This window comes from Zingiber officinale, chromosome 3A (genome assembly GCF_018446385.1).
Source record: "Zingiber officinale cultivar Zhangliang chromosome 3A, Zo_v1.1, whole genome shotgun sequence".
Taxonomy (NCBI): domain Eukaryota; kingdom Viridiplantae; phylum Streptophyta; class Magnoliopsida; order Zingiberales; family Zingiberaceae; genus Zingiber; species Zingiber officinale.
This window is the reverse complement of record NC_055990.1, coordinates 19,236,026-19,307,848: the sequence shown is the minus strand read 5'-3', so window position 1 is coordinate 19,307,848 and position 71,823 is coordinate 19,236,026. Positions and strand designations below refer to the sequence as shown.

Sequence of the window (71,823 nt, the reverse complement as noted above, 5' to 3'; positions counted from 1 at the left end):
AAGAGCTGGTAGCCGTGTTATTGCTGTAAACAGCAGACATAGTGTAGCATAAGGCAATTGTTGCTGTGATGCTACTGTAGTGGAACTGTAGCTCCGAAGTTTGGTTACTCGAGTGACCTTGATTGCATTGATTGGTCGGTAAATCCGAATACCATCATTTATGAGTATAAATTGTGAATTATTAAAATTTATAAATTATGTTCCCCAGTACGTCTCTTCTTAATAGGATCTAGAGACATCGGAATATGATGAAATAAGTTTCTATGCGTTTGTATCATTGTCCTGATCATAAATATATACATAAAAATATTTTTGACCAAATATATTGATTTTTAGAATTTTTTAATCTCAATTTGACCTATTTTTTGTGTTAAAAATTTGAATCACTCAAAATAATAATTCAAAATTATGGATGATAGTATATTTACAATCAGGACAATGATACGAACGCATAGAAACTTGTTTCATGAAATTCCGATGTCTCTAAGTCAATATTTAAGGTTTCGATCACTTATTTACAACCATTCGCTGTACAACACCTTTTTAGTTAGTATCAACCTATATATGTTTTAAAAAATATTTACCTAGAGACATCATAATTTCGTGAAACAAGTCTCTGTGCGTTCATATCGTTGTCTGGATCGTAAATATATCCAGAATTTTTTTTTTGACCAAATATATTGATTTTTAGAATTTTTTAATCCCAATTTGACCTATTTTTGGTGTTAAAAATTTGAATCATTCAAAATAATAATTCAAAATTATGGATGATGGTATATTTATGATCAGAACAAAGATACAAATGCATAGAAACTTATTTCATGAAATTCCGATGTCTCTAGGTCAAGATATAAGCCTTTGGTGTTTGATTTTTTTTTTAAAATTATTTTCTATTTTGGGACGAATCCTGGATTCATCCCAAAACTGGGGCGAATCTAGGGATTCGTCCCAAAGTTTGGGATGAATCCAGGGATTCGTCCCAAAGTTTGGGATGAATCCAGAGATTCGTCCCAAAAATTAAATTATTTAAAAAAATTTGAAAAAAAAGGACGACTTAAATATGGACCTAGAGACATCGGAATTTGATGAAACAAGTTTTTATGTATTCGTATCATTGTCCTGATCGTAAATATATCCATAAAAATATTTTTGATCAAATATATTTATTTTTGGAATTTTTTAAATCCCAATTTGACCTATTTTTTGTGTTAAAAATTTGAATCACTCAAAATAATAATTCAAAATTATGGATGATGGTATATTTATGATCAGGACAACAATACGAACGCATAGAAACTTGTTTCATGAAATTTCGATGTCTCTAGGTGAAGACATAAGCCTTTGGTGTTTGATTTTTTTAAAATTATTTTATGTTTTGGGACGAATCCAGGGATTTGTTCCAAACTTTGGGACGAATCCAAAAATTCGTCCCAAAAATTAAATTATTTTAAAAAAATTGAAAAAAAATGGGACGACTTAAATATGAACCTAGAGACATCGAAATTTTATGAAACAAGTTTCTATGCATTCGTATCATTGTCCTGATCGTAAATATATCCATAAAAATATTTTTGACCAAATATATTGATTTTTGGAATTTTTTAATCTCAATTTGGCCTATTTTTTGTGTTAAAAATTTGAATCACTCAAAATAATAATTCAAAATTATGGATGATGGTATATTTATGATCAGGATAACAATACGAATGCATAGAAACTTGTTTCATGAAATTTCGATGTCTCTAGGTGAAGACATAAGCCTTTGGTGTTTGATTTTTTTTTTTTTAAATTATTTTCTGTTTTGAGACGAATCCTGGATTCGTCCCAAAGTTTAGTACGAATCCTAGAATTCGTCCCAAAGTTTGGTACGAATCCAGGAATTCGTTCCAAACTTTAAATTATTTTTTAAAAAATGGAAAAAAGGGACAACTTAAATATGGACCTAGATGTTGGTGCAACCTTAGGTCAAGGTTGACCTGGTTGACCTGACTCGAGTTGTATTTTGATGTTTGACGAGAATAGAAAAGTTCTATTCTGATGTTTGACGAGAGTAGAAAAGTTGTATTCTGATACAAACTTGAGAGATTGTGGGTGCAATCTTTGGTCAAGGTTGACCTGGTTGACCTGACTCGAGTTGACCTGACTCGAGTTGTATTTTGATGTTTGACGAGAATAGAAAAGTTCTATTCTGATGTTTGACGAGAGTAGAAAAGTTGTATTCTGATACAAACTTGGGAGATTGTGGGTGCAATCTTTGGTCAAGGTTGACCTGGTTGACCCGAGGTGAGTCGACCTGATTCGGGAAATCCTGGTGAGTGAAGCCAGGTGAAAGTCCTGGTGAGTGAAGCTAGGCAAGGGAAAGTCCTGGTGAGTGAAGCCAGGCAGTTGGAAAGTCCTGGTGAGTGAAGCCAGGCAAGGGAAATCCAGATAGGTCAAGGTTGACCAAACATCTGGTGAAAAGTCCAAGCAGGGAGCTTGGCACGGGAAAAGTCCAAGTATGGAGACTTGGCACGGGAAAAGTCCAAGTATGGAGACTTGGCACGGAAAAGTCCAAGCAGGGAGCTTGGCACGGGAGAAGTCCAAGTATGGAAGCTTGGCATGGGAAGTCGGAGAGGGCTCGGCAGCTCGTTCTCCGGACTAGGTCAGAGAGGGCTCGGTAGCTCGTTCTCTGGACCGGACGAAGTCGGAGAGGGCTCGGTAGCTCGTTTTCCGGACTAGGTCAGAGAGGGCTCGGTAGCTCGTTCTCTGGACCAGACAGAGTTGGAGAGGGCTAGGTAGCTCGTTCTCCGGACTAGGTCAGAGAGGGCTCGGTAGCTCGTTCTCCGGACTAGGTCAGAGATGGCTCGGTAGCTCGTTCTCTGGACCGGATGGAGTCGGAGAGGGCTCGGTAGCTCGTTCTCCGAACTAGGTCAGAGAGGGCTTGGTAGCTCGTTCTCTGGACCGGACGAAGTCGGAGAGGGCTCGGTAGCTCGTTCTCCGGACTAGGTCAGAGAGGGCTCGGTAGCTCGTTCTCAGGACCAGGTAGGGTTTAGGGCTGGGAGCTCTAGACCTGGATCGGTCTGGTGACCGATCCAGTGATACGCTGGTTGACTGATCGGTCTGGTAACCGATCAGTAACCAAACAGTGTGTTTCTGTGAATTACCTTATCGGTCTGGTGACCAATCAGTAATTATACAGAAGCGAAGAAGACCGGGAGAAGAAAGAGGGGGATCGGTCTGTGGACCGATCCACCTGAGTCCTGATCGGTCCACAGACGGATCAGAGAGTTCGGCAACTCTCTGTGATTCACATGCTGATCGGTCTGGGGACCGATCAGCATAGGTCCTGATCGGTCCCAAGACCGATCAGAGAAGGTCTGGGTCTGGACCGATCAGGGTGGAGCCTGATCGGTCTAGGCCCTAGCCGTTGCGACACAACGGCTAGTTTATGTGACTTCTTCTTCGCAGGTTATATAACAGGTCAAGGGCTACAGGATTAGCTGCTGCTTCTCTTTTCTTACTGAACTTACTGCAATCAGAGCTTTGCTGAGCTCTCATTTTCCTGAAGCTTCGTGGAAGCTTCCTTCGGCTGGTTCCTGCTGTTGTAGGTGTTTCGTGAAGTTGCTGCTTCATCCAGTCGACGAGAAGGCAAGCTGTGTTTTTACATTCTTACTGCCTTTGTATTGTGCTGTATCTTTGTACTCCTATCTTGCTGTTGCAAGAACTTTGTGGCGAGGTTTCTCCACCCAGAAGGAGTGTTGATTAGCCGGTTTTCCAGGGTCTCATCCACCGACGGATTGATAGGCTTCGTCCACCTTACGGACACGCCGAGGAGTAGGAGTTTTATCTCCGAACCTCGTTACATCGCTGTGCTTGAGGTTTGATTTCTCCATTTACGTTTCTGTTGTTATTTTTCCGCTGCGCTAACTTGATTTGTAGAAAGAAACGCGAATTTGGGGTCGGCTATTCACACCCCCCTCTCTAGCTGCGACCGTCGATCCTAACAAGTGGTATCAGAGCAAGGTTGCTCTTCGTCGGATTAACACCCGGGGGAGCACAAGCTAGAGAATGGATCGACTCGGAGAAGACATCACGATTCCACCCTTCTACGAGTGCTACGACTTCGCGTATTGGAAGGTAAGAATGAAGTATTTTCTTATGACTAACCTAGTAAATTGGAATTGTGTACAAGTAGGTTTTATTCCTCCGGTGGATAGAAAGGGAGAACTTCTCAAGAAAAAGAAGTGGACGAAAGAACAAATCCACCAATCCACAATCAACGACGAGGTAACGAAAATACTTGAATTTTCATTACCTAGTGATATCTTGTGTAAGATAGGTGGATACAACGATGCCAAGGAGTTGTGGAACAACTTGGCTAAGTTCCATGAGGAGAGCTCCAATTCAAGTCATGAAGAGGAGTCAAGTGAGCCAAGTTGCTCACATCATGGAGGTATGGAATTAGAAGTTGAGGGCTACTCAACATCTAAGGAAGAAGAGGAGGAGAGTTCTTCTTCAAGATTGGAGCAAGAAGAAGAAGCTTCTACCTCCGGAAGGGATGAAGGAGAAAGCTCATATCCACCCTCAACCCTAGGTAACTCAAGCAATTTACTTTCAAGTAAATTACATATAATATGCTTTGAGTGTAGGGAATTTGGGCATTACAAGAGTAAATGTCCAAAGAGGATTAGGAAGACTCCACCGGCGCCAAAGGTCAAGAAAGCCGGAGTCCCGATACGCAAGGGCAAGGAGCACGTGGTGTGTTTCCAATGCAAGCAAAGGGGACACTATAGGAGCCAATGTCCGAGGGGGAGACAACCTCACAAGGACAAGAGACCAAGCACATCTATAGGGGGAGCTAAGGCAAACCCTAAGGTACCCTTTAAGGCACATTATTGCAATTCTAATAAGAAACATGCTAGTAGCTTTATTGCAATTGCCAATGATGATAAGCATGATAACCATAGAAACCGATACATGTGCTTAGGTGCCAAACATGTTAGTCTAGGTAAGGATAATACTAGAAATGCCAACCCTAGAATTAACTCATCTAAGGTTAAGGAGAACCTAGGTAGAAATCCCAAAACAACTAGACATATGCCTAGGAATACATCAAAGATAAATGACAAATTAAAACTTGAGGTATTAGAAAAGGAAAATCAAGTCTTGAGGTCAAGACTTGACAATTTAGAAAAGACCCTTAAGAATTTAGAGAAGTCAACTCAAGGGTCTAAGGGTCAAAAATCAAAGCTCAAGAACATGAGAGGTTTGGGTCACAAACCTAAGACTCAAGTGGTCAAGCCCACTTATTATAATGTTCCATTCGATTATGGAACAAGACCTAGGGCTAGTGATCCGGCGGTAAAAATCCGGAACCCCATAAGGAGTCAACGCTGAGGGGAGGTCAAAGGGTCCAGTGGCTCGCCGGAAAAGGGCGAGCCGACCGGACTCAGAAGAAAGGGAAATCTGATAGTAAAAGGCACCCTGGTAGGGACCAGGGATCCGACGCTCAAATAAAGCAGTGCGTAATGACCGAGCGGAAGGAGGTGCCGCCCGAACGGCGCAAAGAATCAAGGCCGTCCGGACGACGATCATCGCCCGCCCGGCGGGCCGGGCACCCCAGTCAGACGGTGGGTAAAAGACGGGGACATCTTCTGACAGCCGTCAAGTCGTATGGCTGTGCCATACTTCTAGTCTGACAACGGGTGGTCCTGCCGTCCCATCAAAGAACATGCTCGGACTGTGGCAGCATGGTGTCAGGTAAGCTCTCTGACAAGTGCGTACCGTGGTATGGGTTGCTGACACGTACGCACCTCGGTGGGCGTGTATCAGTTCCTTCTCCGTCCTATATAAAGAGGCTATTACTTCGCCAAAGGTACGCATAATACGAATTTGGCAGCCACTTTCTCCACCACTTACCTGACTTGAGCATCGGAGGACCGTCGCCGGGGCACCCCTCCCGGCTCGGTTTTGTTGCAGGTTCGCCGGAGCACTCGAGGATCCAGTAGAGAGCGCCACGTGCCCAGCGTCCGCTGACTCTTGGTTCGGACAGGATCAGCTAGAAAGACCATCACCAAGGTCACAAGGGGAGTCACCCCTAGAGTTGATCTTGATGAGTCCCAAATGACCAAGGCTTTAAAGCCTAGGAGGGTTATTAGGAGGGTTTCTAGGGAAGTCATCCCTAGTGAATATTTAGTGAACCCAATGAGCTCCAATAGGTATTGGGTTCTTAAGAGCGTGATTCTATCACGCTAGATGGTTTAGGGTGTGCCAATCTTACTTGAATAGGTAGTTAATCTAATCATGGCAAAAGGTGGCACTTTAGGAATTTTCAAGGTGTAATCAAGCCTTGAAAATGAAATGGAATGTTATTCCTAAGGTGATTAGGATGTGCCAATCACATTTGAAGAGTTTTCTAGAGTCAATCTAATTGGCACATAGTGATCTAAAAATCTTTAGTATATGATTTTAGATCTATTACACTTAGGAATATAGAATTTATGGCAAAATGATCAAAATTATCAAAAATGGCAACTAAGGCTAGGATTAGGTATTTTTCTATACCGTTATATATTATTTGTCATGTATTGTTTGCCATATGCCATGTCATGACATCATATTTAGTTTACTATCATTCGAAATGTCATGATAATGCTTAGGTTAGTTAAATGTCATGCCTTATTTAAGTTTCATACTTTATGACATGACATCATGACATTGGCACATGTTTTTACTTATGATGTTATTTTATGCCATGTCATCATCTTTTGCATTTATAATCAATTAATTTGATTTAAGGACAAAAACATAATTTGATATGGAAATCAAATTGTTGTTTAGAAAATGCGTGAGAACTTAGCTTAAGATGACCTAAACCCATATCTCACATCAAAATTGACTTGGATGTGTTTGATACACCTTAGATGTGTGTGAGATATTAGGATTATGAGTTAGGATCAAGGTGCATAGTTTTTGTACCTAGATGAGCCTAATTCGAAATTGAGGATCATAGGGAAAGCTTGCGTACAAGTCATGTACACTTAGCCCTAAGATTGTGGTCCTAAATTGAATGGTTTAAAATCATTTCAAAATTGATTTGAAAAATATTGATGAAGCTTTTCTAGTGATAGCATTCATCATTGAGCAAGTTGATACAAAGTTGAGGTAAACTTGAACTATTTCAAAGTTTTTAAACTTTGTATCAAGATTTGAAAATGGAAGTTATTTTCATAGAAAACTATTTTTTCTTGATAGTATATGTTATGAGGAATGTATCCTCAAAGTTTTACAATTTTTGGAATTTTCTAGAATTTTCTAGGAGTTTCTGAATTTCGGGAGGAAAATCAGTAATTCTGATATCAGTCTTGTGGACCGATCAGAGAGGATTCTGATCGGTCCAGGAAAGTGTGGATCGGTCACTAGGACCGATCCAGGAGAGTGTGGATCGGTCTGGTGACCGATCCAGTGAAGGCTGATCGGTCTGGTGACCGATCAGAGCGTACGAAATGCTGATTTTTCGACTGTTGACTGAAATTTCAGCTATGGAAGTTGGTGGTTTAGATTTCTAAAGGTTTGAAACTCTCCAAGACATTGTTGGTGCAATGGTCAAGGGGGAGTTGACCTTTAGAGGGAGTTTTTACTCCTAAAGACTTGAGTGATATGGGATTATCACTAAGTTGATTGTTGACTTTAGTATCAAGGGGGAAATTAAGGGTTTCAATGAAAGGTATGGGACCTTCATTAGGAATAAACTCTTGACCTTGATTCACTCTTTTTGATGTGTGTCAAAAAGGGGGAGAATGGGAGAATGTCCAGAGAATGTTCAAGGAAGAATATTGGGAAACCTAAGTTAGGTTATCGAGTTAACCTAACTTGTTTATGGTTTTGTCAAACATCAAAAAGGGGGAGATTGTTGGTGCAACCTTAGGTCAAGGTTGACCTGGTTGACCTGACTCGAGTTGACCTGACTCGAGTTGTATTTTGATGTTTGACGAGAATAGAAAAATTCTATTCTGATGTTTGACGAGAGTAGAAAAGTTGTATTCTGATACAAACTTGGGAGATTGTGGGTGCAATCTTTGGTCAAGGTTGACCTGGTTGACCTGACTCGAGTTGTATTTTGATGTTTGACGAGAATAGAAAAGTTCTATTCTGATGTTTGACGAGAGTAGAAAAGTTGTATTCTGATACAAACTTGGGAGATTGTGGGTGCAATCTTTGGTCAAGGTTGACCTGGTTGACCCGAGGTGAGTCGACCTGATTCGGGAAATCCTGGTGAGTGAAGCCAGGTGAAAGTCCTGGTGAGTTAAGCCAGGCAAGGGAAAGTCCTGGTAAGTGAAGCCAGGTGAAAGTCCTGATGAGTGAAGCCAGACAGTTGGAAAGTCCTGGTGAGTGAAGCCAGGCAAGGGAAATCCAGATAGGTCAAGGTTGACCAGACATCTGGTGAAACGTCCAAGCAGGGAGCTTGGCACGGGAAAAGTCCAAGTATGGAGACTTGGCACGGAAAAGTCCAAGTATGGAGACTTGGCACGGAAAAGTCCAAGTATGGAGACTTGGCACGGGAAAAGTCCAAGTATGGAGACTTGGCACGGAAAAGTCCAAGTATGGAGACTTGGCACGGAAAAGTCCAAGTATGGAGACTTGGCACGGGAAAAGTCCAAGTATGGAGACTTGGCACGGAAAAGTCCAAGCAGGGATCTTGGCACGGGAGAAGTCCAAGTATGGAAGCTTGGCATGGGAAGTCGGAGAGGGCTCGGCAGCTCGTTCTCCGGACTAGGTCAGAGAGGGCTCGGTAGCTCGTTCTCTGGACCGGACGAAGTCGGAGAAGGCTCGGTAGCTCGTTCTCCGGACTAGGTCAGAGAGGGCTCGGTAGCTCGTTCTCTGGACCAGACAAAGTTGGAGAGGGCTAGGTAGCTCGTTCTCCAGACTAGGTCAGAGAGGGCTCGGTAGCTCGTTCTCTGAACCGGATGAAGTCGGAGAGGGCTCGGTAGCTCGTTCTCCGGACTAGGTCAGAGATGGCTCGGTAGCTCGTTCTCCGGACTAGGTCAGAGAGGGCTCGGTAGCTCGTTCTCTAGACCGGACGAAGTCGGAGAGGGCTCGGTAGCTCGTTCTCCGGACTAGGTCAGAGAGGTCTCGGTTGCTCGTTCTCAGGACCAGGTAGGGTTTAGGGCTGGGAGCTCTAGACCTGGATCGGTCTGGTGACCGATCCAGTGATACGCTGGTTGACTGATCGGTCTGGTAACCGATCAGTAACCAAACAGTGTGTTTCTGTGAATTACCTTATCGGTCTGGTGACCGATCAGTAATTATACAGAAGCGAAGAAGACCGGGAGAAGAAAGAGGGGGATCGGTCTGTGGACCGATCCACCTGAGTCCTGATCGGTCCACAGACTGATCAGAGAGTTCGGCAACTCTCTGTGATTCACATGCTGATCGGTCTGGGGACCGATCAGTATAGGTCCTGATCGGTCCCAAGACCGATCAGAGAAGGTCTGGGTCTGGACCGATCAGGGTGGAGCCTGATCGGTCCAGGCCCTAGCCGTTGCGACACAACGGCTAGTTTATGTGACTTCTTCTTCGCAGGTTATATAACAGGTCGAGGGCTACAGGATTAGCTGCTGCTTCTCTTTTCTTACTGAACTTACTGCAATCAGAGCTTTGCTGAGCTCTCATTTTCCTGAAGCTTCGTGGAAGCTTCCTTCGGCTGGTTCCTGCTGTTGTAGGTGTTTCGTGAAGTTGCTGCTTCATCCAGTCGACGAGAAGGCAAGCTGTGTTTTTACATTCTTACTGCCTTTGTATTGTGCTGTATCTTTGTACTCCTATCTTGCTGTTGCAAGAACTTTGTGGCGAGGTTTCTCCACCCAGAAGGAGTGTTGATTAGCCGGTTTTCCGGGGTCTCATCCACCGACGGATTGATAGACTTCGTCCACCTTACGGACACGCCGAGGAGTAGGAGTTTCATCTCCGAACCTCGTTACATCGCTGTGCTTGAGGTATGATTTCTCTATTTACGTTTCTGTTGTTATTTTTCCACTGCGCTAACTTGATTTGTAGAAAGAAACGCGAATTTGGGGTCGGCTATTCACACCCCCCTCTCTAGCCGCGACCGTCGATCATAACACTAGAGACATCGGAATTTGATGAAACAAGTTTCTATGCGTTCGTATTGTTGTCCTGATCGTAAATATATCCATAAAAATATTTTTGACCAAATATATTGATTGGCGGAATTTTTTAATCTCAATTTGACCTATTTTTGGTGTTAAAAATTTGAATCACTCAAAATAATAATTCAAAATTATGGATGATGGTATATTTACGATCAGGACAACGATAAAAACGCATAGAAATTTGTTTCATGAAATTCCTATGTCTCTATGTTAAGATATAAGCCTTCGGTGTTTGATTTTTTTTAAAAAAAAATAGTTTAAGTTTTGGGATGAATCCTGGATTCGTCCCAAAAATTAAATTATTTAAAAAAATAGAAAAAAATGGGACGACTTAAATATGGACCTAGAGACATCGGAATTTGATAAAACAAGTTTCTATGCGTTCATATCATTGTCATGATCGTAAATATATCCATAAAAATATTTTTGACCAAATATATTGATTTTTGAAATTTTTTAATCCCAATTTGACCTATTTTTGGTGTTAAAAATTTGAATCACTCAAAACAAAAATTCAAAATTATGGATGATGGTATATTTATGATCAGGACAATAATACAAATGTATAGAAACTTGTTTCATGAAATTCTGATGTCTCTAGGTCAAGATATAAGCCTTTTGATCCTGTCCGAATCGCCGAACCAGAGGACGCTGGGCACGTGGCGCGCTCCTAGTTGATGGTGTAGGTCTCCGTCTGGCCGCACGAATCTCCGGCGAACCTGCACAGAAGTCGTGCCAAGCAGGGGTTCCCGGCGGCGACCCTCCGACGCTCAAGTCAGGTAAGTGGTGGAAAAAGGAGCTCCAAAGCTTGTAGCATGCGTACCTCCCGCGAAGTCTACGGCTCTTTATATAGGACGATGAAAAAGCTCCTACACGCCTATCGAGGCGCGTGCGTGTCCGCAGCCCATGCCTCGGTGTGTACCTGTCAGAGAACTTACCTGACGCCATACTGCGACAGTCCCCTTGCGCCTTCGATGGGACAACCGGACACCCGTTGTCAGACTAGGAGTATGGCCTAGCCATATGATTCGACGGCTGTCAGGAGATGTTCCCCCCTCTTTACTGCCCATAATCCGGGGCGTCCGACCGGCTGGACAGGGAGTCCGTCCGGCCGGCCCTTCCTCCTTTTACGCGCTGGCCAGACGGCACTCACCTCGCGTCCGGCCCGCCGTTGACATTGGTGTGCTGGGGAAATTTCCAGTAGGCGCTATGTAGAGACTGTTAGCAGTGTCATTTTTCCCTGGTTCTTCCGCTCGGCTCTTAACTACTGTTTCGACAGAGCGTCGGAACCCCGACCCGGTCTGGGCGCCTTTTACTACCGAATGTCCCTTGGTCGGCCGATCGGTCTTGTCCATTTCTTCCAAGTCCGGTCGGCTCACCCTTCTCCGGCGGGCTGCTTGGCCATTTGATCTCCACGTGGCGTTGACCCCTCGTTAGGGGGTCCCGGGCTCTTACCACCGGATCACTTGCCTTCCCTTCGAGTCTAGTCGAAGGAGGCGAAGTCCGACTGACTGGACTGCCGATCTGACAGAACCACGATCATTGTATTGGGCCGCTCAGCCAGGCTCGTCCGTTCGGCGGTATCTGGTCCGTGCCTTGTGGTCTCTTGGACCCCATGTCCGATGCTCTCCCCTACTATTCATCACGTGCACTGCGCACGGTAAGGGGAGCTCACTAAATGCGGCCAGTATCCCGCTGACACATGGCGATCCTGCGTTTATCAGCGTATGGCGGTGGCGTCCCTTCCGATGGGGCAGCCGCCGTTTGAAATGGACGGCTGGATGATGACCTCGTTATCGACGACCTGGATCGGACGGTGGAGGTTGCTCCCGGGCGGCGATATAAAGCTCGCAACTCCGTTTCCGCCGCCTTGTTGCTTCATCCTCCTCCGGCGCTTCTCTGCTCGTTTTTTTCTCCGGCGACCTCGCCCCTCCACTCTTCGGCAAACCCCAGGCCCTCGTCGATCATCTTTATTGCTCGTAAGACCCTCTTTCTTGTTCCCCAACGTTTTCTGCTCTTTGCTACTCGTTTTCTTCAGTCGGTTTTCCTCCATTCCTTGCTTGAACCTTCCCTTTTGGTCCCGTATTCTCGTCTTTCGCCCATGACTAGCACCTCGCAGTCGACCAGCGGCGCTCCGGGTCTATGGTACACAACCATGGAGAGCCGCTTTGATGAGGAAGACGCATTGCGTCTCGTTCGGACTTACGACCTACCGACCGACCACCAAATAGTGTTAGCCACACCGGCCGATCGGCCTCATGAACCGCCGCCCGGCACCGTTCTTTTCTTCCGAGACCAATTTCTGGCCGGACTGCGTTTTCCACCCCATAAGTTTTTCTTAGAAGTTTGCAATTATTTTCGCATTCCGCTCGGCCAGGTAGTTCCCAACTCTATTAGGCTGCTGAGCGGAGTGATAGTTTTATTCAAACTGAACGGCATCCCCTTAGACCCAAAAATTTTCCATTACTTCTACTATCCCAAGCAGGCCGAGTGGGGTACTTTTATTTTTCAATCTAGGATAGGTTTCATCCTCTTCAATAGCATGCCGAGCTCCAACAAACATTGGAAGGAACATTTTTTCTATATACGTTTTCCCGAGCGGCCAACTTTTCGCACCAAGTGGCAGACGGAGCTCGGCAAGTTTAGAGGCGACGCGGCCTACCTTCATGCAGCCGAACGGCTGGTTGGTCAGCGTTATCATATCGACAAGCTGCTCCTTCCGGGAGTAATGCACATATTCGGCTTGTCTTCTACCACAACCGATCTACCCTGCAGCATGAGTAAGTACCCTTATCTTCCCGTTTGTTTTGTTCTAACTGATTTATTTTTTGCTTCTGCAGCTGAAGTCATGTGGCGCGCCAAGGCAACCGAAAAGCTCAAGCTGAAAGCCGCTCAGATTGAGGCGGTGAAGAACAAGGAGGTCGCCGAGCGGGGCCTTGGATCCGCTGATCCAACCGGCGAAACAAGTGAGGGGACCCAGGAGGTCCCTGAAGCCTTAGCCGCTGCTGCCTCTCACGATGAGGCAGCGGGCGGCACTGAACCTTCTGACCAAGCTGAGGTAGAGGGCCGTCCGGCAGACGATGTTCCGCTAGTCACTCGGAAGCGTCGACGACCGGAATCTGCATCTGCCTCAACTCCACTTGATGAGCCCCAGTCCGAGCGGGGCGCGGATGCTCCGGTGCTGTCCGGGACGGTTTCCCTCGAGAGTACTCCGACCCCACATGACTCTCCGAGGGCCAGCTCTGAGGTGCCACCTTCCAGCCCTTCAAGAACCCTACGCCGTATCAGGCGTTTGGGCGAGCTTCCTTCCTCGTCCACCGGTGGGCCATCCGGTAAGGCCGCTGCTTCTCAGAGCGAGCCGAGCGGCCAGAATTTAATTAAAACCGTTCTGCGCCTTCCTTCGGAGGCGTACATGGCTGCTGCTGATCGGCCAATGGTCCCTGAGCAGCAGATTACCTTGACGGGCCCTCTTGCCCAAGCTTGGGTGGACGCTCGGCGTCGAATAGCCAAGATGACTCCCGGACAGCTCGGCGACAGCAACCTACAACAAGCCACCGGGGTATGCTCTGTTTCTTTGTTTGCGTATTTGAATTATGTTTTTAACCTGTCCACATTTGCTAGCAGAACTGGGTGGAGCAGATCGTCATTAGCGATCGATTGGCCGAACTGGAGGACGAGTTGAAAAAACAAAAAGCTGCGGGGGGCACCGAGCAGTCGACGGCAGCTCTGGAGAAGGCCAAGAAAATATTGGAAGCCGAACGGAAAAGGGCTTCCGATATGGCGAGCAAGGTCGTTCGGCTTGAGGTGATGATCAAGCAACGAGATAAAGAAATCAAGACGGTGACCACCAGGAAGCTTCAGGCCATCGATGATATGGACCGAATGAAGGTGGAGATCCGAGGGCTGGAGCAACGCATCAAGGATCTGGATGCTCTGCTGGCTACCGAGAAGGAGAGCCGCTCGGCCGATCTCCAAAGGTTTGATGGAGACTTGAAGGATCTCCAAGCTGCCAGCGATGCTGCCCACGCCGCACTCAAAGAATATCAAGAGGGGGAGTCGGCCCGTTCTGACGAAGTGAGGAAGGCGTTTCTCCGCTCGGAAGACTTCGGAGAGAAGTTTACCGACAAGATATCCCTCACTTTCGAGGAGGCGATCAAGGCGGCGGTGGGCTATCTGAAGACGAAAGGTCACCTGCCTGCCGAGCTGACCATCCCCCCCCGAGGACCTCGTGAGCGTGATGGACTCCATCCCCGACGCTCTTTTTGATTTTGATGTGTGAGGAGCATTTTTATGAACTTTTTTGTATTCCCGCTGTTCGGCCCAACTTATTTCTGTAATGACTTGTTTGATTTACCTAATGAGTAATAGATGACCTTCTGCTCCTTTCACTTCTGTTTTAGCAAGGCATTTTTTCTTCGTCACGCCAAAGTGTTCTTTATATCCTTTTCGCTCGGCACCACGTTTCTGTACGGCTCAGTTCGATCGTCTTAATGACATCTATCATGCGACCGCGCAGCCGTTAGGCTTTCGATCATAGCCGCTCGGCATTTACATGCTAATATCTTACTTCCATTGACAAACTTTTTCTTTGTGCCTTACCCCCAAAGGGGTTTTCCGTACATTTTTGATAAGCGAGCCGCTCAACCGTATGACCAGGCTATTGTTGATTGTATCAGGTGACTGGCTATCCGCTCGGACGTTTATAGACGCCGGCTCGTCTCTCGATATTTAACGTCGGAGCTCGACGGTCTTCCGCTCGGACGTTTATAGACGCCGGCTTGTCTCTCGATATTTAACGTCGGAGCTCGACGGTCTTCCGCTCGGACGTTTATAGACGCCGGCGCGTCTCTCGATATTTAACGTCGGAGCTCGACGGTCTTCCGCTCGGACGTTTATAGATGCCGGCTCGTCTCTCGATATTTAACGTCGGAGCTCGACGGTCATCCGCTCGGACGTTTATAGACGCCAGCTCGTGTTGGTGCGGTTAACACTAACGATTTAACCCAGGTTTTGATGAATGACAAATCAGGTTAAGTTAGTTTGTTTTTGTCTGACACTTTGATCGAGTGTGCAGGAGAAGTCCAGACAGGTCGACGGGCTGACCGGATGGCTGGCACGAAGTCCAGCTAGGTCGACGGGCTGACCTGATAGCTGGCGAGAAGTCCAAGCGGGTCGACGGGCTGACCGGACGCTTGGCGAGAAGTCCAGCTAGGTCGACGGGCTGACCGGATAGCTGGCGAGAAGTCCAGACGGGTCGACGGGCTGACCGGACGTCTGGCAGGTAAGTGAGGTAAGTCACTGGAGGGGAGTGACTGTGAGGACGCGTTCCCGGGAAGGGAACATTAGGCGTCGATCCGGCTTAGATCCATTTCGGATATCTAAGTCGAGATCGTGACTAGATTCCGGTCTTGGAAAGACGGAATCTAAGTCATACTATTTTTGCTAATTCATACTCACTTTGCTTTTGCTAACAATCTGTGTTGCAGGGTAAATTTGCCTCCGGACTAACGTTTGTCTTGCAGGACGGATTCTGTGGGAAAACAGGGTCCGGACGCCCGGGAGGGAAATTTCATCCTGATCACGCGTCGCCACGTGGAGCTCGCTGGTTGGACTTGCCACGTCTCACCAGGGCGCCCGGAAGGCATCCAGGGCGCCCCGAGCCTCATATAAAAGAAGAGTCAGAGGAGAGCTTCAAAACAACAACGAAAAGAAAACTCTTCCACTGCTCTGCACTTCTGCGACGCTAACAAAGCTCCGACACTACGCTCCTTTCATGTCTTTATTGTCGGTATTTGCTTTTCATTTTCATTAGCATTCATTGTACTGTTTTTTGTAATCATTATTTCGAACTGCTAGTGAATTGCCCAACGAAAGTACTCACGGAGTACGGGCCTTCGAGTAGGAGTCGTCACAGGCTCCGAACGAAGTAAAAAACACTGTGTCTACTTTACTTTTCCGCTGCGCTTATACTCGATATTTTCGAATCGATATTCACCCCCCCTCTATCGAATCTAACGGTCCTACAGCTCGTCTCTCAATATTTAACGTCGAAGCTCGACGGTCTTCCGCTCGGACATTTATAGACGCCGGCTCGTCTCTCGATATTTAACGTCGGAGCTCGACGGTCTTCCGCTCGGACGTTTATAGACGCCGGCTCGTCTCTCGATATTTAACGTCGGAGCTCGACGGTCTTCCGCTCGGACGTTTATAGACGCCGGCTCGTCTCTCGATATTTAACGTCGGAGCTCAACGGCCTTTACGGCTAACTAACTGATTATATACACCCTGCCGAGGGGCGAGGGTCTTCGTTATCGAGCGTGCGGCTCGTACAATATACCCCCGGCCGAACGGCACGGGGTCTTCACGCAGTAAGCCGTTCGGCGGAGAATGCTCAATGTGTTTTCATCTTTTTGCTTCCTGCATTACAAGTACATAGGCGACTAGCATATACACAAAAATGAATTACATTCATGCACCTTTCATCCAGCTCGATAAGGCTGGAGATGATTTGCACTCCACGGTCGATCCAGCTGCCGCCCGGCTTCATCCTTTTCAATAACTTTGAAGGGGCCCGCCCACGGTGCCTCCAGTTTGCCGACGTCGCCGACCGGCTTGAATTTCTTCCAGACGAGATCACCGACCTGGAATGATCTGGGGATTACGTGGCGGTTGTAGTTTTGCTTCATCCGCTGCCGGTACGCCATCAGCTAAACGGACGCCTTGGCTCGCTCCTCGTCGACCAAATCCAGCTCCATATTCCTCCGTTCGGCGTTGCCATCATCATCATAGCTCATCCTCCGGACAGACTCAACACCGACTTCAACCGGAATGACCGCCTCGCCGCCATAGACCAAATGGAACGGTGTGACGCCCGTCCCTTCCTTCGGAGTCGTTCGGATGGCCCATAAGACGCCCGACACTTCATCCGGCCAACTTCCTCCCAAATGGTCGAGCCGAGCACGCAGAATACGAAGAATTTCCCGATTGGCTACTTCGGCTTGACCGTTGCTTTGGGGATAAGCCACGGACGTGAAGTGTTGCTCGATGTCGTAGCTCTTGCACCAATCCTCCAGCACCTTCCCTGTGAATTGCCGTCCGTTGTCGAAAATCAGTCGGCGAGGGATGTCGAACCGACAAATGATGTGTTGCCATATGAACTTTTTGACCATTTGTTCGGTGATCCTGGCTAGCGGCTCGGCCTCCACCCACTTGGAAAAATAATCTACTTCCACTAGTAGAAATTTCCGCTGTCCGGTCACCATAGGAAATGGACCAACGATATCCATTCCCCACTGGTCGAACACTATAGATGCCTTCATTTCCTCTGCCGGTCGGTGGTTGAAGTTATGGTACTTGACATGAAAGGCACGCGTTGACACGGTCGGCGGCGTGCTTGTAAAGTCGGCCAAAGGTACCGGCCAGGAGGATCTTCTTGGCCAATGTGGATGCCCTCCGCACGATCCTTGATGTACTTCTTGTAGAATGTAAGCCGAGTCCTCCGAGCTCACGCATTTCAACAACGGGTGAGAGAAAGCCTTTTATAAAGTTGATGAACTGACCGGCTCTCCTCCTTAGCAGGTGGGCTTCATACTCATTGGATGGTGTGGCGCCCGGGCGGAGGAACTCTATGATGGGCGTCCGCCATCGCTTGGAAATGTGAGGCCTTCCATCCGGTCGACGTGCGCCACCAATCAATTGATTACTGAATGTCGACCGGCGTTATTGAACTCGCGAGTTTGGCTAACTCATCGGCTGCTTGATTTTCTGCTCTGGGTATCTTCTGGACAATAACTTCTCTAAAATCGGCTTTCAGCTTCTCGAAGGCTTCAGCGTAGAGCTTGAGCCAAGCACTATTGATTTCGAAGGTACCAGAGAGCTACTGAGCGGCCAACTGCGAGTCCGAGTGGAGTGTTACCCGACCGGCTCCCACATGCCGGGCAGCCTGCAAGCCAGCTATGAGGGTCTCATACTCCGCCTCATTATTGGTAGCTTTATAATCCAGCCGGACGGATAGGTGCATCTTTTCTTCTTGTGGGGAGAGCAGCAATATTCCAATCCCGCTTCCGAGCCGAGTGGACGACCCATCCACATATATTCTCCACATAGCTTCCGGCTCCGGCCTTTGCACCTCAGTCACAAAATCGGCCAAGGATTGCGCTTTGATCGCCGAGCGGGGCTGGTATTGGATGTCGAATTCACTTAGCTCTGTCGTCCATTTGATGAGCCGTCCGGATGCCTCTGGATTTAGCAGAACACGTCCGAGCGGGCTATTGGTTTTGACAATAATGGTATGCGCCAGGAAATATGGACGAAGGCGCCGAGCGGCGAGGACCAGAGCGAAGGCTAGCTTTTCGAGCCCAGTGTAGCGAGATTCAGAATCTTTTAAAATGTGACTAAAGAAATACACAGGCTCCTCTCCGCTCGCCCTCACCAATGCTGAGCCGATTGCTTGCTCGGCCGAGGATAGATAAATACAAAGTGGTTCACCAATAGTCGGCTTGGCTAATACCGGGAGCGAATTTAGATATGCCTTCAAATCTTCGAACGCCCGGTCGCATTCTTCGTCCCAGTAAAATTTTGTAGCTTTGCGTAAGATCTTGAAAAAAGGAAAGCTCCGGTCGGCGGTTTTGGAGATGAATCTGGATAGAGTAGTTATCCGACCGGTCAAACGCTGCACTTCCCTTGTATTTCTTGGGGGCGGTATGTCTTATAGGGCTTTCACCTTGCTGGGATTTGCTTCGATTCCCCGCTCAGTCACTATGTACCCCAGAAAACGCCCCCCTTTTTCTCCGAATAGGCACTTCTGGGGTCGGAAGGTTTCCTCCAAGTCTTTGAAGAGATCTGCCGCTCGGACGGATTTGATGAGAATGTCATCCACATAAACTTCTAGGTTCCGCCCGATCTGCTCTCTGAATACTTTATTCATTAAGCGCTGATAGGTGGCTCCCGCATTCTTCAATCCGAACGGCATCACATTATAGCAATAAGTGCCGTCGGCCGTCACGAAGCTGACCTTTTCTTGATCTTCACGGGCGAGCGACACTTGGTAATAGCCCTGGTAGGCGTCGAGCATACAGATTAATTCGCAGCCGGCCGTAGAGTCCACCAGCTGGTCTATCCGGGGCAGAGGATAAAAATCTTTCGGACAAGTTTTGTTGAGATCCCGAAAATCTATGCACACTCTCCATTTGTTGTCCGGTTTGGAGACTAATACTAGCTCGGGAACTGAACCTCGCGTATATGGCCGGCTTCCAGAAGCTTCTCCACCTCCGCCCGGATGATGACGTTCTGCTTGGCGCTGAAATCTCTTTTTCTCTGCTTTACCGGCCGAGCGTCCAGTCGGACATGTAACTCGTGTTGCGCTATGCTCGGCGAAATTCCGGGCAGCTCATGTGTCGACCAGACGAAGACATCATGATTTCTTTGGAGGCATTGGATCAGCTCTTCTTTCTATTTCTCCTCCAGATCGGACGCAATAAAGGTTGTGGCCTCCGATCGGGATGGGTGAATCTGCACTTCCTCTTTTTCTTCATAAATTAAAGAGGGTGGCTTTTCGGTGATGACGTTTACCTCGATCCGGGGCGCCTTTCGAGCGGAATTGGATTCTGCTCGGACCATCTCGATGTAGCATCACCGAGCTGTTAACTGATCTCCTCGTACTTCTCCCACTTTGTCCTCCACTGGGAACTTGATCTTCTGATGGAAGGTTGAGACGACCGCTCAGAATTCGCTGAGCGCCGGTCGTCCCAGAATGACGTTGTAGGACGAGGGAGAGTCGACCACCACAAAGTTTGTTGTCCTTGTCCTCCTGAGCGGCTCTTCTCCCAACGAGGTAGCCAGCCGAATCTGTCCGACCGGCTGAACTTCGTTACCCGTAAACCCGTAGAGCGGAGTTGTCATGGGTAACAGCTCGGCTCGATCAATTTGCAGCTGATCGAACGCCTTCTTGAATAAGATGTTGACTGAGCTCCCTGTGTCAACAAATACGCGGTGAATTGTGTAATTGGCTATTACCGCTTTGATGAGCAGAGCATCGTCGTGGGGTACTTCAACTCCTTCCAAGTCCCCTGGCCCGAAACTGATTTTCGGTCCGTTCGCCCGTTCTTGGCTGCAGCCAACGGCATGGATTTGGAGCTGCCGGACGTTCGCCTTTCTTGCTCTGTTGGAGTCTCCTCCGGTCGGTCCGCCAGCAATAACGTTGATTTCGCCTCGGGAGGTATTGCTTTTGTTTTCCTCTTCCCGAGCGGACGGTCGAGACCGTTCTCTGGACGCTCGGCGATTCTCCTGCCTTGGGGAACGGTGCCGATCGGGAGTTCGTTGCTGTCGCCTATCAGCTCGCGTCCGATCGGCTGCTTGAATTCTCTGTCGCCTGTCGACTGAGGGAGACCGTCGTTCGGCATTCCGGGGTACGGGATGAGACACGAAGGGAAGACTTCGACAATCCCTTGTGTTGTGCGTATCCGTCCGGTGGAAGGAGCAGAACATCGGGGTCCATTTCTTTTTTAGCTTGGGCCGGGCGGCGGCTACCTCCTGCACGTGGGACCTGGCATGGGGGGATCGGATTGCTTCGGCCCTTGGTCCTCTGGGCGGCTGATGAGTGACATGTTGCTTCCGCTCGGCTGGAGGAGCCCGCTCGGTTGGAGTTTCATTTTTCCTAGCCGCTTGTGCCTCTTCCACGTTGATGTATTCGTTCGCCCGGTGTAACATGTGATCATAGTCTCGAGGCGGCTTTCGGATGAGCGATCAGAAGAAATCCCCATCCACCAGGCCTTGTGTGAAGGCATTCATCATGGTTTCTGAGGTGGCCGTTGGAATGTCCATCGCCACTTGGTTGAACCGCTGGATGTAAGCTCGAAGCGATTCACGGGCTTCTTGTTTGATGGCGAACAGGCTCACGCTCGTTTTCTAGTAGCGTCGACTGCTCGCAAAATGGTGGAGGAAGGCCGTTCGGAAATCTTTGAAGCTCGTGATGGATCCGTCCGGCAGCCTCCGGAACCACCGTTGAGCCGATCCCGAGAGTGTGGTAAGAAAAACTCGGCACTTTACTCCATCCGTGTATTGATGGAGAGTGGCTGTGTTATCGAACTTACCCAGATGATCATCCGGGTCGGTTGTCCCATTGTACTCGCCGATCATCGGAGGCACGTAGTGCTTGGGCAGAGGATCTTGTAGAATGGCCTCCGAAAATTGGCGATTGATCCGCTCGAGAGAGGCGTCCGCTCGGGGGGCTTTCCCTTTTCTGTTGTCTCGTCTTGGTATTTTATCCGAAGATGATCCCCGCTCTCGATTAATTGCTACAGCTTCAGGAGTGCGGAAGAGAGCTCGATGGAATGGTACTGTCGCTGGTGGTGCTTCCGCTCGGCCACCAGACGCTGATGTTGCTTGTTGCTCCGGTCGCTCGGCTGTGGCTTTCTGTTTTTGCTCCACGAGCTTGGCGGCCCTCATCTCGATCAGAACGTCGAGTTCCTCGTTCGAAAGCGTCACCATGTGTTGTCGTCCAACCTCGTCCATTGTTCCCGTTCGGATGCAGGAGCGTTCCCACAGACGGTGTCAAATTGATCCTGTCCGAATCGCCGAACCAGAGGACGTTGGGCACGTGGCGCGCTCCTAGTTGATGGTGTAGGTCTCCGTCTGGCCGCACTAATCTCCGGCGAACCTGCACAGAAGTTGGGCCGGGCAAGGGTTCCCGGCGGCGACCCTCCGACGCTCAAGTCAGGTAAGTGGTGGAAAAAGGAGCTCCCAAGCTTGTAGCATGCGTACCTCCGGCGAAGTCTACGGCTCTTTATATAGGGCGATGAAAAAGCTCCTACACGCCTATCGAGGCACGTGCGTGTCTGCAGCCCATGCCTCGGTGTGTACCTGTCAGAGAGCTTACCTGACGCCATACTGCGACAGTCCCCTTGCGCCTTCGATGGGACAACCGGACACCCGTTGTCAGACTAGGAGTATGGCCTAGCCATATGATTCGACGGCTGTCAGGAGATGTTCCCCCCTCTTTACTACCCATAATCCGGGGCGTCCGACCGGCTGGACAGGGAGTCCGTCCGGCCGGCCCTTCCTCCTTTTACGCGCTGGCCGGACGGCACTCACCTCGCGTCCGGCCCGCCATTGACATTGGTGTGCTGGGGAAATTTCCAGTAGGCGCTATGTAGAGACTGTTAGCAGTGTCATTTTTCCCTGGTTCTTCCGCTCGGCTCTTAACTATTGTTTCGACAGAGCGTCGGAACCCCGACCCGGTCAGGGCGCCTTTTACTACCGAATGTCCCTTGGTCGGCCGATCGGTCTTGTCCATTTCTTCCAAGTCCGGTCGGCTCACCCTTCTCCGGCGGGCTGCTTGGCCATTTGACCTCCACGTGGCGTTGACCCCTCGTTAGGGGGTCCCGGGCTCTTACCACCGGATCACCTTTGATGTTTGATTTTTTTTTAACAAAATTATTTTCTGTTTTGGGACGAATCCAAAGATTCATCCCAACAATTAAATTATTTAAAAAAAATAGAAAAAATGGGACGACTTAAATATGGACCTAGAGACATCGAAATTTGATGAAACAAGTTTCTATGCGTTCGTATCATTGTCTTGATCATAAATATATCCATAAAAATATTTTTGTCCAAATATATTGATTTTTGGAATTTTTTTAATCCCAATTTGACCTATTTTTTGTGTTAAAAATTTGAATCACTCAAAATAAAAATTCAAAATTATGGATGATGGTATATTTACGATCAGGACAACGATACGAACGCATAGAAACTTGTTTCATGAAATTTCGATGTCTCTAAGTCAATATTTAAGGGTTTGGTCACTTATTTACAACCATTCGTTTTACAACACCTTTTTAGTTAGTAGCAACCTATATATGTTTTAAAAAATATCTACCTAGAGACATCAGAATTTCATGAAACAAGTCTTTGTGCATTCGTATCATTGTCCTGATCGTAAATATATCCAGAAATATTTTTTTAACCAAATATATTGATTGGCGGAATTTTTTAATCCCAATTTGACCTATTTTTGGTGTTAAAAATTTGAATCACTCAAAATAATAATTCAAAATTATGGATGATGGTATATTTACGATCAGGACAACGATACGAACACATAGAAACTTGTTTCATGAAATTTCAATGTCTTTAGGTCAAGATATAAGCCTTTGGTGTTTGATTTTTTTTAAAATTATTTTCTTTTTTGGGATGAATCCTGGATTTGTCCCAAAACTTGGGACGAATCCAGGGATTCGTCCCAAAGTTTGGGACGAATCCAGAGATTCGTCCCAAAATTTAAATTATTTAAAAAAAATGGAAAAATGGGACGACTTAAATATGGGTCTAGAGACATCGGAATTTGATGAAACAAGTTTCTATGCGTTCGTATCGTTGTCCTTCATAAATATATCCATAAAAATATTTTTGACCAAATATATTAATTTTTAGAATTTTTTAATCCCATTTTGACCTAATTTGTGTTAAAATTTTGAATCACTCAAAATATTAATTCAAAATTATGGATGATGACATATTTACTATTAGAACAACAATACGAACGCATAGAAACTTGTTTTATAAAATTCTGATGTCTCTAGGTCAAGATATAAGTCTTCCGTGTTTTTTTTTCTTTTTTTAAAAAATAATTTCAATTCTGGGACGAATCTTGGATTTGTCCCAGATTTTGGGACGAATCCTCGATTCGTTCCAGATTTTGGGACGAATCCTTGATTCGTTCCAAAATCTAGGATGAATCCATGATTTGTCCTTAAATTTGGGACGAATTCTGGATTTGTTCCAGATTTGGGGTCGAATTTAGCAACGAAATTTTTTCCTGTTGCAAACCTGAAACGAAATTTTTTTATTACAAATTTCGTTGGTCATTTGGATCGAAATTTATTTTCGTTGGTAAATTTGTCCCAATTTTGGGACGAATTATTTTCGTTCTAGACTTTTGTCCCCAAATTTGTATTTTTTGTAGTGGATTCTTTCATTTTGCATGTTAACATTTATGAAAAGCAAAAATAAATAATGGACACCATCTTTGAACTCCTTGCAATTTCAGAAATCCATAGAAACTGAAATGAGTGCAATCGGAGATCTCTAGGTCAATCAGTGGGTTTTGACCGAAACTCACTGATCGACCTAAAGAGTTTCGATTACACTCATTTTAGTTCCAGTGGATTTCTGAATTTGCAAGGAGTTCAAATATGCTATTCATTGTTTATTTTTATTTCTTCAAATGTATTAAAATATTATTAAAAAATAGACTAATGTTATTCATATGTTCTGCATGTCGATAAAAAAAAGAGAAGAGAGAGAAATATAGTGGAAAAGAAAAATGAGAGAAAAAGTCAAATTGTGAGGAGGGTAAAATAGTAAATGCATTTAACAAAGTGCGTTCTTTGGTAAATACCAAAGTAATATATGTCTTTTGGTAAATTTAGATCTCTACATACGTCCTTTGATAAATTATCGTAAATAAATTAAATGTTTAAATAACTTTAATGTTCATAAATTTTATATTCAATCAATTAAATAAATAAATTCAAGTAATTTATTAAATTAAATTAATTCATTAATATTCATTGATGGTCGATCTCTTTTTCCTTGAGCTCAGGTTATTCTCTCCAGAAAGTTAGATCTGGCTTGCCACACGATATCTCTAACATTTAAATCAATCACCGATCGAATAGGAACAAAAAGAACCAGAAAAAAAAAGAAGATGTAGAAGAAAACTCATAGAAAGGAGTAGCCTCTGTTTGTAAGAATCAGAGAACCAACCTCCCTCAAACTTACTTTTCGTAGTGTTTATATATTTATTAAAAAGCATCTCCACGTGCATGATCATGATCGCACCTCTAATAATTCGTTATATCCTCCATTCATCAAGCATCACATATTGTGAGGAAGGAATCAAGAATTAAACAAGATATAATATCCACTACTCGTTTCTCCACTCTCTGATAGCCACACATCCTTAGTTAGAAACTTCGAAGCTTCTGATATTTAACGGAAGGTATCTTTGATATTTGATAGAAGATACTCCTGTCCAATAACATTTGGATATATTGTTCGATAAAACTTAGTAATATTAGTGGATAGAACTTAACTATATTACTCAGATGATATTGTATAGCATCACACGGTACTATAATTTTACTATAGCACGCTGATAATTGAGAGATAATTGAGAATATGATTGTTCAGGCGAGTAACACGATTTCCTTTCCACTGCAGTTATATAGCAACACAATAATGTGCAGGGATGTGATTGGCCGGAGTAACATCAATCTGATTTCCAGAACATTTAGCAGAGTAACTGCTGCAGCATCACTGTCACACTGTAGCAACCGTAGCACGCACTGGACTGTAGCATCTGATTGCTCAGGCGATTGTTGCTGGTGGAAATTATTGCAGCACTAATGTAGCAGTTCACTGTAGCGCCTGATTGTTCGGAAAGATCTTTCGCCTGTGGCCGAACTATAGCCAAATGTTCGCCAATACGTCTCTTCTTAATAGGATAAATAAATAAATTAAGAAAAAAATTTTGGATTCCTTTCTCTCCACCTCGAAGGAAACAGACAGCTTTGATGAATGGATCAAAGTAATTTCTCTCTTTGGACAGGACGTTTGGAGGATCTAGAATGATCTAGAAACGGGTGGAAATTGTGCAATAGCAAGCTCTAATTACGCTCCTTTCGTAAATTTTTAAATACATTTTTATTGTTCTTTTTTTTTCTCCCTTCCGTTCCATGCCCTTATTTCTTTGCACCCTGTGTACTTTGTGCGATGCTTAATTTTCAAAACAGAATAATATTGAATATTGAGAGTTGCCTAATTTGTCGCCCGTCAATCGTTAGTTGCTTGCCGTGCTAGAACTTGACTTCTCCAAATATTGGAATAACGTGATTGATACTTTTGACTAGGTTCCGTTCAAAGATTTTTGTGTGAATTTGAAACTTATTTCTAGATGGATTCTTGTCATCTTCTATTATTGTTCACAGTTTGATTGTGTCTGTGATTGGATATTGTGTTGATTATTAGGTCTAGATAAGGGCTTCCTTTGTTATTGGGAAAGCGAAAAGTAAGGCGTTTAAGTTGGAATAATCTCGCTTAGTCGTCATGAATTGGCTGGAGCTTTGTGTACCAACATTTGTGCAATAGCTAAAAGAACTTAGAAGTAAATTAATTTTAGTAAAAACTTAGTCGTTGGATAAGATAACATGGGGTTGAATGTGAAATTGCCAAAGTAAGGATGAATGCCGCTTTTTTCTAATGAGTTTTTTATATTATTATTAAAGGTTTAGGAAATTAATCTCAAAATCAAAATTCCAACTCAAGAACTTTGACAACTTCTCTCCTTTATTAATTTTTTTGCTTGCTCAAACCATTTCAAACCTTTTGTTTTCTTTCTTTTTTCTCATCTTATGTGTGGTGTTGAGAGAATAAGCATAATATTCAAAATATTATTTAAATGATAGATTTGTTATAAAATTCAAAATATTTTAAGAGAGGCGTGAAATAAGTATAAAAGAATTTTTTTAGCCACAAACATTACTATATCATCAACCTCAAAAAACATAAGATAGATTCATTATTTTATGATAATTGTAACTCACTAAAATGATTTATTAAATTTATTAAGTTTCTGTTCCAAAAGAATTGAAATAGCTGATTATCGATGATATTTCTAGTTTTTTGAATACTTATTTATCTCTAGTATGACCGAGAATTTGATAGTGACATTTTAACAAAAACATGCATGATTTGACAGTGGAAATCAATAAACAAGTTTGACAAAGATACATGTGTAAGTCCGTCAATGCATGTCTTGACTAAATCTAGAATTTGTTCCAATGCCCTGCTTTTTTTTTATCTTTTATGTATTTTCAATAATGTTTAGATAATCCCATTTAATATTTGTTCACAATTCCATCCCAAGAAGTTGCACCCGTCAATTACCGAATTAATCAGAAAATACAAATGATAAATCACCTAGCGTATTTCTAGAGAAAAAAATTACTCTTACGCTTTAATTATTTATTTTAGATCGACTATAAATAAATTTTATAATTTACTTTTTTCAACATAATCTAGAAATAAACGGCGAAAAACAACAAGAATAAATTTAATCATCGTTTATTGCAAAAGAGTTGTCTCAATAATTCCATTTAATAGCTGTTACGACTTGGAGATATTTTAGATAATGATCAAATAAGTGGTAAAAAAAACTTTTAAGTGATCTATGATATATTTTTTTTAAAGTTTAATTAGTTTTAGATTATGTAAAATTATATTTAAAAAATCTAAATAGATTGTGAACAATTTATATATAAGAGATGATTTGACTATGGATTTGACCATGTGGTGCATTGCTTATAGCAGAGGCGGCTGCGTTAGCCATATTTGACGTGGTTTATTTTATTATAATTTTTTTAAAAAAAAATCATTTTTTGAAAAGTAAAATGTTCTGTAACGGGTCTTTTGACACTCGTGTCAAAATTGAAGGGTGGTCTACAAGAAAAGGGCGAGGAATATATTTTTGGACTTGTGAGGACTAACATGGAATTATAATCCAAGGGGGTAGACCGGACCGAAAATTTGTAAAAAAGCCCAAAAGTATTTTAAAACTAAAAAGTAGGGACGAGGAGAAGGCACGGAGAAGACCGCGAGAAGAAGCTTGAATTTTCGGATGGGCACACCATAAAAGCCCTCACTAGCGGCTTCTCCTTCTGCAGCCGATTTCTCCCAAGACGATTCCACCCTCCAAGCTGCGATCGGTCCAAGACAAGGAGGAGGAGGAGGAGGAGTGGGAGAGGAGGAAGGCGGAGAGGAGCCAGCGGCCGGGATATGGCGAACGACATCATCCGGAACAGCAGCAGCCGACGGAGCTGGGCGGAGAGCTTCCAGGACCGGGCGGATGTGTTCCAGCGCAGCCGGATGACCGACGAGGGCGATGACGAGGAGAATCTCAAGTGGGCAGCGCTGGAGAAGCTGCCGACATATGACCGGATGCGGAAGGGAATCCTCCGGAAGATGGCGGAGAACGGGAACGTCATCACAAGCGAGATCGATGTCAACCAGCTCGGCCCGCAGGACCGGAAGCAGCTGCTCGATCACATCTTCAAGGTGGTGGAGGAGGACAACGAGCGCTTCCTCACTCGCCTCCGAGACCGTATCGACCGGTGGGTTTTTGCTTGCCCTATTCCTACGATCGAGGGTTTGATTCGACAGTTTGCTCATTTTTTACCCAAATTTTTACATCCTTTACTCGAATTAATCAATCGATTTCGGGATGAACAAAGATGAAAAAAAGAGCCTCTATCCCCAGCTTAATTCGTACTTCGATTAACAAAATGTTCTCATTAACAAATTTCCGCTTTTTTATGATTCTCCTCCCTTATTACTCTTTTTTTTTCAAGAGAGAGAAATCACGAAAACTATTATGTTCTTGTTCTATGTATTGATTAGTTTGTGACAAATATTACAACTGGAACAGAGTCGGGCTGGAACTTCCAAAGATTGAGGTCCGATATGAGAACGTATCAGTGGAGGCAGATGTGCACGTCGGAAGCAGAGCACTGCCTACCTTGTGGAATTTCACTGTCAACATTCTCGAGGTATTGAGCAACCATCTTTGAAAAATTGAAACTAAATTGAAAGGCAAACAAAGTGAATCAAGAAAGAGAAAGGGTGAAGCTTTATTTGGATCTACATGCTTGTAGAATTTTTTTTATTCACTTTGTGGCTAGTCTTAGTAGGATGATGGTTGTAAATCCTATTCCCTCCATTTAATATCTCTTGTTTTTCTAATGTGGACATTCAGGATATTGTTGGCCTCGTAAGATTAAATCGAACCAAGAAAAAGAATTTAAAGATTCTTAATGATGTCAGTGGGATATTAAAGCCGACAAGGTAAGTATATAAATAGTCTTATTTTGCCTTCCTCTGCCATTCAGTTGCTCTAAGGTTCTAACAATCATTAATTTATTTTTTCTTCCTTGTATAAGTTTGGGGATTCTAGACTTTTGTTTTAAACTGCTTCTAAATCCCAAGAGATTTTATATTTCACAAGACTTTTGTTGCTTAATTGTCAATAACTGCTAAAGGTGCTAACGACCATGCTTGAAGCAGGTCAAGTTAGGCTCAGATCGACATAGAACGATCTTAGACCTAACATGAGCTTAGGCATGACCATCCTGTGCCATGCTTAGGCAAGCAGGATCCTTTGGTCCGCTTTTAGCGGACTAGGCCATGGTCCATTGCAGTGATTGGAGGGATTCAATGATCCCCACCTGCTAAACAGGTGGGAACTATTGAATCCCTCCAATCACTGTCCCTGGTCCAAGGGCGGACCAGGGCAAACGGGACCAGAGGATCCCGTCTGTGCTTAGGCCGGCTTGTTTGACCACCATTTAATAATAAAATAATATTTATTTAGGGATGGAAAAGGAATACAAGTAAAAGCTATTGTTCATGGTCATGTTAGGTCTACAGGTTGTGCTTGACCTAGCCTAATGTTAGAAAGAGAAAGTTATGCTAGCAATGCCCGTGGGCCTTGGCATTGGCTTGACCAAACATATATTTTAGCACTTAACCTTATGTCGAGAGAGTTTTGTGTAGTGAGCCTAAATTAGACATCATTCTGAGAAAAACAAGAAGCATCTCACTCTTCAATATCTAACTGTTATCAGGATGACATTGTTGCTTGGACCTCCAGCTTCAGGGAAAACAACACTCTTGCTTGCCTTGGCGGGGAAGCTTGATAGAAGTCTAAGAGTATGCTTTCTTTTCTTGTTCCCCACTATTTTTGTGCAATTTTACAATCTCTTCTGTAATATTTTTGTAAGAGTTCAAATAAGTTCTCATGTGATATTAAGGTATGTGCATTTAATGTCTTTCTTGCAGCAACGGGGTCGAGTCACATATTGTGGCCATGAGCTGTCAGAATTTGTTCCTCAAAGAACTTCTGCTTACATTAGTCAGTTGGATATTCACAATGGCGAGATGACAGTTCGAGAAACATTGGATTTCTCAGCACGGTGTTTGGGTGTAGGATCAAGGTATGAGATGTTATCAGAATTGTCAAGACGAGAGAGAGATGCAGGTATTAAACCAGATCCTGAGATTGATGCATTCATGAAAGCTGCTGCAATGAAAGGGCAGAAAACCAATGTATCAACTGATTATATTCTCAAGGTTCATGCTAACAACTTTTTAGTGTCATTGTATCATTGCTTGAGCATTTACTAGCAATGTTAATACTTAAAATGTTGGAAAATAGGTACTTGGTTTGGACATTTGTGCAGACATCTTTGTCGGTGATCAAATGCGACGTGGCATTTCTGGAGGACAAAAGAAGCGTGTGACAACTGGTAGGTTTATTGCTAGGAGAACATTATTGAAAGCAAATGTCATTTGTAAACTTTCTTCATCTGCAAAGTTCAAACTGAATACTCTATGACACCCGTTCATACACGAGAAAACAATAAATTTCAAATAACTAGATGTTCTGTATTAGTCAAAAAGTTCATGCAACAATGAATTACTTAGCAATCATTCTTGTTTTTGTTTGCAACTCAAGCACCATGTCAAAGAAAAAGAAATACTATCTAATAACTTTTCTCATAACGACGGTGTCCAAATATTCTATATGAAGAGGAAGTTTAAAAAGCCCAACTATTCAAATTTATAATTTTGAGGTGATGAGGCTTAAAGGAATATTCATACTGAAAGAAGCTTTCTAATACGTTTGGTTTTTTGAAACTTTATTCTCTTTACCATATGTCCATGTTTAGTAATCTGACCCATGTGTTCTTGGTTGCAGGAGAGATGTTAACTGGGCCTGCACGAGCACTTTTCATGGATGAAATATCAACTGGACTTGATAGTTCTACTACCTTCCAAATAATAAGGTTCATGAGACAGATGGTCCACGTCATGGATGGAACAGTGCTAATTTCTCTTCTTCAACCAGCACCTGAGACATTTGAACTATTTGATGATGTTATTTTGATATCTGAGGGCCAAATAGTCTATCAAGGTCCTCGGGAGCACGTTGTTGAGTTCTTTGAGTCTGTTGGTTTTAAATGCCCTGAAAGGAAAGGTGTCGCTGACTTTCTTCAAGAGGTAACTTCAAAGAAGGATCAAGCACAGTATTGGACTAATAAGGACAAACCTTACCGTTTTATTTCAGTACCCGAGTTTGTTGAGCTTTTTAAGAAATTTCATGTTGGGAGACAACTAGCTGCAGAGCTTAGTGTTCCTTATGATAAGTCTAAAGCCCATCCTGCAGCACTGACGACAGAAAGATATGGTATTTCTAACTGGGAAATTTTGAAGGCATGTTTTTCGAGGGAGTGGTTGCTGATGAAGAGAAATTCTTTTATCTTTATTTTTAAGACAACCCAGATAACCACACTTTCTTTGATAGCCAGTTCTGTGTTTTTCAGAACAGAAATGCACCATCGAACGATTGCTGACGGCAACAAATTTTTTGGTGCACTATTCTTTACCTTGACGAACATCATGTTCAATGGAATGGCAGAAATTGTGATGACTGTTGAGAAGCTCCCCGTATTTTATAAACAGAGAGATTTCTTGTTTTTCCCTCCTTGGGCTTTTGGCATTGTATACACTCTTCTCAAAATTCCTCTTTCATTTCTAGACACGGGGATTTGGATCGTACTTACTTACTATATCATTGGTTTTGCCCCTGCTGCAGGACGGTAATTATCTCATTTCTTTAAATTTTTTCTTTTTCAAAGTTAACTGCTTTAGATGCTTTTATATTACCTGTGATAAAATTTCATTTTCAGCAACTTCATTTTTCTATGACATGATATGTGTGCAGGATAAGTTAAATCAACCTTCTCATTTTGTTCTCCTAATTTGGTAGGTTCTTCCGCCACTTCCTTGCACTTCTCCTTACCCATCAAATGGCTCTTGGTCTGTTCCGCTTCATTGCTGCAGCATCAAGAACGATGGTTGTTGCCAATACATTTGGAACCTTCGCCTTGCTTATTGTTTTCGTGCTAGGAGGGATTGTCATCTCTAAAGGTTAGAAACTCCTTAATATAACCCTGATTAGTTCCTCGTATACTTGATCGATTGTCATGAAACTGATGTGCCAAAACTGAAGTGAGCATTTTTTTTATGTGAATAGATGACATCAAACCCTGGTGGATATGGGGTTTCTGGAGTTCTCCCTTAATGTATGGGCAAAATGCTATTTGTATTAATGAGTTCCTTGACCCAAGATGGGGCGGAGTAAGATTCTATCATAAGTTTGTTCTCTGAGTGTATTTTGCATTTTCATTTCTAATGCATGACTTCCCTATCCTTGTTGCAGAACAACACTGACGCAAGTATATCCGCTTCGACTGTGGGAACAGCTTTTCTTAAATCTAGAGGAATGTTTACTAGTGGCTATTGGTATTGGCTTGCAATTGGAGCCCTCATAGGATTTATTATCCTATTCAACATATTGTTTGTCCTTTCAATCACTTACTTGAATCGTAAGTTGCATATTTTAATTAGAACTTCAATTTTTCATTTTCTTTGCGATCTTTTCTCTTATGCGAACCAAATTCCCGTGTTTGTAGCTTTTGCAAGTGCTCAAAATGCAATTGTTGATGAGGAATCAAGTAAGAAAAAGAAAAACTCATCAATAGAAAATGGAAGGGTTGAAATGATAGAGAATGCAAGTTCTGCTCGGCAGGATATATCTGGTTAGATTTTCTGATCACATTTGTTCTCTTATTTCTTTGTGATGTTTTATCATGATTGATTATGAACTCAAAATATGGGATAATTTTTAAGAGGATTTATATGTTAGCTTCCAAAATCATTCAATCATGCATGTCAAATAGAATAATACAATCACCCTCAGGTGCAAAATTTACGACATCTTCCAATCAACAACCTGTTATAAATTGTTAATGTTGTACTCTATCCCATCATCAACAAGCTATGGGAAATGATATATGATTTCCATGCATTTTTATGGTATCTGCAACATGAAGATCCATTCTGGAGGTGAGCTTAGTGATGCTGCCGTTTATTGGTCTGATTATGAATTTTAGAAGTCACCTCTTACATTGCCAACTTGCTTCATTCCCTACTGAAACCACTATTAAATCCCATCTATAGTCCTCAGGACATGGTTCAGTTATTGGTTTTGGCCATAATTAACATCTCTGAGCATATGGCTCAAATAACCCTCATCATTAAACATAACCAAACGCTTAAGTCTCTTACCGGAGTTCTCTTCACTTTCTGTTAAATCATAAAAAAATATTCAATTCTTTTCCATTTTTATTGATCGAAAAGTTTCTTATATTTTCCCAGATGCAGCAAGGAGAAAAAGCTCTGAAAGTTTTAGCGCTTCAGTTCGTCCAGCAAAGAGAGGAATGGTTTTACCTTTCCAGCCTCTTTCTCTTGCTTTTCATCATGTGAACTATTATGTTGACATGCCTGCTGTAAGTCTATCCAAAGTTTCCTTCCTTTTTTTCCCCGTATTTTGATGCAATGCATTTGATGTTTTACATGTCTCTTTCTCTGATTTTCCCCTATGATTTAATTTAAGAAGCAAATCCGAAGGAAAAACAAATAAAATCAAATCTCATCCTTTCACATCAGGAAATGAAGAGCCAAGGAGTTGAGGAAGATCGTCTGCAGTTGCTGAGCGACGTAAGTGGTGCATTTAGGCCAGGAGTCCTGACTGCATTGGTTGGAGTTAGTGGAGCAGGAAAGACTACATTGATGGACGTTCTGGCAGGAAGAAAAACTGGTGGTTATATTGAAGGCGACATTAGTATTTCTGGTTATCCTAAAAATCAGGAGACTTTTGCTAGAATAAGTGGATACTGTGAACAAAATGACATTCATTCACCATATATGACTATTTATGAATCACTTGTTTACTCTGCTTGGCTGCGTCTTGCATCAGACATTGACAACCAAACACGACTGGTCAGTTGCAATTTTTGTTTCCATCCAATTGCACCTTTAAGAGTGTTGCATTATTATGAATTGATATGTTTAATGCAGATGTTCGTGGAGGAGGTCATGGAGTTGGTTGAACTTGATACTCTAAGAGATGCTCTAGTTGGCCTTCCTGGGGTTAATGGTTTATCAACTGAGCAGAGAAAAAGACTGACGATTGCTGTTGAACTTGTTGCAAATCCATCCATCATCTTCATGGATGAGCCAACATCAGGACTTGATGCAAGAGCAGCAGCCATAGTTATGAGGACAGTTAGAAATACAGTTGACACAGGACGAACTGTCGTGTGTACAATCCACCAACCGAGCATAGACATTTTTGAAGCTTTTGATGAGGTTCTTATTCATACAAATTTTAATTTCTTGCATCTAATATTTTAACCTTATGTGGCTTTGATACTAAATTGGAAACATTGGTTCTCCTAGCTACTTTTGATGAAAAGGGGAGGTCAAGTTATATATGCTGGCCCTCTTGGTCGCCAATCTCACAGGCTTGTTGAATATTTTGAAGTGAGTTCATTTACTAATGTTTTGAACTCTGATCATATTTATTTTAATTTTTTACTTCATAACTTTTACTACACTTCTCATTTGCCCACATGTTGTTCTATTTAATCAAAGAGATTAACTTGCAGGCAATTCCAGGGGTACCAAAAATCGCTGATGGTATTAACCCTGCAACATGGATGTTGGACGTAAGCAGTACCCAAGCCGAGACTAGCTTGAATATTGACTTTGCAGAAGTTTATGCCAATTCCCCACTTTATCAGTAAGTAGAACATAAATGTTTCCAAAATATTTATCACATATCAAGATCGTATAACTTACTTTGTCCACTTGCTACTTTTCAGACAAATCGAAGAACTTATAAAAGAATTGAGTGTTCCGGCACCAAATTCTGAGGATCTATTCTTCCCTACAAAATACTCGCAGACTTTTACTGTTCAATGCCAAGCTTGTTTCTGGAAACAATATTGGTCTTATTGGAGAAACCCACAATACAATGCTGTCCGATTCTTCATGACAATTGTTATCGGTTTAATATTTGGCACAATGTTTTGGAATAAGGGCAAACAGACGTAAGCTTTCTAACTTCTAAGTTCGTTGTGTTCTGTTCTTTCTGTCCGAGTCATAATGTGAAATAAACTACAGAACATGCTATCGACTATCCTGAACAGAAGAAGAAATTGCATTGTTAATATTATCATAGGACACAATTTAGTTAACTAGTGGCATGTGCAAAATTAAAGCTCATTTGATAAATTAGGATGATATATATGCTTCTATCGAGTACTAGTTTCTTTGTGATTCTTTTCCTGGAAGATTTAATTACTATAACACCATAATCTTGTAAAGAGTGTGTTTACCTTTTAAACATGCATTGACATTCATAGCCAACGGACTGTTTTTTTTCTCATCCTGCTTCTTCTTTTGGACATGAACAGTAGCACTCAACAAGACGTTCTGAATCTACTCGGAGCTTTCTATGCTGCGGTCTTCTTCCTTGGATCCAGCAATTCTATCAACGTGCAGCCGGTTGTGGCTGTCGAGAGGACAGTCTTCTACCGTGAAAGAGCTGCCGGGATGTACTCAGCATGGGCCTATGCATTTGCTCAAGTAATTAAGCCAATGCTTTCTTTCCTTCCATCAATGAAATTTGCATAGAAGAAATACTTACATTTCTTTCTTGCTTTCCCAGGTGAGCATCGAGGTGCTATACATAGTGGTACAAGGACTCGTCTACACGATTCTTCTTTTCTCGATGATTGGCTTTACTTGGCGCGTATCCAACTTCTTCTGGTTCTTCTACTTCATCGTCATGTGCTTTATCTATTTTGTTCTGTATGGGATGATGGCTGTGGCAGTCACGCCCAACCATCAAGTCGCGGGCATCGTCTCCAGCTTCTTCTTCAACTTCTGGAACTTGTTCGCGGGCTTTCTCATTACGCGACCGGTATGTACATCTCTCAGATGCAGCACTCGTCGTGAAGCTGATATATACTGTCTCTGATCAATTCTCGATGCCACATTTTGCAGGAACTTCCTATCTGGTGGAGGTGGTACTACTGGGGAAATCCAGTATCTTGGACAATTTATGGTGTCATTGCATCGCAGTTGGGGAAGAGAGGTGGCAGTGTCCGCGTTCCTGGAGAATCAAGCGAGCTGCTACTTACGGATTACTTGAACGATACCCTGGGCTACGAGTACAGCTTCGTTAAGTGGGCGGCATTGACTAACGTGGGTTTCGTCGTCGTGTTCTTCGTAGTCTTCGCCTACTCGATCAAGTTCCTCAACTTCCAAAAGCGATAGGCGAATTCTTCAGTCCCATCACTGTCCTCTATAAATGCTGATTAGCTTATACGAGCTATAGTAATTTTTGGTTTTTTTGTACACTTTATTTCACTATATATGAGGTTGATATTGACGATGATTTTAGCATGTACTATTGTAAGTGTGGGAGATCTCAAGGATGTACAATATTCATACAATTATTATAAGATACGTTCGACTTCCAGTCCGTGTTCCCCGAGATCTTAAGAAATATGATGTGACCTGATCGAAATGCTTGCCATTGCACCGAATAAGAAATATGATCAGTCACCGTCAATCCATTGCCCCAAAATAAAAGCCTATGCTCAATTTAGTTGGGAAAAAAATTATTATTATTATTATTTTAATTCAACTTAATAAAAAAAAATTATTTATAATAATTATTTAATAATAGTGGTAACAGTACTGTAGGAATGATAATATTTTTTTAAAAAATAAAAATTATAATAGCGAGTTGTTTTTTATATATTTTTTAATACGTCCTTTTAATTTATACCATGAGAATTCTTTTAAAATACCTTATCTTTTTAAAAATAATATCACTAAAGTTTTAACTAATATTAATTAAATAATGGAAAGAGAGAGAAAAAATCGTATTAAAAATATTTTAAAAATTATCTTATATATATCTTTACTATAGTCTGACGTCACCTCTCTACCCACCCTCCTCGGCCTGCGCGCTCGGAACGTGGACTGCTCCCGTTGGCCCATACATTACGTAATGTTCCTGTCGTAATCGACTCTTCCCACGTCGCTTCCGTACTCTCTCTCTCCCTTCCTTCCCTTTCGTGAACGACACGATCCGGCCCTCCCGCTCTCTCTCCTCCCCTTCCCCTTCCGCTGTAGTACTCATTATGTAGAAGACGACGAATCCATCGATCCATCCCTCCTCGCCTCCGCCTACCCATGGACTTGCTCGAGCTCCACCGTCTCGTCGCCGGCGGAGCAAAGCCAGGGTTCGATCCCTTTAACCTCCCTGGCTTCTCCGCCTCGGCTGCCCCCGCCCAGCCCGGATCGGAGTACCCGATGGCGCCTCCGTTCGACCCTTCTGCTGTCGTTCAGCCTCCGCCTCCACTTCAACTTCATCCTCCTCCGCCGCCGGCGGAAATGCAGATCTTCGGATTGATGGAAAGTGGGGGGAGAAGCGGTCGGTGGCCGAGGCAGGAGACGCTGACGCTCCTGGAGGTGCGGTCGCGGTTGGACTCCAGATTTCGGGAAGCCGCCCAAAAGGGCCCCCTCTGGGACGAGGTTTCTAGGTAATTGATTCGCTGGTTATAATCCCCAAATCCATGGCGTTGGTAGATCGATTTGGCTAATTAGGATCGATTGGTAGGATCATGGCGGAGGAGCATGGGTACCAGAGGAGCGGGAGGAAGTGCAGAGAGAAGCTGGAGAATCTGTACAAGTACTACAAGAAGACCAAGGAAGGGAAAGCAGGGCGGCAGGACGGGAAGCACTACCGGTTCTTCCGGCAGCTGGAAGCCCTATACGAGAAGGAAGAGAGAGGAACCGATTGCAGAGACGCCGATCAAAATCCTAACTTTTCCGGCGGCAATCGCGTCGTCGACAACATTAATGCTACCGCCACAAGTACTAATCTGCCTCCCAACTTCCAGCTGCCTTCCATCTGCTTGTTGTCGAATTGCTCCACTGACAGCGACGGCAGCTCGTCATCGTCGGACGAGGAGGAAGAGAGCGACCGGGCTGCGAAGGAGTTCATCGGCGGGCAGATCAGTCGGTTCATCGAGGCCCAGGAGGCATGGATGGAACGGATGCTGCGGGCGCTGGAGGAGGCGGAGGCCGCGCGGGTGTCGCGGAAGGAGGAACAGCGACAGCGGGAGGCGGAGCGGCAGCGGACCGAGGCGAAGCGTTGGGCCAGCGAGCGGGCGTGGACGGAGGCGCGCGACGCGGCGATTATGAGAGCGCTGGAGAAGATTAGCCGGCGGCGGAGGTCGACGGCGGACGATTAACGGAGGAGGTTGTGGATGAGCAAAACCTGGTGCTCAAGGTGTTCGATCAATGTCGTCTTCTTTTGGACATTAATGCAAACAGGTGGGGGCTTGTCAAGGAGAGTCATATGGATAGTCATAGATCGGGGGTACGTACGTACGTGCGTGGGTTAGCTGTTTAATTATATTGCAAATAGTTATAACTAACTAATAAACACTTGAATTAAGCAAAAACAAAAAAAAATTGATCACATAATATTTTAAAATTCTATTTTAATGTCAAAATGATCTTAATTATCTAAACTCTTTTAGATATTTGATCGAAAAATCAAATGAGTGCGTCTTATTTTTTTGATATCTTCCAGGGTGACCATCCTATTTTTCATTTTTATCAAAAAAAAAAAAAAAGGTATCTCAGCCTACCATCCTTGTAAATAACAAAGGTGCTATCAAACTTCTGTCGGGACTATATCCTCTGGTCTCCTTGTCCTGATTTATTTTTAGACCGAGATAAAAGCATTGGTGGGAGACAATGACCCTCACCAGTTAACAGGTGGGAGGTCATTATCCTCCATCAATGTAAAAGTTGGATCATGAATTGATCTACTCTCATCACATGTATTAAATCAAATGTTAGATGAGCATGTATTGTTACGATTTTATAACTACTATAATGGGAATGGTAAATGAATAGGATTTAATCCATATAATCGTTATAACGTGCCGATCAATTTAGGATTTAATACTTATAGTGCGATATAATAATAAAAATGTAATATATTAGAGGACAATTGGATAATTATATATGAATTACTGGTCGATGGATCATTCCCTTTTTATTGATTCGATGATTAAAAATAAAAAAAATCACCCTTCTTATTTTTTCCTATTTCACACATCTAACTTACTATTTAAATCACTCATTTGATAATGAATACAAATATTTTGATAATAAAATAAGAAATTTTAAGGATATAAAGCATTATGTTGAATGATAAAATTATCCTTATATTTAAGTGGTATTATGAGCAATGATAAATTCGACCGTCGGGTTGTTGGATTGAGATGAGATCCGCTGTCTCGAAAATATTGTGTCCCTGTGTCCCAGTATTAATTTGACGGCTATGACATTTTCATGATGTACATTACATCCTTGAGATATGATTTAGTTTGTCGGATCGACTGGGACACGGGGACACATATTTTCGGGACAAAGGATCTCATCTGATTGGGTTGATGGAGGTTCGGAATTAAACATGGTTGGCAAGTTATAATTTTGAGTAAAGCATTGTCCTTGATTTATTTATTATATTAAAAATTGATGGGAAAAAAAAACAAACAAAGAATGGCGCACCTTCGCGTTTTTTTTCTCATAAGACCATAATTCCAATGAAATTATTAGAAATTTATTACTTGTCTATTAAGTCTCACTCCACTTGATTCATAATGCTCATCGTTCAAGCTTTCGTCATAATTCATGCCCATGAGTCATCTCGATTACTTTCTTCTTCTCCATCCGATAATTACTTTTCTTTACAATTAAAACATAAAATTAATCTTAATTACAGGCGAGGAGTGGAGAAGAGGATGCATGGAATGGAAGCACACGGTCCGGTGATCACTCGATGGACATCTGAGAGAGAAGAGGATACGAATGGACGAGGAGGAGCGGAGCGATGCGAGGACAAGGATGGAACAAGACGACGTTGAGGGCGGCCATGCATTAACTCCGATGCATATGCATACATGCAGCGCCGTGAACAGTTGTTGCTGAAGCACAGCTCCACCTCCATTTTAGGCAATTAACCTCCCCCTCCCTCCCTGCCAGGGTGCTCTCGCCCTCGCGCAGAGGCAGGTGCGACTGTCCGGGGCAGGCCTGGGAGAGTGAGCCTGCAGCGTGGTCACTAGCGAGAACAAGATTGGGATTGAGCAATGGCAGGTGGGTGACGCCAACCTTGGGAAGGAACAGCCGCGCGCAGTAACAGGACTGAGCTCACTGTGCTTGGTTGTATGCCTGCGGTGCCATTTGATCGCCCAACAGTAGCTTACAGTACGCTGATAACTGCATTCATATCAGTACTTCTGTTAATTTGCAGGAAGAGATAAATTATGAATGATTATGAGTTCTTAGAATAAAGAGGAAGATATTTATCTTAATTATGTTATGATTGAAATCTTAAATTTTAAATTAGTAATATTTTATGTGCTAATCATTAGAACATTCTGTGAGAGAGAGCGCGCAGAGGAGTGAAAAAGGAAAGAAGAGAGAAAGGGAAGGGACCAGAGTTGTTCATCCTCACAAGCCGATGAGATAAAATGAAAATTTACCATAATATTTTTGTTGTCCATCAGCTGCCCGCTCACCTGCACGATGGCATGCCCGCAGTTGTCTGGTCAAGCGAATCGAGCATCTAAGTCCACCGTGAAACTCATTGTTTCCCTTCGTCTTTCTTTTCGCTTTCTCTATTTTTTTAATTCTTTCTTTCTCTATCTTCTCTTTAGAATTTTTTTCCCATCTTAGATTCCTAGTTATTCATAATTGATAAGTGTGTGTCATCCCATAATACAACGGATGCTCTTTTAGGAAGGAAAAAAAATCAATTTATATATATATATATATTCATTACAAAATCAATGAGATGAATTTAATAAATTATCTGATGATAAGTAAAGGTTAAAAAAAAGCAGGCAGATTCCTATAAAGGTGCTTCATAGAAATTACATTTGCATGATTAACTGTAACAATATGCTAACTCTATATCAATAAATCAGTTCTTCAGTATGTTAATCCACATTTAATGAGTTCATATGGGCTGGAAAAGCCTCATTGTCAAACATCAAAAGATATGAATGAAAGTTATATCAATAGGTTGACATTATTAAAGCTGCTGCAAGAGGACATGATGCAGTGTCGACTTATAAAAATTATGGAATGAAATGAAACACAGAGTAAAATGCAACAGCAAGCAGCACCAGTTAAAGATAAGGGAGCCATCCGCTGGAAATTTGTGTGCATTCCCCTCTTCCTTTCCCTCCCCCACTAGTTTTTATAGGTTTCTATCCACTTAACATGGCTCACCTTATCTTGTACTTGAGTTCCTGTTTCATATTGCCTTCGGATCCAAGAATGGGGAAAAACATTCAAAGGCTGTCATATCTTGGATGCATTCATGTACATCAAAATGGCAAATAATTCTTATTTACTGCCAATGTTCTCCATTAAATGCTTCCATAATCGCTATAATATGAGTATAGGCATCAAGTGTGCTTTGTTGATAGAGTTTGGAGCTCGAGAATGCATGGCCATGTCTAGATCAAATTGACTTTCAGAATAACTGTATGACTTGTGAGATACAACTATAGATAGATGTTGTGCAAAGAGAGGGCAATACCTCTCAACCTTTCTGAACCGCGGAAGAAGAGGAAGAGAGAAAAGAGATCGCGCGGAACAACAAGACAAAGACGCACAAAAGAGAGCAAACACCAGGAAGGAGAAGAAGAAAAGAAAGAAAAAGAGTTACCGTGGTTCGGCGACTTGCCTACTCCACAAAACGGCCGAAGCTTTATTAGAATTCTCTTCTACACAAGAGAATCACATCTAATGATTCTTGTGTTGTCTGATTTACAATGGGTTTACAATGATCCCTATAAATACTGCTAAACCCCCAGACCCGGTAAAATCGTAACATAATTTGTTATGAAAAACATAACAAAATTCTGTTATATAAAATCTTAACAGAATTTTATTACGAAAAATCTTAACAGATTTTTCTTCCATGATATCCCTTCATCCAAATATGAGCCACTCGTCAACAATCTCCACCTTGGCGAATATTCACCCCTTCGAAGAATACGAATATCTGGACAAAACTCCATCTGGATCTCTGGGTCTGGGCTTCCTTCCTCTAGCATCTAGAGATATGGATCAAGTTCAAGCAATGCTTAAACTTCTCTGTAGTCACTAGCTTTGTCAGCATATCTACAGCATTGTCTGCAATGTGAACCTTCTCAAGTTGAATTTCCCCGGAAGCAATCAACTCTCTGATCTTGTGAAACCTCACATCAATGTGTTTGGTTCTCGCATGATACACCTGATTCTTCGCCAAATAGATAGCACTCTGACTATCGCATAACAACTTGACTCCACCTTGCTGAACACCCAGTTCTCTGACCAACCCTGTAAGCCATAAAGCTTCCTTCGCTGCTTCAGCTGCTGTCATGTACTCGGATTCCGTAGTAGACAATGCAACAATAGATTGTATCATAGATTTCCAACAAATAGGTCCTCCAGCCACAGTGAATACGTATCCTGTAGTAGACCTCCTGTTATCTAAATCTCCTGCATAGTCTGCATCTACATACCCAGCAACTAAAGGATCTTCCGGTTGTCTACTGAACATGATGCCATAATTAGTTGTATTTCTCAAGTATCTGAAAATCCATTTCACTGCATCCCAATGTGGTCGACCAGGATTTGAGAAAAACTTGCTTACCATACTAACTGCTTGCGCCAAATCTGGTCTCGTGCAAACCATGGCATACATCAGACAACCAACTGCACTGGCATAAGTAACCTTTGACATCTCTTGGATCTCGTCATCCGTCTTTGGACACTGTGTGCTGGATAACTTGAAGTGATGCGCCAGGGGTGTGCTCACCGACTTTGCATTCTTCATGTTGAACCTATCCAACACCTTCTCCACATAGCTACGTTGAGACAACCATAATCTCCCTGCAACTCTATTCATGTGAATCTCCATCCCAAGAATCTTCTTGGCCTCTCCCAAATCTTTCATGTCAAATTCCTTGCTCAGTAGCCTCTTCAATTTGTCAACCTCTCTCATCTTCTTCGCAACAATGAGTATGTCATCTACATATAGTAGTAAGAAAATCAGTGATTCATCTTCAAGGCCCTTCACATATATGCAGCAGTCATACTCGCATCTCCTATATCCGTTTTGAATCATGTATGAATCAAAACGTTTGTACCATTGCCTAGGAGATTGTTTCAGTCCATAGAACGATTTCTTCAACTTACAAACCAACTGCTCTTGTCCGGACTGACTAAATCCCTCAGGTTGTGACATAAAAATCTGCTCCTCCAAATTTCCATGAAGAAATGCCGTCTTCACATCCATTTGCTCCAAATACAAATCGTGATGTGCCACCAAAGCCAATACCGCTCTAATTGACGTATGTCTTACCACTGGAGAGAAAATTTCTTCATAGTCAATCCCCTTTCTTTGTGAATACCCCTTTGCTACCAACCGAGCCTTAAACTTCACTTCTTCTCCCTCTGACATTGCTTCTTTCTTCTTGAATATCCACTTGCACCCTATAGCTTTCTCTCCTTCAGGAAGTTCCACTAGATCCCACGTTTGGTTCTTATGCAACGACTCCATCTCCTCTGCCATAGCACCCGTCCACCTGTCCTTCTCAGAGCTATGTATTGCCTCCTGAAAAGATGTAGGGTCTCCGCTACTAGTGGTAAGTGCATAAGATACCATGTCTTCGAATCTGTATCTAGTGGGTGGTTTTACGACTCGTCTCGTTCTACCACTAGCTATAGTGCGATGCTCCATGTGCTCTGAGCTAGAATCATCGAAGTCATGAGTCTCTAGCTCCACCTGCACAATATCTTTCTCTTTGTTGCTTTGTGGTGTTTCCTTTCCTTCTTCCTGAGTACGTTGTAACATAGCTTTCTCGTCAAACACCACATCTCTGCTGATCACCACCTTGTTTGCCTTAGGATCCCAAAGCTTGAAGCCTTTAACTCCTTTCTGATAGCCCAGAAAAATGCATTGCTTTGACTTTGCATCCAGCTTTGATCTTTCCTCACTAGATATGTGCATATAGGCTGGACATCCAAAAACTCGAAGATGAGAGTATTCTACTTGATTCTCTGTCCATACTTCCTCTGATACTTTGCCTTCTAGTGCTGCCCTTGGTGATCTATTAATGAGATAACATGCCATGTTAACTGCTTCCGCCCAGAAATTCTTTGCAAGCCCTGCATTCAGCCTGAGACATCTTGCCTTCTCAATGATTGTTCTGTTCAACCTTTCCGCTACCCCATTCTGCTGAGGTGTCCTGCGAACCGAGAAGTGCCTCATTATCCCATGTTGCTCACAGAATTCCGAAACTTTGAATTGTATACTCGGTTCCATTATCGACCTAAGGCATTTGATCTTCCTTCCAGTCGATTCTCTACTTGAATTTTCCACAATTTAAACTTTGCAAAAGTTTCGACTTGTGACGATAAAGTATACCCATACCTTTCGTGAGAAATCATCAGTAAAACTCACAAAATATAAGTGTCCTCCACGTGATGCTACACTGGCCGGTCCCCAGAGATCCGTATGTACGTAGTCCAGAATCCCCTCCGTCTTGTTTGTTGCCGTCTTAAATTGCACTTTGCTCTGTTTCCCAAGAACACAGAATTTGCAGAATTCAAGCTTGCACGTTTTGACACCCTTCAACAAATCTCTCTTGTGAAGTTCTAGCATCCCACGTTCACCCATATGCCCTAGCCGCATATGCCACAAGACAGTACTATCTGATTCAGACTCCACCGAGGCGACTCCACCTACAACTGTAGTCCCTATCAACTTGTAGATGTTTCCTGCTACCTTTTGTCCTTTCATTACCGTCAGAGCTCCCTTGCTGACTTTCATCACCCCGCTCACTGATTTGTAATTACAACCAATACCATCCAGTGTGCCTAGTGAGATCAAGTTCTTCCTTAGCTCTGGTATATATCTGACATCACATAAAGTTCTGATCACACCATCAAACATCTTGATTCTGACATTCCCTATGCCGATAACCTTGCATGATGCATCGTTTCCCATCAACACTGAACCAGAATCCACTGCCCTATAGGTGTCAAACCAATCCTTGTTTGGAGTCATGTGATATGAACATGCAGAGTCTAAAATCCATGCATCCGTCAGCTGCTCCGAACTTGACATAACTGATAGCATATCTCCATCACCGCTTTCTGAATTTTCTTCTTCAACTATGTTTGCAGACTTTGCCGAACTACTTTTGTTCTCTGCAACATATTTCTTTATCTCTGGACAATTTCTCTTGATATGACCTTTACCTCCACATTTGTAGCACGTGATCACCTTCTTCCTTCTCGACTTAGAACGAGTCTTGTTGTTGTTGTCATATCCATGTCGAGATTTGCTCCTACCACGCTCTTGGTTGCTATTTACCACAAGTCCTTCTCCTTGAGAAATTTCATCGCTTGTTTTCTTCCTTTGGTGAAAACCTAGCAACGCACTTGTGATCTCCTCCAATTTGAGAGTTTCCTTACCCCACATCAAAGTAGTAACCAAATTCTCGTATGTAGGAGATGAGGTAGAGAATTCAACAACATCAGTGCCTTATCTTCATCTTTGATCTTCACATCAATCCGCCTCAGATCACTCACAATCAGGTTGAATACGTCGATGTGCTAGCTCAAATCGATTCTTTCTATCATCTTCAGCCCAAACAATTTCTACTTGAGATAAAGCTTGTTTGTTAATGACTTTGATATGTACCAACTTTTTAACTTTAGTCAAACTACCACCGGTGATTCCTCATCCATGACATGGTATATCACATCATTCGTAAGACAAAGCCTGATTATTGCCACCGCCTTCTCCTGAAATTCTTCCTAATCTAGTCTCTCCATGCTTTTTGATTTCCTTTCTCCTAGCTCCTTCACAATGTCTTGTTGCCCCAACAAGTCCTTGACCCTTCTTTGCCATAATCTGAAGTTCCTAGTTCCGTCAAACTTCACCATATTACACTGCGTAGAAGTCGTCCCGAACATGTTGAAGAAATCAGCCAAAACCTGGAGCTCTAATACCAATTGTTGTGCAAAGAGAGGGGTAAACCTCTCAACCTCTAGGAAGAAGAAGAGAGAAAAGAGATCGCATGGAACAACAAGACAAAGACGCACAAAAGGAGAGCAAACACAAGGAAAAAAAAGAGTTATCGTAGTTCGGCGACTTGCCTACTCCACAAAACGGCCGAAGCTTTATTAGAATTCTCTTCTACACAAGAGAATCACATCTATTGATTCTTGTGTTGTCTGATCTACAATGGGTTTACAATGATCCCTATAAATACTGCTAAACCCCCAGACCCGGTAAAATCGTAACAGAATTTGTTATGAAAAACATAACAAAATTCTGTTATATAAAATCTTAACAGAATTTTATTACGAAAAATCTTAACAGATTTTTCTTCCATGATATCCCTTCATCCAAATATGAGCCACTCGTCAACAATCCTAAAGTGCTACTAATTCCACTACATGATAACTCTCTTATTATTAATACTTCAAACAGATGCTTACTAAATCTTGTTTACCTCATCTCTTCGGTGGAGAACAGAGAGGTCAGAGTACTGAAGCTAGTGCAGTTGACTTGATATCCATTCTTCAAAGTGCTTGATCAATGGTGGACAGTACTGTACTTTAAGGCTTTGCTCTACCATAAATAGGACAATCCTTGGCCTTCCAAAGCACCCACAAGCCGCCTCCTGTTAAGAGCAGCAGCAGCTACTACCATGGGAAGAATTAGACAATCTTTCCTCGCAGTCATCTTGTTGATCCTTCTCTTTCACACATCTTCAGGTTTCATGCACTGTTTCATTGTAGAATCTTTTCTCTTTGCTGCTACCTTGAGTGACAACTTTTTACTTGTGTTCTCAGGCGATCTCGAGCTTGGTACAAATGTAGCCGAGCCACCAAACACTGCATATTTGTTGTCAAAGGTAACTTGCTAGTAAATAATTTGATAAAAGGAAGTGAAAGAAAATGTAAATGCAAGAGGTAACACATGTTCTATGCTCCTTTTTGGCTAGATGGAGACCAGAGTGGAATTGGAGTTTACAGTGCTAGATTATGACTACGGCGGGGCATAATGGTAGACATGAACACATCAAAGGAAAGCCAGGAGGAACCAGCAGCAAGAATCCATAGAGGAAGTCTTTGCAATGGAGCAAATTAACAAGTCTAAGAAACTACGGAAAATTGTGTATCTTGCAATTTCATTATCTGCCCAACCATATTCATGCAGGAAGGACAACTAGTAGGTTCCAAATTCATAATGTGATTTTTCTTTTTCTACTGGTTTTAGGTGTCTAGCATAAGGAGATACCTTGTCTCGAAGGTCGGTTGTTCTTCATATGGATGTCTTCAACATTCACCTCTTCTTCATGGAACAAGATAATCATTTTAATGAAGAAACACTAATAGCTGACTTAGCATCTTGTTCTTCAAAGGGATGTTGTGAATGCCATTTTAACACTGCACCACTTTTTTAGATTTTCTCCACAAAATTGAACGCTCACTTGGAATCACCAAGATAATAACACATACAAGTAATACAAAAAGGGAAAGGATAAAGATATGTGAGCTCATATGATGAAAGCTCAAGATTTGTGACAAACCTCAACTCTGCGTAAATGACAAGTCTTCTTACTTCAACCCACAATTTTTCCACACTCTACTGTGTACTAGGCCTAGTAAATAAGAGGTGTCTTTGGTCTATGTCTGATTCACTTACCTAATATTGTAAAGTACAGCAACATTGCGATATTTTTTGCAACAAACAAACAAGCCTTTGGCATACACTCAAGCTGTATTGAAATGCCTTGCACCAAAAATCTGATGATCAAACTCTGAACTCTCACAGGAGCTTCCGAGGTTTGTAATCACATCATGAACAGATAGTCTGATTATATAAGCTCCAGACAATCTAGATATATCAATGCACTCCTCCAAATCAGAGTCACAAGCCAACATGACCCACTCATGATCATCATCAAGATACTTGATATCAAATGTACCCACATCCAGCTTGAACCTCCTAGAAATTTCATATTTGAGAGGCACAACACCAGCATCAGTCGGCAATCGAAATCTGATTATGTCATCTTTGTAACTTGCCTTGATGGTAAGTGTGTTATTTTCTTGTACTGCCCAGTTTTTTAATGCAGTATCATTCGGAATCATGGCACAACCATCCTGAGAAGCCTCTCTTCCAAAAACACAGAGATTTCTCAAATCTTTTGTGCTTTCAGAATCTTTGATTGCCATTTCAACTGGTGTTTGAGGTTCTTCTGCAATGAATGGGCTAGGAAGAAAATTTTCATTCGGGAGTTTCTGGTCACAATCATTTTCTAATAGGAACTTTGAGGAAGAGCCAACATCCAATCCTTGATTTGAGTCAAGAGGTGGTTGATTACTTGTAAAGATTTCGTTGACTGGACCGCTCTGGCATGAACCTTGAGAAATAGGGGCATCCATGCTGTCATCCAAAGAGCTTCCTGATTTTGAACAGCGAGAATTATTGGCAGGCCCCTGTTGCAGATATGCATCATCAATATTTAATTGAAGAGGAATAGATTTTTGCTGCAAATCATCTCTATCATGGGGCTCCTCAAGTGAAAATTCTCTCCCCTTCACACCTTCCTCAAAGTTCTTTAATCTTTCCAAATTAACAGGCCATGGAACACAATCAATAGTTGCTGGTACTGCACCTGCTAGAGAAGTCAAATCCAACGATCCATCCCCTTGAACTGACTCAATGACATGCTTCAGCTTTGAAAGAGAGCGATTGACCTTATTGATTTTTCTAGAAGGCCATCTAGAAATTCCATGATGCCTACAAATGCGCTTCATGGTTGTTGGACAAACTGTCAAATGTGAAAATTTTAATTGTTAGTTATTGAAACAGAAAGGTAACGTGTCTTAACTGTTAACACTATAACACAGCATATTATTGTCAGTAAATGCCCATATATTGGCAGTTGCCATCATATGCTGTGTTAAATACAACTATTCGTGGTTTTATAATGTCATTGAACTCGTATATATAAATATAAATGACATGGAGGACACACAAGGGAGATTTCATGCATAACAAAATTCGAGATTTCATGCATAACAAAATTCTCAAAAGCATACCACCAAGTCTCCGTGCAGCATCTTTAAGACTTCCAGAGAAATATTGTTGCAGAACATCTAAACTGATCATCTTTTCTGCCTTGCCTCTCCTCTTCCCAGGTGTTTTAATAGTTTTCTTGGCCAATGATATTGAACCTGAAATTATATTGCCTTCAATTTTGACATCAGGATCTGGAGTCTCGTGCAAATCCAGAGATTCATTTTTGTTGTTTGCCAATTCGTCATTTTCTCCAGCTTCCCAGATATTATTTTCAGGCGGCGAAACATTAAGACTAGTATCAATATTTTGACTGGATAGGAGCCCACGTCGCAACTCAGTGTCATCTGCAACAAGATAGACAAGTTCCAGAGATATTGCTTCTTCAAATTCCATATGGGTTATGATTTTCATGTTCTGGAAGCATTGTTTTAACAAAGCTAAAATGGACTTCAACATATCTTGTTGCTCAACAGGGCTTTTACAGTAGGCTGGAAGAAAGAATTCCAATATGTAATCATCGTCTCCGGAGTAGACACTTCTTAAGCATATAGCGAGACATCCAGCTAACTTGAACATTCTGGCATAGTGTACAAGAGGGTATTCACTTTTACAATACTTGGTAATATCGCTAGAGAAGCATGGTCTGCGTAGTGCAAATGCCATGCCAGCCACACCTTGTCCCTTCTGTAAATGATGTTCTAGGCAAGCTTCTCTAAAGCCCCAGAAGTGGGAATCAACAATATAAAAAGCAACATCTGTAGTTGACATGCAGACTTGTCCCATGCAACTTCCATCAAAGCTTGAACAAGTCTTCTTAAGCCCACCACCGTGAGCCAGAATAGTCCTATGTCTGCATGGAACCCAAGCCTGGGCAAGTGGCAACTTTTGTGCTTCACAGACAATAGTAAGAATTTCCAGAATTCCAGCTAGAGCTGCTTGTCGTCCATCATTAGCAATCTGGTTTGATGTAGGAATCAACCTAATAAAGTTGTTAGTAAATTATGAAAGCACAACAAATACTTTTCTAGAGGTGAAATGACTCACCACAACTTTTGCAAGGTCCACGATTTCAGAACTTTTTAAGTTTACAGTCTGCAAGATAATAGAAACAAAGTTTAATGGAATGAATATATCCAGATGGAAAGGACAGAATTCTTCTCTACAGCTACAGCAAGTTCAAAAATAAAAGAAATGTTATAAAAACCAGATAGTTGATGAAACAACAGAGCAGATTAGCATACAGATGATTTTAGTGACAAGCTGGACAGCTGAAAAACACCAAGGACTTCAAAGAACATTCTTGTTTCTGGTGAAGGAAAAACCACAGGATAGTGGTATATATTCACACTACCAACAAAGGCAGAATTATGAGAATATACCCTTGATAAGTTAAATCCCATAATCCCTAGATTATGGAAATAATGGTTCCACCATGCAGACAATTCAGCCCCTATCAAACCTTTTGAGAACTTTGGCATCATTTCCTCTTCATCAAAGCATGCATTCCATGCCAGAAGAAGATAATATGTAAAACTTTGATGCTTGAAGAATACTTTTTGACCGAGAAAATTTATCCTAGCTCAAGAAAATCCAACTACCTTGGATTATATTGCCAACACAAGATTTCTTTGTCTCCATATTCTATTTAGGCACAAAAGTTCATGTTTGTGTATTGAAAATAATGATCATACAGGATAATTGACTATATAATAAGGTTCTGATTGATTTTTAACTAGTCTATATCTGAAGGCCACTACCTAAAGTAAACCATTTATTGCCTTGAACTAACTGATTAAGGGAATACCAAAAATCTAAATGCAATCAAATAAATGAAGGATCAAAAATATGAATTTATGTAACTGCCCATATTTCCAAGGAGTTAAAGGCACTCAGAAAACATGAACTTAACTAATACAAGGTTAGATCCATAACTCCTATTAGTTGTCAGCAATATTAAGACACCTTGATTTAAACAAGCGGTTCTTGAAAGACGGACAAACCACTAGGGCACCAAATATTTTCTTTGAATGTGATATTTATCATGAAAGGAGCTTAGTAACTAGCTACTCTTAGTTGTTATGTCATCTGAGAATCATCTATTGATATGTAATTTTTTATTGAGATTATAATCTCAATGGTGAAGGTGACCGACCCAGTCCAACGAAAGTTTTCCATTGACTATCATGGTAAATCAGGAAGCGCTCAAGATAGTCTATCTAAACGGTCAGTGTTCTTAGGCTTGTCATTCTACTGGAGGAAAATTCCTGCAATGTGCAACTGAAAATCAAACCTTAGATGTCTGGTTAACCGTTGGAGGGCCTTAACTGCTGCACCATTGAGATTATAATTCATGATAGATTGAAATGTGGTTCACAACTAATTGAGATTGTAAATGACATTTTCTATTCAACCAAGAGACGTATATTACTTATCACACCCAATAATTTGATCTTACACTCCAAACAAGAAGGCTCGTTCTTTTAGGCTAAAAAGTAGAGGAATCGGAACAAAAAATATTAAACAGGTAAAAAAGTGTTCCTACCTCAAGAGCTTTGCAAACTTTATCAACATCATAGGCATAGTTGACCTTTTGTGATGTCAAGACTAGCTCAACCACCGCAATGCAGGACTGACCAGCAGGGTCAAAAACTGGCAATGCCAAGGTCCCCTGAATATTATAAAGCAGGGCATAGTTAAGTCGCTGATACTCCTTGCTGCTATAGTACTGCACATTTGGTGTCCATTCTGGCATTTTTTTAGTAAAGACACGACCAGGCAGACCGAGATATGCATCACATTCATCCTCATCTACAGAAAATATGTACATCAGAGACACTGTCCTGTACTGTAGGAGCGTTGTACTCTGAGGATCCAAGACGAAGGGTTGCCCTGAAGTTGTGAGAACACAACGGTCCCCGTTCTTTGCAGGTGCCCACACCTGAGCCAGTACATGCTGATCTGTGGATTTCTTAAAGCGCCGTAGTGCCTGTGTCATCCTCTCTTTGATCACACAGGATGCATCTACATGCTCTTCTGTTGCTGGTTGAAGCTGCCTCTTGTTTCCCTCGGCTCCATAGGCCTTCTCAGTTGTATCTGCAATTCCAGAAAATCACCACCAAGTCAATAAACGAAAAAAAAAGGACAAATAAAGATAAAATCAAAATATTCTGCACCACTCTGAAAACTGAAACAAAACCGCGGATGCTTGAAGCAATGTTTGACGTGCCAGAAGCTTACAAATTCCATAAATTACAATAACTGTGAAAATCAAAGAACACGCTGGGTACTTTTCATGATTATCTTATTCTTACCAAATAAAAGAACAAAAGTGGGTACCTTAAGCGTGGGGGAAAAAAAAATATATATATATAGCAGAAATCGCAGATAATTGAATAGTACCTGAAAACAAAAGGAGGACTCCTCGTTTAGGAGTATACTAACTGAAAATGGTTGTACTTTGATATGTATTATCGACCAAACTTTAGTAAAAACATGGTCAATTGACATAAACTTGAAATAAACTACATCCGTTCTATTGCTATCAGGTAAAGCAAAAAGCCAACTCACGCTTAAACTAGAGTGAATTCACATATTGGTCGGGAAGTTAAAAAAGAATACCGTCGGCGAGTTTCCAATCACAGTAGAAAAACAAAGAAAACAAGGAAAATGATATACTAACGATCTTCGAAGAGAAGCCGGGAGGATTCGAACAGAACAGCAAAGGTCAAGTCAGGAAAGAGCGGAATCTGACCATTGAAAAATGCCTGATCCCCAATACGAGCGCTCGATACTTCGGCAGCTGTATCCTCCGCGATCCAAAGCAGCGACGAAGGATGTCCGATCAATAGAGACGGAGGCGGAAGAAGCGGCGGCGGAAGAGAAGGGGACGAGGAGATTACAAACTGGGACAGGGGGGTCGCGGCGAAGGAGGGAGGCCACGGGGAGCCATCGAGATCGATGTCGAGGTCCATCAGCGGGCGCGACGAGTGACGTCTAGCGTCGGACATCGGAAAGGGCGGGCGGCGAAGGAACCGGAAGGAAGGCGACGACCGAGGGCGTTGGTTCCGTTGAGGTCGCCTTCGCAGCCCGCGAGATAGCCGCGAATACAGATAAGAAGGGGAGTGGGGCCTCTATTATCTGCCACGTCTAACCGTCGGATGAGATCATGACGGCTATAACAAGAAAGCGGTAAGCTGTGACGTCAGCTGAAAAAAAATATATTCTGCTAAACAGGTCGGGCACTGCCCGAAAAGCAGATTCGCTCCACTAGGCTCAAGCTCGGACTCGAATGAGTTGTGCCCATTTTTTTTTATTATTATTATTAGATAGGTAGATTTTACAATTCTATTAATTCGGGATTGGACAGCTTAAAAGGTTAGACGTGTGGACCGGACCGAAGGATGGGTCTGACCAAGTCAGCTCCAGAAGACGGAGTGGGATATGTTGTTCAGCACTCGGAATTTGAGACTAATACATTATAAAATAATCATTATAAATAAATAGTTATTTATTTTTTAATTATTAAAGAATAATTATTATTAGAAAATAATTATTTATTTCTTAATTAACTTCGCTCATGACGATCGGTCATGACCGGTCTCAAGTCCGGATAAAGGAGGAGGATTGCGTTAGATTGTCAGTCAGCGTCAAACTATGGCAAATATTCAATGAATGAATCTATTAAACTATTATGCTAATGCTAGGTTGTTTTCCGGAATGAATGTGTTGCAGGGTCCGACTGTAACGTCTCGGTAAGGACCGCTATATCTCCAGAACTTGAGTGTAGTGATAAATATGTAAGAGTTCGTGTTACAGAGTCCGACTATAACGTCTCAACAAGAATCGCTACATCTTCATGAGAACTTGGGTGTAGTGTTAAATAGGCAAGAGTTCTCACACCATAGGTTCAATAAGAACAAATATGATAGGAAAACTAATAATCTAAGATTTAGAACATGAAACATAGGAACTCTCACTGGTTAATCAATAGAGGTAGTAGATATGATGATTAGGATAAAAACTAGTATTTTGTGTGTACAAGAGATAAAATGGACAGGTGAGAAGGTAAAGATGATAAAAAACTCGAGTTTTAAGTTATGGTATACTAGAAAGAGTAAAGCAAGAAATGGAGTGAGTATTATTGTAGATAGTTTGTTAAAGGATGAAATTGTAGGAGTAGTTAGAAGAGGGGATAGAATTATAACCGTTAAGATAATAGTGGCGAAAGAAACTATAAACATAATTAGCGTATATGCACCACAAGTAAGATTAGATGAAACTACCAAATCAAGATTTTGGGAGAACTTAAATGAAATATTACAAAATATTCTACCAAATGAAATGATATTAATAGGAGGTGATCTAAATGGGCATGTCGGAGTGAAAAATGAGGAATATGAGAGAGTACATGGGAGTTATGGGTTTGGAACAAGGAATGAGGAAGGGAAAACTATATTAGATTTTGTGATAGCATATGACCTTATATTAGCTAATACGTTTTTAAGAAAAGAGAAGAACACTTAGTCACATTCAAAAGTGGGAATAATAAATCGTAAATTGACTTTCTTATGATTAGAAAGAAGGATAGAAAGATTGTAAAGTTATCCCTAGGGAAAGCTTAAATACCCAACATAGGGTAGTAGTGTTGGATATACCTCTCAAACATAGTATCAATAGAAAGAAAATATATACAATTCCTAGAATTAAGTGGTGGAAGTTAAAGGATGAGAAGCAAAATATATTTAAAGAGAAGGTAGAAGTACAAACATTAGGTGAAATATATGATAACTCTAATACAACATGGGATAAGATGGTATCAAAGTTGAAAATAGTAGCTAAGAGTGTACTCGGTGAGTAAAAGGGACATGCACCACTAAGTAAAGAGTTTTGGTAGTGGAATGAGAAAGTACAAGAGAAAGTAAAGGAAAAATGAATAGCTTATAAGGAATTATATATTTGTAAGAACGAGGAAAACTTAAAAAAATATACAATAGCCAAGAAAGAAGCGAAAAAGTAGTGAATGAAGCAAAAAATGAAAATTTTGAACGGTTATATCAAAAATTGGATACAAAAGAAGGGGAAAAAGACATTTATAGAATAACTAAAGTGAGAGAAAGGAAAACAAGAGATTTTAGCCAAATAAAATGTATTAAAGATGAATGTAATAGGGTATTAGTAAACGATGGAGAAATAAAAGAGCGGTGGAAGAGGTATTTTTATCAACTTTTAAATGAAAATTTAGGTGATCAACTTAACTTAGGTAATTTAATTAGGTCAAATGAGCATAGAAATTTTAATTTTTATCGTAGAATTCAAACTTCAGAAGTAAAACAAATTTTAAATGAGATGCACAATGGAAAAGTCGTTGGACTAGAATATTCCCATAGAGGTATGGAAGTGCTTAGGGAAATAACATATTGAATGACTTACAAAATTATTTAACATGATATTGAAAATAAAAAAAATACCTGATCAATGGAGGATAAGTACTCTAGTTCTCTTATATAAGAACAAGGGAGACGTACAAAATTATGCAAACTATAGGGGTATTAAACTAATGAGTCATACTATGAAACTTTGAGAAAATTTAATAGAAAAAAAATTAAGGAAGGAGACCACAGTGACAGAAAATCAATTTGGGTTCATGCTTGGAAGGTCGACAATAGAAACTATACATCTTTTTAGACAATTAATTGAAAAATATTGGGAGCAAAAACACGATCTACATATAGTATTCATTTACTTAGAAAAAGCTTATGATAGAGTCCCAAGAGAAATTATATGGAGAATTTTAGAAAAGAGAGGTGTTAGCATAACATATATTGAACTAATTAAGAATATGCATGAGGATGTAATGACCAGAGTAAAGACTTCAACCGGAGTAACTGAAGCATTTCCAATAAAGATAATGTTACATCAAGGATCAACTCTAAGTCTCTATCTTTTTACACTAATTATGGACGAACTCACTGCGCACATTCAAGACATAGTACCGTGGTGCATGCTATTTTTAGATGATATTATTTTGGTAGATGAGACACATGAAGGAGTAAATGCTAAACTAGAATCTTGGGGGGAAACACTAGAAGGGAAAGGTTTTAAGCTTAGTAGATTAAAGACAGAATATATGGAATTTAAGTTTAGCAATATTAGAAGTAATGAAACAATTGTTAAGATAGGAGAGGACAAGTTGCCCGGAACCGAGAGATTTAAATATTTAGGATCATTTTTACAAAATGATGGAGGAATTGAGAGAGATATCTTACATAGAATGCAAGCAGGATGGGTGAAATGGAGGGGAGCGTCGAGTGTTTTATATGACCGTAAAGTACCTCTTAAACTTAAAGGTAAGTTCTATAAAATCACAGTTAGACCTGCTATGTTATATGGAGCTGAATGTTAGGCTATGACTCGAGCACATGAGCAGAAGATGAGAGTTGTAGAGATGAGGATGTTAAGGTGGATGTGTGGGCATACGAAGATGAACAAAATAAGAAATGAGAGCATTAGAGAGAAATTGGAGTTGCATCTATTGAGGAAAAACTCCTAGAGACACGTTTAAGATGGTACGGACATGTACTTAGACGACCAATAAATGCTCCAGTTAGGTGATGTGAAACTATGATAAACATGCATATCAAATGAGGAAGAGGAAGACCAAAAAAGACTTGATTAGCAACAATAAAACAAGATAAAATTTATTTAAATATAGATGATAATATAATAGGAGATAGAACTCAATGGCATAAAAGGATTCATACAGCCGACCCCACCTAGTGGGAAAATGCTTAGTTGTTGTTGTTGTAGTTATTTATTTCTTAGTTATTAGATAATAGTTATTATTAGGAAATATTTATTGTTTTCTTAATTTATGTATTTTTCTATTTTTACTTATAATGGTATTTATATATAACATATGCTATCATTAATAATATGTGTGAATTTTATCGTCAATATGGTACAGAGCGTTAAACTTTTTTTTTAAAATTTGTTTTCTTTCTTTTTCTCCTCTCTTCCGCATTTCTTTTTCTCACGGTTCAAAAAAAACCTTAGCTTTCTTCTCCTTTTTCTGCCACTGACGCCAACGGGATTCGCCGCTGTCGCATCTTTCCTACTGTTCACCTGTTGCTGCGGCCAGAGGAGGCGTCGTCGTTCAAAGGCAGCCCACCAACAGCCTTATCGCTGTCAAAAATAAAGTACTTGCTATCCCTCTGCCACCGGCATCCTTGTATCACCCGTGTAACGCCTGAAAATTCTCAAAATAATTATTAGAAATATCCTAGTATTTTTCTGGAATTTTAGGATATTTTTGCAGAATTTTTAGAGTAGCGGAGATAGCAAAAATAAATAGAATCGTAAAATAGCCTACGCGGGAATTGAACCCGAGATCTATTGGGTCCTACGACTTATGGTGAACTCTAGTAACCAAGTGAACCCAGCAAGGCCGTGCTAAAAAAAGAGGGAATCAATTATATTTATATTTAAGTTGGGCGAATTAACCACTTAATATAAATAGGGAAAATAATTTAGCGAAGAGTTATTTTGATCGTGACTTTTCTTCACCCTCACCCTAGTCACGCCGCCCCTCTCTTCTTCCTCACCTCTCGGTGCCCAAGTCCAAGGAGCCTAGGGTTCCGTTCCAAGGGCCATAGGAGCACCTTCCGACGACGACTTCAGCACGAGAACGTTCCTCTCCGCGAGAAGGGCACGTAGACGCGAGGAGATCAACGAAGGGATCTTCTCCACCGGAAACCTAGCGTTTAGATTTGTAAGAAACTTCGAGCAGGAGGTAAGAAACCCCTCACCTGCAGTATAAGTAGCTCTTTCGAGGTTTACGCATTAGTTTAGTTGTATGCAGAATTCTAGTACGTAGGGTGTGGACTAGTGCACACCATATGTTTGATAAAATGTGTAGCTTAGTTAAATGCCACCATAGACATTTTAATAGCTCAGTAAATGCAGTAGAAGCATTTTTACAGCATGTTCAGTTTTAATACAGCTTTTATGGGACTATGGTCCAATGGGCGGGCTCTCACAGTCGCCTCTAGGTTCAGACAACCTAGCTCTAGGTTCAGATAACCTAGAATAACAAGATAAGAAAAAAAATCAGTTATAAGCAGTATTTTATTTTCAGCAGTGGCACTGTACTGGACTAGATGTCCATTGGGTTGGGCTCCCATAGTCGTCCCTAGGTTTAGATAACCTAGTAAACCCTAGTAGATTCGGAATTTGCAACCCCGGGTTTAGTTAGGGATGCGCGCATAGCAAGTACGGTTGTCGGGCCCATCAGCAGCATGATTAGTATTTTGATCTATTATTATAAATAGTTTTTCAAAATCTCATAATCAGTTATGTGAACATGATTTAAATTCAGTATTAGCTTAGTTCAGTTCAGCTTAGTATTATGTCAGTTTAGTTTCTTCCCATTCATACATGTGATAGATACATGCTTAGCTCTTGATATTCCATGACTAATTTTGATGCCATGTTTTAGTGTACATGACTAATAACTTCAGTATTTATATTTCAGCATGTCAGCATGTATTTCAAATAGCATGTTTTAAAAGCATGATTCCATCGTATGCATGTTTTGTGAGGTAGATGGTTTCTTACTAAGCGAAAGCTTACAGGTACTTCTTTTCCTTATACTGCAGATAAGGGTAAAGGAAAGATGGACTAGCGGAGGCTGGAGGACAATGCGATGAAGATGTGTGTGGAATAAGGAACTTGGAATAAAGATGCTTGGAAACTAGCGAACTTGAAACTTAGCATTTCTAATTTTAGTTACTTCTCTACCTTTTAGACTGTTTGAGTAGTATGAATTGTGTAGTATGCATTCAGTTTGATATTAGATAGCACTCCATGAGTAATGTCATGCCTAGTAGTTTTATCTCATGCTTATAGAGTTGATGTATGTGGTTTAGGCACGAATCAGTGCTGAAATCAGAGTTCAGTTGCGAAATCAGAAACCCCAATCGATCAGCCGATCGATTGGAGGCTTCCCAATCGATCGGTTGATCGATTGGGTAGCTATTATTCGCAAACAGAAGGTCTCAAGATCGATCAGCCGATCGATTGATTCAGTTCAATCGAACAGCCGATCGATCGGGCCTGATTCCAGTGAATAGAACCTTGCTGAATCGATCCTCCGATCGATTGGTAAGTCTGGATCGATCAGCCGATCGATCCAGAAATTCCTTCGTGCACAGTAGCGTGCTGAATCGATCACTGGATCGATCAACAAGTCTGGATCGATCAACTGATCGATCCAAACAAAGTTTTCGTATACAGTAGCCACCTGAATCGATCAGTGGATCGATCAGGACATTCCAATCGATCCACTGATCGATTGGGAGGCCTGATATCAGCTGCAAACCCCTATTTAGATTCCGTGACCATAGGGGATGTAATAGATGACATGTATATCTTAGATTACACCCCTTAGCATATGTCTGATAATAAAATTCCGAATTTAGTAGCAGTTAGCAAAGATTTAAATTGGTACAGCTTTCCGCACCTAGACTTAGTGATGGTCATGGATATAGCTTAGCACAACATAATGTGACGGTCCGGCCTCGCAGCCTAGTCAGTAGGAGGCGGGTCGTTACAACCAGTCCCCCTTTCCCTACAAATTTAGCGACTCCACCGCTTCCTTCACTTTCTCCTTCACGGGTTCAAGTCCATCCTGTGACACCTCCTTCATCGGTGTCGTCTTTTCTCGGGCTTTCTGTCCGACCGCTTCTGTGATCTCTTGAGGTTTCTTAGAATCTTCTTTCTCCCCTATTTTTCTTTCTTATGTTTTTTTTTGTCCTAAAAAAAAATTCTCTTTTCTAACTTCCTCTTTTCCATGGTATAATAATTTTGTTTTCTTCTTTCAAAAAATCCATTAATAGCGAGGTTCAATTCCTCCTCTTTTCTCTTTCTTTTCTTGTTTTTTCTCATAGCAAGAGCAATATTATCTTTTTTCTTAAGTTTAAAGACATCAAATTTCATCCTTCTCTTCCTCCTCTCCTTTGTTTGTTTTTTTAAGCAGCAGTCGTATTATAGCGGTCTTTCCTTCATGAGTATTGTTTTAGCCATCTTCTGATAGGCCAAATAGCAAGTTTTTTTTCCAAGTTTTGTTCAATAGCAGATTTTCTACATCTGCTCCAGCATATGCCGCCACCAAAATGTAGCATTCTCTCTCTGCTGCTCTTATTCTGATGACAAGTCATATTCTAGACTTCAAACAACAACACCTCGTCTCCTTCTAGTTGTTGTCTTCTTTCATCAAAGGCAAAGTTCAACAAATCATCGTTTCGTTGATCGCACTGGTGGATTTTGCTCTAAAAGAATACCCATCAGTCGCCTTCTACAATGGTTGCCGCCGACGACATCATTCATCGGCTATCTCTTACAAATACTCCTGATTCATCATCCAAACAACGCACGGTTGCATGCTCTTCGACTGAGGCTGAATATCGTGCTATTGTCTCTGCAGCAATTGAGATCCAATGGATCAAGTCACTTTTGACAGATCTGCTTCTTTCGGTTACCACGCATGCTGTGCTTTTTGCTGATAATTTGTGTCTCACGCCTCCGAACTACGAGTTACTCATATTCTTGCTGAGGATCAGTTGGCTGATGCACTTATAAAGTCGCTTTCTCGACCTCGGTTGTTTGCTATTTGTAACAAGATTGATATCATTTTTGGGACATCATCTTGAGAGGTCGTATTAGGAAATAATCAGTATAAGTAAATAGTTATTCATTTTCTAGTTATTAGGGAATAATTATTATTAGAAAATAGTTATTTGTTTCAGAAGAATTATTATTAGGAAATACTTATTGTTTTCCTAATTTATGTATTTTCCTATTTTCACTTGTAATGATATTTATATATACATATGCTATCATTAATAATATGTATGAATTCTATCGTCAATAGATGATACACATCATTCATAACACATGACATAGGGGTGTCAATTCGGGTGAGTCGGGTCAGGTTAGGTCGGGTTGAGTTTTTTTTTTTAACCCAACCCGAACCTGATCCGAACCCGAGTTCAACCCAAAACACCTCAACCCGAACCCGAACCCGACCAACCAGATCAACCGAACCCGACCCATATAACTCGAAAATTCGATTCAAAACGATTTTTTTGGGCTATTTTCCCTATAATTCTTCACTTTTATCTCAATACTCCATCATTATCATACAAACATAATATTAATATATATAAAAACATCTAAATTTTTAAAATAAAATTTGATTTAACCTCAAAAAAATCCACAAAACCCTATATTTAAGTCAAACCGGGTCAACCCGGGTCAACCCGAACCCGACCCGACCCAACCCGAAACTTTTTTACTCTCCAACCCTCCAACCCGAACCCGAAAATGCCCAACCCGAACCTAATTTTTTTCAAGTCGACTCGGGTTGGGTCGTTGGGTCAGGTTCATTTTTGACACCCCTAACCCGACAAAGGGTGATCCATCCCACGCCTCTCCTTCGAAGGAGGAAAAGCCCCTTTGGATCGTAATCAATTGATGTAGTTGATTCGAGCCAAAGAGGCGCTCCAATGCCAAAGCAGCCATAGGGATCGTCATGTAGATGCAAAGAATCGAGGATCGTCACCGAGGGTTGGGAATGAGGTACTATGTAACCCTCCAAGCAACCCTTCCTGCCCCGATTACTAGCACAAGGAGGAAAGGTCTTCTCGAGAGGGTCCACTCCATTTACGGAAGACATTTTAGCATGAAAGTTATCGCGCATTTTCGTTCATCACATGTTGAGGAATATGATGGCTCTATAGATTTTGATGAGCATCTTTGCCGACTTAAGAATGTCTCGTCAATATTCAGACCTTATTAAGTATGTTCTGTTAGATAATCTTTACAGAGATATTTTGAATTAAAAATTATAATAAATTTAATTTTAGACTTATCTGTTAGATGACCTGAGTTGATAATCTCAAGTTGTCAGTGAGAAGTATGAACTGTTGGGTTGTTTGAGAACAAATAGCGGAATGGGACATTGTTGGTTGATTGTCGAGTGCATTTTGTGCTTGAGTGGAAAGCTGAACGACGAGTATTCCTGAGTGCCTGCTTCCTGAGTCTAAGTGGGAGGTTGAGTTCAAGTTGGGATATCACCCGACCGTCGAGGTTGAGCGCTGAGTTGGGATGCCAAATCACCAGAGCGAATTGCCAAATCCCTGACTGCCAAATATTTAGTACCGAAGTGGCGAGTTTGAATGGGTCGTTGAGTGCTCAGGAACTAAATCACAATACTCGCGAGAGGACGTTTGGTCGATCAGGAATCGATGCAGAGTACTCAGGAAGCAATCCCGAGTCAAAGTGGATTCGTTCCCTTCAACGGTGCTTAAAGGTCACAACAGATGTCTATTTCTCGGGATATAACGGCAGATCGTGATCACCACGAAGCATAGATTGGTCCCGACAAACTAATATTGTACTCAAACGTTATCATGAGTAGATTGTCCAGTGAAAAAAAACACGACAGAATGGAAAACTGGGATAATGAAGGTGGATAAATTAGCTTATCATAATGTGTCTTTGCACTCTCCGTTTCACTCGACCAAATATAAATGCACCATTAACTTCCGTTAATGCATATGTGAGAACCAAGTAAAAAGATTGATTCAGGTGATAAAATATTAGTTGATTCACTTGGATAAATTTTACTTAGATTAATCGTATAAGTGCGCGTGAGAGACTCCATGTATAAATTCATAATATCAATACTTATAATGCACTATAAAACTCTTAATGTGGAATTAAATTTTCATTGACAGTGAAGGTTCTTCTTTTTCATTTCTTTAATTTTGAGATAAATTTGACATATCCTCTTTCATTATATTTACATGACCTATCAAATCTTTTAAAAAAATAATTGATACGGTACATAAGGTGGGGTTTGATAAGACAATACAGTAAGAAGTTAAGGAGACATGATAAACAGAAGTCAAAAAGGATATGATAGTCATAAGTCAAGAGGACGTGACAGTCAGAAGTCAAAGGGCGTGGTAGCTAATAGTTAGGAAGGGAAAGAAGGAGTTAAACCGTTTGATGTCATCAGCCGCATAATTCCTGTAGGGGGGTACAGGCAGATCAGGGTCCCAGATATGAAACATAAGGTACAGCCGGGGGTAATACCTGACCTGCCCCGATTGATCGAGTTTTCTCAGCTCGGTCTGCAAAGTCAGGCCTGGTACTTTCAGTAAGCCAACTCCCGGTCAGTTCTTTAGCGATCCAAACGGGAAAGATGGGGCCCTCACCACAACTCGTCCTTCTTATCAAGACTCGAGCCAGACGTTATACCCAAATGATCATCCCGAGCTACCCTTAGTCAAACCCGGGCAGGATAGAAAGTACTAGGCGACAATGATGTCAGAGAATCGTAACCTCCTGTCAGAGAATGATTGTCATACGTCAGGGAATATTTCAATGGTTTGTTATCAACTATGAATGGAGCATTCTTTTAACCAATAAGAGGGCACCACGTGCCCTCCATCACCCGACAGGTCCTGACACTCGACATTCTCTGACGTCGGTCTGGTTCCAGAGATACGCAGTGTCATATAAAAAGGGAGGTCCTCTCCCTTGTACAAGTACGCTCTCTCATACATTCGTATTCTGGGAAAAATAGTACCTGACTTGAGCGTCGAAGGGCCTGCGCTGGGGTTTTTTCCCTGGTTTCGATTTTTTAATGTTTCGTATGTCTGTCTGAGTGTGCACAGAGCCTAAGTACTTAGGTCATCGTCGTCCTTCAGTTCCACATGAGGGTCTATTTTCCGATGCACATACGCCGGGTGTATTCGAGTCACCTTTCCGTCAACATCGACGATACCTCAATAATCTTCATCTGACCCAAATTTCGAACAAGTTCAGTAATAATAAACGACCCAATAGATTTGACATTATTTTAAATTTTCCTTTCGATGACTTTGACATTATTGATTATTTAACCTCGAAAATAAATATTACATTATCTCCGGTCATAGCAAATCTAGGGTGATTTTTATATATATCTATGCCTACGACTGATATTACTTTTTTTTTAATCAATTCTAAAAGTAAAATAGAAGGGAAAGATAATCTTCCTGAATCTGGCGGTTGGCGGATGTGATCGCTTCGGCGTAGGGACTTCGTCGGGCGAGCTCCGTGCAATATCCGAAGTCAGACGAAGAGCAGCAGGACAGACAGATTAGGACTTCAGCCGTCAGGACTCAGTAGGAGGTTAATTTTCTTGACGGACGCAGATCTGTAATGTTGCGGCTTGACATGTGAAGCCTTCCCCAAGTACAGAAAGTGTTGGTGCAATATCCCTTAGGTCAAGGTTGACTGGTTTGACTAAGCTTGAGTCTTGGTCATAGTTTCGATGTTTGACAATACATGTAGACACATGGACAATGCAGGTGCAGTTGTTCATATGGGGAGATTCTGATCAGGGACTGATCAGTGTGAATGAAGAAGAGTCAAGTAGGTATACCTGACTGGATGGAAATCCTGGTGAGTGAAGCCAGGTGAAAGTCCTAGTGAGTGAAGCTAGGCAGTATGAAAATCCTGGTGAGTGAAGCCAAGTGAAAGTCCTAGTGAGTGAAGCTAGGCAGATGGAAATCCTGGTGAGTGAAGCCAGGTGAAAGTCCTAGTGAGTGAAGCTAGGCAGTATGAAAATCCTGGTGAGTGAAGCCAGGTGAAAGTCCTAGTGAGTGAAGCTAGGCAGATGGAAATCCTGGTGAGTGAAGCCAGGTGAAAGTCCTAGTGAGTGAAGCTAGGCAGTATGAAAATCCTGGTGAGTGAAGCCAGGTGAAAGACCTAGTGAGTGAAGCTAGGCAGATTGAAAACCCTAGTGAGTGAAGCTATGTGAAAGTCCAAGTAGGTCAAGAGAGTGACTGGATACTTGGCATGAAAGAAAAGTCCAAGTGGGTCAAAGGGATTGACCGGACACTTGGTGAGGGAGTCCTAGCAGGTCAAGGGAGTGACTAGATGCTAGGCATGACGTACCAACAGGTTAAGTTTGACCGGATGTTGGTTTGGGAGGTTTGGGACTTGGTTTTGGACAAAAACCAAGCTCTGGATCGATCAGTGGATCGATCCAGACCTTTCCCAGCGAACAGAAAGCCTCTGGATCGATCAGTGGATCGATCCAGAGGTCCCAATCGATCAGTGGACCGATTGGGACGTTGCTGCTTCGCGCGATAAGCGCTGGATCGATCCGTGGATCGATCCAGGCGTTTTTCCAGAGCACAAAGGCGCTCTGGATCGATCCGTGGATCGATCCAAAGCCTCCCCGATCGATTGGGAATAATCGAATCGATTGGGATCCGACCGTTGCGTCGTATTTGAGCCGCAGGCGAGAGTTGTCTTCGGCAATCACTTCACTGATTCATTTCAGATCTTCACCAGCTCCTCCACAACTCTTCTCAAGCTCGATATCGCCAGTTCTTGAAGGTTCTTGGAGGCTCTTCCAAGTCAAGAGGCGGATCAAAGCAAGAAGAAGAAACTAGGGTTAGGGTTTGTGCACTCATTGTAAGCTTGTAAGCTTGTATTTCTTTACTACCCTTTCTTCTTCTTGTATTGAGTCTTGTAGGGCTTCTCCGCCCTTGGTAGTTACCATAAAGGAGAGTTTCATTAGTGGAGGGTGCGTGCGTTGTGTGGATCCTTGGATTAGTCACCTCCCTTGGAGGTGGATACCAAGTAAAATCCAAGTGTTAGCATGTTTGTATTTGTTTCTTTGTATTTCCGGTGCGCATCCTTGAAGAAACAAGCAACGCCGAGCAACGAGTACGCGAAGAGCTATTCATCCCCCCTCTAGCTACTTTTCGGTTCTAATAGAAAGAACAAACCGCTAGTTCCAGTGCCTCCGTTAGCCCACCTCAGGATCAATTCGGAGAAAATAAATCACTGAAACGATAAGTGAATGCAGGGATAAATTACATTGACATGTAAAGCTTTCCTTGCTCCTATTTGAGGGAGCAGAACCGACCGCGCACGGTGAGGATTAGAGTTCTCGATTGTTTTTTTTAAAGAATAAGAATTCGGTACCCATTGAGTATGATAAATTTTTTATCAATTAGAATTAATTTGCTATTAACATATTGGACTGTACTGTTATTTTTATTACCATTACGATATATATTAGTATTTTTTGATAATCTAATTATATACTTATTTGAATTAACTATTCTTGGAGATAGATCAGTGATGTTATAGAAATTTTGTATTGCTCATTAAAATAAATTAAAAAATATTTATGAATAAAAAAAATATTCTATAATATTAGATTTGAACCTTCCGTATCTGATCCAAGTACCATATCACTATAAGATATATTAGAATAGGTAACATTGGAAAAAAATTTTACCAAGAAATGATGATGGTATTGGCGATGGAATGATTAAAAAAAAAAATATGGAATCATCATATCAATGATCCTCCTAAATCCAATCCCATGGATATAGAGGGAGGTAAATATAAATACATAATTGAAAGCGCATGACAGAAATATTAACCTCAGACTATGACACTCCGAAGATCAAATTCTGAATCTTTCGATCATAAAATTATGTACTTTCAACTGTGTTACGTCCCGAGGACATGGAATGATTAAAGATAAGTTGATTGGTCGCGAAATAGTGAACAAGGTGACCTTAAAGATACGCATGCACTAGAATATGATGGTGACATCAACGGATCGTCTTTAAACCGGGCTTAATTTTACTGACATATTATTTTTAATATATTAAATATATTTATATATATATTTTTTAAGAAAATTAACTCCACATTATAAAAGATTTATGCCATCTTCTTCTCTAATTAAAATTTCAGATTTTATAAAGATTCTGTTATATCTCCAACAATAGAGTCATAAAAGAGCTCTATTTTTACCCCTAGGACATAACGCAGACGGTGGATGCATGATATCTCTGGCATAATGGTCAGGGGTCGATTCTCAGGAACTGAAGACCTGGGGTTTACCCCACCATACGCCTATAACCTACGTACCTACATGAACCTCCCTCCATATCCGTGGGACCGACACTAGGAGGGCCGCTAAGATAGCGGATCTATCTTTTTATAAAAGAACTCTATTTTTAATATTTTAAATTTATTTTAATTATATATATGTTATTTTAGAACATCTAATCTATTTTCTTCAATATCTCTTAACCCTAATCTTCTTTCATTATATTTTTTCTTCATCGATGATATTTTCTTCTGTGATCGGAAAGAACATGAATTAGAAATTTTTATCATTACAATATAAAATAAAAATACTATTTTTTTTTTAAATTTACCCTCTTCTTCTTTTCAACCCCCCCTTGTGTTCTTTTTGTTCGTTGAGATTGAGGAATAGAAATCTCACTTAACACTATCATTCGGTTAGTGCTAATGTGCTCTGGTTTAATTAAATTCAAATGATGATGCATTCCTTAGTATGATAAGTTGAGGACAAGAGCGTAATTCTTTTTATTGCATTTCATTTTTATTATTTTCTAAATTTTATTCTTTTTTGGAGAGTTATTTTCTCCGTCTTTTAGACATACTTTTATCTTGTTTTATTTTTAAATAATTTTAAATACATTGATTTTCGAGTAAGTCAGTTGTTGATCCCAAATTTAAATGAAAAAGGGTGATGTAATTTTTTTTACATAATGTCAAATGTTTAATTCTTTTCGCTTAAAAGCTCAAATAGCTGTGAGCCGATCCTAAATAATATAGTGATTGCAAGCAAGCTTACCAATGAAAATTGTAAGTGGAGTCGACCCCCAAATATACGTCATTCGACCTAGCAGAGAGGGTCGACTTGTCTTTCTTACGGGTTGAAAATTTTTAAATCCAATCCAAAATGGATTGTGAATTAGGTGGGCCAATTCAAAAAAATAAAAAATAAAAAATAAATCCCTAGAATTCATAATTTCACTATTTCATAAATAAACATTTCATTTAAAAACTTCAATATAATTTTTAATTCTTAATTTCATATTTATACACCGCCAAGACAATTAGCATAAAAAATTCATAATTTTCACTAAAAAAATACATATATTAATATAAATTCATAATTCAATTTTGAAAGAAAATTCCTTCTCAACCCCAGGCCTATTGAAGCCTGCCACGATGATATCTATCTAGATTAGGGATGACAATGAGTCGGGATGGGGACAGATTTGTCATTTCTATCCCCGCCTCGTTCTTATTTTTTCGGGTTCGAGGATTCCCCAAACCCGAACCCATAGAGATCAAATCCCCATCTTCGCCCCATCTCCATCTCATTCCTAAGTTTAATTTATATTATTATTATTATTATTATTATTATTTAATAATTAATATTAATGATAATATTAGTACTAATATCAATATTAATAATATTATTATTATTAATATTTTCAAACATTTTAATATTAATATTAACACTATTATTAATACTTTTTAAAAATCATATTATTATTTATTAATATTAATAATAATAATATTCGGGGCTGATTCGAAAATGAGATAGTATTCCCATATCCGCCCCGAACCGGCTCCATCCTAGAAAAATCAGGGATCCTCATTTTCATTTCGAGTTTTTCCCGCGAGACCTCAAATCCACAGGAAAAATTATCATCCCTAGTTTAGACCTGCGCTAGCGCAGACTAATCCATTTAGGTCCATTTTTAAATGTGTTAATAAAATTTTAATCCAACCTACTTAATTTATTTGATAGGAACGGGTCAGCCTGCTTAGTTCCGCAAGTCACATGGCCGGATCTATTTAGGTCATCTTTTAGATAGATTAATAAAATTTTAATTTAACTTATTTAAATTATTAAGTAGGATGGATAATTCGATACATCTAATCTAAATTGTCAACTCTAATTATAAGTTAGATGACGTTGTAATGTTAAAAGAATAATTTTTTAATTAATAAATCGAATATAAATCTAATCTAGTCCAAATTGATGACTTTAATTATAAGTTAGAGGGCACTAGAGATGTTAAAAAAAATAATTTTCTAATTAATAAATTGAATAATAAAATAAATTTCTAATTAATAAATTGAATTCGGTTATTTCATAAGTATATCATCGTAATTTAATTTCTCGTATGAATAAAAAAAATTAATATTTAAGATTATTCGATACGGAAGGGTTGATCATTGATGATTAAATAAAAGTATTAACTCGAGCTATAAAAAAGTGGACGTGAATATATGAGCCTCATTGATGATTATAAGGTTAATTGATACCTTTGTAATAAAAAGGGATTATGCTCTTGCCAGGTAGTTTTTACGGTCCAGATTATACGAAGGGAGATAAGTGGTTATGGATGAGATGAGTTTTTCACGCGGATAGAAAATGCTAATTTACTTAATTAATTATTTAATTAATTGAATTAATGTGCAGTAATGCTGAAAAATTAAAAGAAAAAACAAATTAAATACCGCGGCAAAGAAGATTAATAGATTTAATTAAATTAATTAATAGCTGGGTGATATACTTCTCTCAACCTTATAAATACTCTCTTTTTTCTTTTCTCAACACCCAAGAATTATCATAAATTGTGAATTTCTTTTTGTATTTCCCGGTCTCCCTCTTTTCTCTAACAAAGTTATTTCAAAAGTTTATCAAAACTCAGAATTTAGAGTGCTATTTTATTTTAAATCGTAAGTCATTATATTTTGGAAAACGATTGGCATCAAATCAGGAATAATATATATCATCTTACGTTGAGAAAGTTTAACCTTTGCTCGACCTTAAAATTCTTATTCGGAGAGCTAAACTTTTCTAAAAGAATATGTCGATATTTGAAGGGATGAATTATTAATTATTCACTGTTAATAGACGATATAGCCTTATAACTGAGTGGATTATTTGTGGCTCTCTATTTTTATTCTATTTATGGTGTATTTTCATGTCGGATGGATGGTAAGTCATTCACCTTTATATAATGCACTTTTTAATTAGTAATTGTATTCAATAAATTATATTGATGCTTGTGTAAAAATATGAAAGAAAATGTGTGGCATTGTAAAAGAAAAAATAGCTAAGAAATGATGGAACTAATAAAAAGAAAATAAAATGAGAATAAGAAAGGAGTAATATGTTGCTAAAACATTAAAAAATGTAAATTTATAGAGATTTGTTTTTATTTTATTTTATGATATGATATCATAACTATCTTTTATTATTCTATTTTAAATACTTAACAACAACATTAGATACGGTTTAAGTTCATTCATTTTTTAATTTTTTCTATTACATGAATTATTTTTTATGCATTTTGTTTTTTTTATGTATTTTCTCATTCATTGTCTTGTATTAATTACATGAATGCATTTTATGTCAAGTGAAGAAATGTATCAATTTTATTAAAATATTATTTAATACAATGTTCTTAAAACGACATCGGTATATCTCATACAAAATAAATCATCGAAGATATAATAAGATATCGTGTCTTATGCGCTATCGGTACCATGCAGTTCCTCCATCACCTAATTCGATTCAAAACTATAATCATTTAAAATGGAAAAATAAACTCAGGAAATATCGCAGCCTATTTTAGCTAGATTTCGATCTCAATCCTATGTGTAAATTACGAAAGGAACTAATAAAAAACCAAGAATAGTGGACTAAGAGGATCTGGATTCGCCATGCATATACAAAAATGCATATAATTAATTATTGTTTTATTCGTGACTTTGAGCGTCCGGGACGAGTATAATTAAAACAGTTACATTAGGAATATTCTTTAAAACAGTTATATTCTTTTATTAACGTTCGTTAATTATTTAGCTTTGTCTTCATGGGCTTAGGCGTGGCGATAAGTGGAGCTTCAGGGCACCGGCAAGCCGGGGATCCGAGGAAGCGGCGGAAGAAGTGACGGCGTCGACGATGGCGGCAGCAAGGGAATCGGAGGCAGGATAGACGGCGTCGAGGGCGGCGGCGACGAAGACGGCGACGATGGCGTTAGGAAGGGAATCGGAGGCAGGATAGACGGCGTCGTTGACGACGGCGTCGTCGACGACGGCGTCGATGGCGGCAACAGTGGGTTCGGCGGCAGAAGTGAGGGGATCGACGGCGGAAGAAGTGAAGGGATCGATGGCGGAAGAAGTGAGGGGATCGACGGAGGCAGAAGTGACGGGATCGACGGCGGCAGAAGTGAGGGGATCGATGGCGGAAGAAGTGAGGGGATCGACGGAGGCAGAAGTGAGGGGATCGATGGCGGAAGAAGTGAGGGGATCGACGGCGGCAGAAGTGACGGGATCGACGGCGGCAGAAGTGAGGGGATCGATGGCGGAAGAAGTGAGGGGATCGACGGCGGCAGAAGTGACGGGATCGACGGCGGCAGAAGTGAGGGGATCGACGGCGGCAGAAGTGACGGGATCGGCGGCAGGAAGGGAATCGGAGGGAGGATAGGCCCCCTCGGAAACAGCGGGTTTGGCGGCAGGAAGGGGATCGGA

General features: G+C 41.3%; 3 protein-coding genes and 1 long non-coding RNA gene across 6 annotated transcripts; 3 read left to right on the top strand and 1 right to left on the bottom strand.

Annotated features, from left to right (window-relative positions):
• Window positions 1-27,857: 27,857 nt before the first annotated feature.
• On the top strand, window positions 27,858-36,657 carry LOC122051249 (pleiotropic drug resistance protein 2-like). Of its 2 annotated transcripts, XM_042612264.1 has the most exons (20): window positions 27,860-28,321; window positions 28,636-28,756; window positions 28,963-29,051; window positions 29,831-29,915; window positions 30,045-30,335; window positions 30,421-30,511; window positions 30,964-31,864; window positions 32,035-32,195; window positions 32,302-32,405; window positions 32,488-32,653; window positions 32,741-32,866; window positions 33,486-33,616; window positions 33,777-34,109; window positions 34,188-34,478; window positions 34,569-34,652; window positions 34,778-34,911; window positions 34,994-35,221; window positions 35,588-35,759; window positions 35,842-36,096; window positions 36,180-36,657. In XM_042612264.1, exons 1-20 carry the CDS (start codon window positions 27,987-27,989, stop codon window positions 36,450-36,452), a joined length of 4,371 nt encoding a protein of 1,456 aa, XP_042468198.1. In that variant the 5' UTR covers window positions 27,860-27,986; the 3' UTR covers window positions 36,453-36,657. The 2 variants fall into 2 exon arrangements, with proteins under 2 accessions (XP_042468197.1, XP_042468198.1); XM_042612263.1 differs by having other exon boundaries at window positions 27,858-28,321; window positions 33,777-34,478.
• Window positions 36,658-37,252: 595 nt separating this feature from the next.
• On the top strand, window positions 37,253-38,563 carry LOC122051251 (trihelix transcription factor PTL-like). Of its 2 annotated transcripts, XM_042612266.1 has the most exons (3): window positions 37,254-37,729; window positions 37,807-38,063; window positions 38,140-38,563. In XM_042612266.1, the coding sequence occupies exons 1-3, from the start codon at window positions 37,380-37,382 to the stop codon at window positions 38,391-38,393; spliced, it is 861 nt and encodes a 286-aa protein (XP_042468200.1). In that variant the 5' UTR covers window positions 37,254-37,379; the 3' UTR covers window positions 38,394-38,563. The 2 variants fall into 2 exon arrangements, with proteins under 2 accessions (XP_042468199.1, XP_042468200.1); XM_042612265.1 differs by having other exon boundaries at window positions 37,253-37,729; window positions 37,807-38,563.
• An 8,019-nt stretch (window positions 38,564-46,582) lies between these two features.
• LOC122051248 lies at window positions 46,583-47,591 on the top strand. Its single transcript, XR_006131405.1, has 3 exons — window positions 46,583-47,054; window positions 47,133-47,194; window positions 47,285-47,591. It is a non-coding gene; the product is annotated as an uncharacterized LOC122051248 (long non-coding RNA).
• Window positions 47,592-47,818: 227 nt separating this feature from the next.
• On the bottom strand, window positions 47,819-53,472 carry LOC122051247 (protein NLP3-like). The gene is made up of 5 exons (XM_042612262.1): window positions 53,123-53,472; window positions 51,914-52,464; window positions 50,416-50,463; window positions 49,392-50,328; window positions 47,819-49,120 (listed from the first exon to the last, which is right to left on the bottom strand). The coding sequence occupies exons 1-5, from the start codon at window positions 53,376-53,378 to the stop codon at window positions 48,057-48,059; spliced, it is 2,856 nt and encodes a 951-aa protein (XP_042468196.1). The 5' UTR covers window positions 53,379-53,472; the 3' UTR covers window positions 47,819-48,056.
• Window positions 53,473-71,823: the final 18,351 nt, after the last annotated feature.

Coding starts and splice junctions, on each gene's coding strand:
- LOC122051249 (XM_042612263.1), top strand. CDS start 27,987: ATGGCGAACGACATCATCCGGAACAGCAGCAGCCGACGGAGCTGGGCG. Junction 29,052..29,830: donor GGGATATTAAAGCCGACAAG/GTAAGTATATAA, acceptor AACTGTTATCAG/GATGACATTGTTGCTTGGAC. Junction 32,654..32,740: donor TTCAATCACTTACTTGAATC/GTAAGTTGCATA, acceptor CCGTGTTTGTAG/CTTTTGCAAGTGCTCAAAAT.
- LOC122051247 (XM_042612262.1), bottom strand. CDS start 53,378: ATGTCCGACGCTAGACGTCACTCGTCGCGCCCGCTGATGGACCTCGAC. Junction 50,464..51,913: donor AAGTTTGCAAAGCTCTTGAG/GTAGGAACACTT, acceptor ATTATCTTGCAG/ACTGTAAACTTAAAAAGTTC. Junction 50,329..50,415: donor TGGACCTTGCAAAAGTTGTG/GTGAGTCATTTC, acceptor ACATCAAACCAG/ATTGCTAATGATGGACGACA.
- LOC122051251 (XM_042612265.1), top strand. CDS start 37,380: ATGGACTTGCTCGAGCTCCACCGTCTCGTCGCCGGCGGAGCAAAGCCA. Junction 37,730..37,806: donor CTCTGGGACGAGGTTTCTAG/GTAATTGATTCG, acceptor ATCGATTGGTAG/GATCATGGCGGAGGAGCATG.